This window comes from Balaenoptera physalus (genome assembly GCF_965194825.1).
Source record: "Balaenoptera physalus genome assembly, chromosome: 14".
In the NCBI taxonomy this organism is placed as follows: domain Eukaryota; kingdom Metazoa; phylum Chordata; class Mammalia; order Artiodactyla; family Balaenopteridae; genus Balaenoptera; species Balaenoptera physalus.
Window position 1 is genome coordinate 93,992,266 of NC_138893.1, and position 72,089 is coordinate 94,064,354.

Below are 72,089 nucleotides of genomic sequence, written 5' to 3' on the forward strand. Positions count from 1 at the left end.
CTAGACCCACAGCTGATTGAGACATAAGGGTGGACACTCTTGGGGCTGAGAGGTTTGGTGAGGTTGGGTGAGCAAACGCAGACCCTTTAAAGTAATACTGCGTGGTACCCATCCCATGGGTCCCAAATCTCCAGGTTCAAGGGCATCTTCCTACATCGAAAACATGCATGAGAAACCCAGAAGATGGTACACCGTGTGATCCGGAAAGGTTTTCAAAACGCACCTCATTTCTCATCTCCTTGTTCTCGGGTTTGCCATTCGGGCCGCTTTACTAGCAATCTCCCTCCCTGGAGAATCAGCACCTTTAACCTCCTGTTCCGTACAGGTTGCAATTTGTCCTGAGGATGAACGGGAAGAGGGGGAACCAATGAGAGACTAGCTCTAGGTGTTGGGACAGGCACAGGTCACTCTATTTTCCCATCAGGAAGAAGAATTAACCAGAGGCTCAGCCTGCCGCCCGGGACCAAAATAGGGCCTGAAGCAATCCTGCGCTTTTGCGGCCAGCTCCCAAGAAAGCGAGTTGAAAAATGGAGCTCAGGGGCACTGCAATTCACAAACCTGCAGACTTATAAATGATGACTCTCGTCCACAAATATATTGAGGGAAGGCAACGAAGAGGATTGGAAAGCAAGGCAGAATTGCAGGAAACAGATTTCAGGAGGGAGATTCGAATCGCCTTTAAAGCACAGGAAAAGCGGCAAAACCTCGACAATGATGCCCTTGGCCAAAAAGGGCGTATGCGTTTTTTCCTGAATATATTCAGGAAAAAACGCATACGCCCTTTTTGGCCAACCAAGCAACCTGGAAAGGCAAATCAGCGCTACAAAGAAGTCTCGCTTCCCATCGGTCAAAAGGGCCATGCTGAATAAAGTGTCAAAACCAGAAATGCAAAACAGGCCATGGAGAAACGGGAGCCTGGCTACACTGATGGGCGGGATGTAAATTGCCAACAGCCACTCTGGAGAAGTGCACGGTGTGTCCTGAAACATCGAAAAAACATCAGCTTAGGGAGCATAGGGCACTTCCACTCATGGGCGTATAAATTGGGAAAACTAAAAATCAGCAAGACACAGGCACCCCAAAGTTTAGGGCTGCTCTGTTGACAAGAACCTCCACTTCGTTACACCTTAAATATCCCAGGAAAGAGAAAAATGGATAAAGAAGTTGTGGTCCTTATGTACAATGGAATATCACTCAGCCATGAAATCAACGTCATAAGGCTAGTGGCAGCAAGATGAGTGGATTTAGGTAGGACGATTCTAAGTGAAATAAGTCACACAGAAAAAGATACTTATCATAAGATATCACTTATAGAGGGAATATAAAAACCGCTACCCTTGAACTGAATTACAAATCAGAGCAGGGTCACACGTTTAGAAAACACACTATGGCTGCTTAACGGGAAAGGTGAGGTGGGGTGATGCATAAAACAAGGGTTTCAAATTAGCTCAGATACCGTTCCATAAACCCAATAGGTAATAGACAAGACCTACTCCTTGCTCAGTGAATTGGACTCAACACCCCCTATTCACCGCCCAAGAATATATCTTACTAGTAAGAATCTTAAAACCTATGCATTGATATCTCTCTGTAAGTGAGTCAAGTGGGTGTAAAGCGGCAAAAACACAGCAGTGAAAAGCAGGTAAACCCCATTATAAAAATCAATTACTTTTAAAAACCCGTGAAACAAAGACAGTGAAAGAGAGAGAAATTCTTACAAAATTCGTTCAGGGGCTGTGATGCCACCTCGATTGACCATATCTAGACCCACAGCTGATTGAGACATAAGGGTGGACACTCTTGGGGCTGAGAGGTTTGGTGAGGTTGGGTGAGCAAACGCAGACCCTTTAAAGTAATACTGCGTGGTACCCATCCCATGGGTCCCAAATCTCCAGGTTCAAGGGCATCTTCCTACATCGAAAACATGCATGAGAAACCCAGAAGATGGTACACCGTGTGATCCGGAAAGGTTTTCAAAACGCACCTCATTTCTCATCTCCTTGTGCTCGGGTTTGCCATTCCAGCCGCTTTACTAGCAATCTCCCTCCTTGGAGAATCAGCACCTTTAACCTCCTGTTCCGTACAGGTTGCAATTTGTCCTGAGGATGAACGGGAAGAGGGGGAACCAATGAGAGACTAGCTCTAGGTGTTGGGACAGGCACAGGTCACTCTATTTTCCCATCAGGAAGAAGAATTAACCACAGGCTCAGCCTGCCGCCCGGGACCAGAATAGGGCCTGAAGCAATCCTGCGCTTTTGCGGCCAGCTCCCAAGAAAGCGAGTTGAAAAATGGAGCTCAGGGGCACTGCAATTCACAAACCTGCAGACTTATAAATGATGACTCTCGTCCACAAATATATTGAGGGAAGGCAACGAAGAGGATTGGAAAGCAAGGCAGAATTGCAGGAAACAGATTTCAGGAGGGAGATTCGAATCTCCTTTAAAGCACAGGAAAAGCGGCAAAACCTCGACAATGATGCCCTTGGCCGAAAAGGGCGTATGCGTTTTTTCCTGAATATATTCAGGAAAAAACGCATACGCCCTTTTTGGCCAACCAAGCAACCTGGAAAGGCAAATCAGCGCTACAAAGAAGTCTCGCTTCCCGTCGGTCAAAAGGGCCATGCTGAATAAAGTGTCAAAACCAGAAATGCAAAACAGGCCATGGAGAAACGGGAGCCTGGCTACGCTGATGGGCGGGATGTAAATTGCCAACAGCCACTCTGGAGAAGTGCACGGTGTGTCCTGAAACATCGAAAAAAATCAGCCTAGGGAGCATAGGGCACTTCCACTCATGGGCGTATAAATTGGGAAAACTAAAAATCAGCAAGACACAGGCACCCCAAAGTTTAGGGCTGCTCTGTTGACAAGACCCTCCACTTCGTTACACCTTAAATATCCCAGGAAAGGGAAAAATGGATAAAGAAGTTGTGGTCCTTATGTACAATGGAATATCACTCAGCCATGAAATCAACGTCATAAGGCTAGTAGCAGCAAGATGAGTGGATTTAGGTAGGACGATTCTAAGTGAAATAAGTCACACAGAAAAAGATACTTATCATAAGATATCACTTATAGAGGGAATATAAAAACCGCTACCCTTGAACTGAATTACAAATCAGAGCAGGGTAACACGTTTAGAAAACACACTATGGCTGCTTAACGGGAAAGATGAGGTGGGGTGATGCATAAAACAAGGGTTTCAAATTAGCTCAGATACCGTTCCATAAACCCAATAGGTAATAGACAAGACCTACTCCTTGTTCAGTGAATTGGACTCAACACCCCCTATTCACCGCCCAAGAATATATCTGACTAGTAAGAATCTTAAAACCTATGCATTGATATCTCTCTGTAAGTGAGTCAAGTGGGTGTAAAGCGGCAAAAACACAGCAGTGAAAAGGAGGTAAACCCCATTATAAAAATCAATTACTTTTAAAAACCCGTGAAACAAAGACAGTGAAAGAGAGAGAAATTCTTACAAAATTCGTTCAGGGGCTGTGATGCCACCTCGATTGACCATATCTAGACCCACAGCTGATTGAGACATAAGGGTGGACACTCTTGGGGCTGAGAGGTTTGGTGAGGTTGGGTGAGCAAACGCAGACCCTTTAAAGTAATACTGCGTGGTACCCATCCCATGGGTCCCAAATCTCCAGGTTCAAGGGCATCTTCCTACATCGAAAACATGCATGAGAAACCCAGAAGATGGTACACCGTGTGATCCGGAAAGGTTTTCAAAACGCACCTCATTTCTCATCTCCTTGTTCTCGGGTTTGCCATTCGGGCCGCTTTACTAGCAATCTCCCTCCCTGGAGAATCAGCACCTTTAACCTCCTGTTCCGTACAGGTTGCAATTTGTCCTGAGGATGAACGGGAAGAGGGGGAACCAATGAGAGACTAGCTCTAGGTGTTGGGACAGGCACAGGTCACTCTATTTTCCCATCAGGAAGAAGAATTAACCAGAGGCTCAGCCTGCCGCCCGGGACCAAAATAGGGCCTGAAGCAATCCTGCGCTTTTGCGGCCAGCTCCCAAGAAAGCGAGTTGAAAAATGGAGCTCAGGGGCACTGCAATTCACAAACCTGCAGACTTATAAATGATGACTCTCGTCCACAAATATATTGAGGGAAGGCAACGAAGAGGATTGGAAAGCAAGGCAGAATTGCAGGAAACAGATTTCAGGAGGGAGATTCGAATCGCCTTTAAAGCACAGGAAAAGCGGCAAAACCTCGACAATGATGCCCTTGGCCAAAAAGGGCGTATGCGTTTTTTCCTGAATATATTCAGGAAAAAACGCATACGCCCTTTTTGGCCAACCAAGCAACCTGGAAAGGCAAATCAGCGCTACAAAGAAGTCTCGCTTCCCATCGGTCAAAAGGGCCATGCTGAATAAAGTGTCAAAACCAGAAATGCAAAACAGGCCATGGAGAAACGGGAGCCTGGCTACACTGATGGGCGGGATGTAAATTGCCAACAGCCACTCTGGAGAAGTGCACGGTGTGTCCTGAAACATCGAAAAAACATCAGCTTAGGGAGCATAGGGCACTTCCACTCATGGGCGTATAAATTGGGAAAACTAAAAATCAGCAAGACACAGGCACCCCAAAGTTTAGGGCTGCTCTGTTGACAAGAACCTCCACTTCGTTACACCTTAAATATCCCAGGAAAGAGAAAAATGGATAAAGAAGTTGTGGTCCTTATGTACAATGGAATATCACTCAGCCATGAAATCAACGTCATAAGGCTAGTGGCAGCAAGATGAGTGGATTTAGGTAGGACGATTCTAAGTGAAATAAGTCACACAGAAAAAGATACTTATCATAAGATATCACTTATAGAGGGAATATAAAAACCGCTACCCTTGAACTGAATTACAAATCAGAGCAGGGTCACACGTTTAGAAAACACACTATGGCTGCTTAACGGGAAAGGTGAGGTGGGGTGATGCATAAAACAAGGGTTTCAAATTAGCTCAGATACCGTTCCATAAACCCAATAGGTAATAGACAAGACCTACTCCTTGCTCAGTGAATTGGACTCAACACCCCCTATTCACCGCCCAAGAATATATCTTACTAGTAAGAATCTTAAAACCTATGCATTGATATCTCTCTGTAAGTGAGTCAAGTGGGTGTAAAGCGGCAAAAACACAGCAGTGAAAAGCAGGTAAACCCCATTATAAAAATCAATTACTTTTAAAAACCCGTGAAACAAAGACAGTGAAAGAGAGAGAAATTCTTACAAAATTCGTTCAGGGGCTGTGATGCCACCTCGATTGACCATATCTAGACCCACAGCTGATTGAGACATAAGGGTGGACACTCTTGGGGCTGAGAGGTTTGGTGAGGTTGGGTGAGCAAACGCAGACCCTTTAAAGTAATACTGCGTGGTACCCATCCCATGGGTCCCAAATCTCCAGGTTCAAGGGCATCTTCCTACATCGAAAACATGCATGAGAAACCCAGAAGATGGTACACCGTGTGATCCGGAAAGGTTTTCAAAACGCACCTCATTTCTCATCTCCTTGTGCTCGGGTTTGCCATTCCAGCCGCTTTACTAGCAATCTCCCTCCTTGGAGAATCAGCACCTTTAACCTCCTGTTCCGTACAGGTTGCAATTTGTCCTGAGGATGAACGGGAAGAGGGGGAACCAATGAGAGACTAGCTCTAGGTGTTGGGACAGGCACAGGTCACTCTATTTTCCCATCAGGAAGAAGAATTAACCACAGGCTCAGCCTGCCGCCCGGGACCAGAATAGGGCCTGAAGCAATCCTGCGCTTTTGCGGCCAGCTCCCAAGAAAGCGAGTTGAAAAATGGAGCTCAGGGGCACTGCAATTCACAAACCTGCAGACTTATAAATGATGACTCTCGTCCACAAATATATTGAGGGAAGGCAACGAAGAGGATTGGAAAGCAAGGCAGAATTGCAGGAAACAGATTTCAGGAGGGAGATTCGAATCGCCTTTAAAGCACAGGAAAAGCGGCAAAACCTCGACAATGATGCCCTTGGCCAAAAAGTGCGTATGCGTTTTTTCCTGAATATATTCAGGAAAAAACGCATACGCCCTTTTTGGCCAACCAAGCAACCTGGAAAGGCAAATCAGCGCTACAAAGAAGTCTCGCTTCCCGTCGGTCAAAAGGGCCATGCTGAATAAAGTGTCAAAACCAGAAATGCAAAACAGGCCATGGAGAAACGGGAGCCTGGCTACGCTGATGGGCGGGATGTAAATTGCCAACAGCCACTCTGGAGAAGTGCACGGTGTGTCCTGAAACATCGAAAAAAATCAGCTTAGGGAGCATAGGGCACTTCCACTCATGGGCGTATAAATTGGGAAAACTAAAAATCAGCAAGACACAGGCACCCCAAAGTTTAGGGCTGCTCTGTTGACAAGAACCTCCACTTCGTTACACCTTAAATATCCCAGGAAAGAGAAAAATGGATAAAGAAGTTGTGGTCCTTATGTACAATGGAATATCACTCAGCCATGAAATCAACGTCATAAGGCTAGTAGCAGCAAGATGAGTGGATTTAGGTAGGACGATTCTAAGTGAAATAAGTCACACAGAAAAAGATACTTATCATAAGATATCACTTATAGAGGGAATATAAAAACCGCTACCCTTGAACTGAATTACAAATCAGAGCAGGGTAACACGTTTAGAAAACACACTATGGCTGCTTAACGGGAAAGGTGAGGTGGGGTGATGCATAAAACAAGGGTTTCAAATTAGCTCAGATACCGTTCCATAAACCCAATAGGTAATAGACAAGACCTACTCCTTGCTCAGTGAATTGGACTCAACACCCCCTATTCACCGCCCAAGAATATATCTGACTAGTAAGAATCTTAAAACCTATGCATTGATATCTTTCTGTAAGTGAGTCAAGTGGGTGTAAAGCGGCAAAAACACAGCAGTGAAAAGCAGGTAAACCCCATTATAAAAATCAATTACTTTTAAAAACCCGTGAAACAAAGACAGTGAAAGAGAGAGAAATTCTTACAAAATTCGTTCAGGGGCTGTGATGCCACCTGGATTGACCATATCTAGACCCACAGCTGATTGAGACATAAGGGTGGACACTCTTGGGGCTGAGAGGTTTGGTGAGGTTGGGTGAGCAAACGCAGACCCTTTAAAGTAATACTGCGTGGTACCCATCCCATGGGTCCCAAATCTCCAGGTTCAAGGGCATCTTCCTACATCGAAAGCATGCATGAGAAACCCAGAAGATGGTACACCGTGTGATCCGGAAAGGTTTTCAAAACGCACCTCATTTCTCATCTCCTTGTGCTCGGATTTGCCATTCCAGCCGCTTTACTAGCAATCTCCCTCCTTGGAGAATCAGCACCTTTAACCTCCTGTTCCGTACAGGTTGCAATTTGTCCTGAGGATGAAGCGGAAGAGGGGGAACCAATGAGAGACTAGCTCTACGTGTTGGGACAGGCACAGGTCACTCTATTTTCCCATCAGGAAGAAGAATTAACCACAGGCTCAGCCTACCGCCCGGGACCAGAATAGGGCCTGAAGCAATCCTGCGCTTTTGCGGCCAGCTCCCAAGAAAGCGAGTTGAAAAATGGAGCTCAGGGGCACTGCAATTCACAAACCTGCAGACTTATGAATGATGACTCTCGTCCACAGATATATTGAGGGAAGGCAACGAAGAGGATTGGAAAGCAAGGCAGAATTGCAGGAAACAGATTTCAGGAGGGAGATTCGAATCGCCCTTAAAGCACAGGAAAAGCGGCAAAACCTCGACAATGATGCCCTTGGCCAAAAAGGGCGTATGCGGTTTTTCCTGAATATATTCAGGAAAAAACGCATACGCCCTTTTTGGCCAACCAAGCAACCTGGAAAGGCAAATCAGCGCTACAAAGAAGTCTCGCTTCCCATCGGTCAAAAGGGCCATGCTGAATAAAGGGTCAAAACCAGAAATGCAAAACAGGCCATGGAGAAACGGGAGACTGGCTACGCTGATGGGCGGGATGTAAATTGCCAACAGCCACTCTGGAGAAGTGCACGGTGTGTCCTGAAACATCGAAAAAAATCAGCTTAGGGAGCATAGGGCACTTCCCCTCATGGGCGTATAAATTGGGAAAACTAAAAATCAGCAAGACACAGGCACCCCAAAGTTTAGGGCTGCTCTGTTGACAAGAACCTCCACTTCGTTACACCTTAAATATCCCAGGAAAGAGAAAAATGGATAAAGAAGTTGTGGTCCTTATGTACAATGGAATATCACTCAGCCATGAAATCAACGTCATAAGGCTAGTAGCAGCAAGATGAGTGGATTTAGGTAGGACGATTCTAAGTGAAATAAGTCACACAGAAAAAGATACTTATCATAAGATATCACTTATAGAGGGAATATAAAAACCGCTACCCTTGAACTGAATTACAAATCAGAGCAGGGTAACACGTTTAGAAAACACACTATGGCTGCTTAACGGGAAAGGTGAGGTGGGGTGATGCATAAAACAAGGGTTTCAAATTAGCTCAGATACCGTTCCATAAACCCAATAGGTAATAGACAAGACCTACTCCTTGCTCAGTGAATTGGACTCAACACCCCCTATTCACCGCCCAAGAATATATCTGACTAGTAAGAATCTTAAAACCTATGCATTGATATCGCTCTGTAAGTGAGTCAAGTGGGTGTAAAGCGGCAAAAACACAGCAGTGAAAAGCAGGTAAACCCCATTATAAAAATCAATTACTTTTAAAAACCCGTGAAACAAAGACAGTGAAAGAGAGAGAAATTCTTACAAAATTCGTTCAGGGGCTGTGATGCCACCTGGATTGACCATATCTAGACCCACAGTTGATTGAGACATAAGGGTGGACACTCTTGGGGCTGAGAGGTTTGGTGAGGTTGGGTGAGCAAACGCAGACCCTTTAAAGTAATACTGCGTGGTACCCATCCCATGGGTCCCAAATCTCCAGGTTCAAGGGCATCTTCCTACATCGAAAGCATGCATGAGAAACCCAGAAGATGGTACACCGTGTGATCCGGAAAGGTTTTCAAAACGCACCTCATTTCTCATCTCCTTGTGCTCGGGTTTGCCATTCCAGCCGCTTTACTAGCAATCTCCCTCCTTGGAGAATCAGCACCTTTAACCTCCTGTTCCGTACAGGTTGAAATTTGTCCTGAGGATGAACGGGAAGAGGGGGAACCAATGAGAGACTAGCTCTAGGTGTTGGGACAGGCACAGGTCACTCTATTTTCCCATCAGGAAGAAGAATTAACCACAGGCTCAGCCTGCCGCACGGGACCAGAATAGGGCCTGAAGCAATCCTGCGCTTTTGCGGCCAGCTCCCAAGAAAGCGAGTTGAAAAATGGAGCTCAGGGGCACTGCAATTCACAAACCTGCAGACTTATAAATGATGACTCTCGTCCACAAATATATTGAGGGAAGGCAACGACGAGGATTGGAAAGCAAGGCAGAATTGCAGGAAACAGATTTCAGGAGGGAGATTCGAATCGCCTTTAAAGCACAGGAAAAGCGGCAAAACCTCGACAATGATGCCCTTGGCCAAAAAGGGCGTATGCGTTTTTTCCTGAATATATTCAGGAAAAAACGCATACGCCCTTTTTGGCCAACCAAGCAACCTGGAAAGGCAAATCAGCGCTACAAAGAAGTCTCGCTTCCCATCGGTCAAAAGGGCCATGCTGAATAAAGGGTCAAAACCAGAAATGCAAAACAGGCCATGGAGAAACGGGAGCCTGGCTACGCTGATGGGCGGGATGTAAATTGCCAACAGCCACTCTGGAGAAGTGCACGGTGTGTCCTGAAACATCGAAAAAAATCAGCTTAGGGAGCATAGGGCACTTCCACTCATGGGCGTATAAATTGGGAAAACTAAAAATCAGCAAGACACAGGCACCCCAAAGTTTAGGGCTGCTCTGTTGACAAGAACCTCCACTTCGTTACACCTTAAATATCCCAGGAAAGAGAAAAATGGATAAAGAAGTTGTGGTCCTTATGTACAATGGAATATCACTCAGCCATGAAATCAACGTCATAAGGCTAGTAGCAGCAAGATGAGTGGATTTAGGTAGGACGATTCTAAGTGAAATAAGTCACACAGAAAAAGATACTTATCATAAGATATCACTTATAGAGGGAATATAAAAACCGGCACCCTTGAACTGAATTACAAATCAGAGCAGGGTCACACGTTTAGAAAACACACTATGGCTGCTTAACGGGAAAGGTGAGGTGGGGTGATGCATAAAACAAGGGTTTCAAATTAGCTCAGATACCGTTCCATAAACCCAATAGGTAATAGACAAGACCTACTCCTTGCTCAGTGAATTGGACTCAACACCCCCTATTCACCGCCCAAGAATATATCTGACTAGTAAGAATCTTAAAACCTATGCATTGATATCTCTCTGTAAGTGAGTCAAGTGGGTGTAAAGCGGCAAAAACACAGCAGTGAAAAGCAGGTAAACCCCATTATAAAAATCAATTACTTTTAAAAACCCGTGAAACAAAGACAGTGAAAGAGAGAGAAATTCTTACAAAATTCGTTCAGGGGCTGTGATGCCACCTGGATTGACCATATCTAGACCCACAGCTGATTGAGACATAAGGGTGGACACTCTTGGGGCTGAGAGGTTTGGTGAGGTTGGGTGAGCAAACGCAGACCCTTTAAAGTAATAGTGCGTGGTACCCATCCCATGGGTCCCAAATCTCCAGGTTCAAGGGCATCTTCCTACATCGAAAGCATGCATGAGAAACCCAGATGATGGTACACCGTGTGATCCGGAAAGGTTTTCAAAACGCACCTCATTTCTCACCTCCTTGTGCTCGGATTTGCCATTCCAGCCGCTTTACTAGCAATCTCCCTCCTTGGAGAATCAGCACCTTTAACCTCCTGTTCCGTACAGGTTGCAATTTGTCCTGAGGATGAACGGGAAGAGGGGGAACCAATGAGAGACTAGCTCTACGTGTTGGGACAGGCACAGGTCACTCTATTTTCCCATCAGGAAGAAGAATTAACCACAGGCTCAGCCTGCCGCCCGGGACCAGAATAGGGCCTGAAGCAATCCTGCGCTTTTGCGGCCAGCTCCCAAGAAAGCGAGTTGAAAAATGGAGCTCAGGGGCACTGCAATTCACAAACCTGCAGACTTATAAATGATGACTCTCGTCCACAAATATATTGAGGGAAGGCAACGAAGAGGATTGGAAAGCAAGGCAGAATTGCAGGAAACAGATTTCAGGAGGGAGATTCGAATCTCCTTTAAAGCACAGGAAAAGCGGCAAAACCTCGACAATGATGCCCTTGGCCGAAAAGGGCGTATGCGTTTTTTCCTGAATATATTCAGGAAAAAACGCATACGCCCTTTTTGGCCAACCAAGCAACCTGGAAAGGCAAATCAGCGCTACAAAGAAGTCTCGCTTCCCGTCGGTCAAAAGGGCCATGCTGAATAAAGTGTCAAAACCAGAAATGCAAAACAGGCCATGGAGAAACGGGAGCCTGGCTACGCTGATGGGCGGGATGTAAATTGCCAACAGCCACTCTGGAGAAGTGCACGGTGTGTCCTGAAACATCGAAAAAAATCAGCCTAGGGAGCATAGGGCACTTCCACTCATGGGCGTATAAATTGGGAAAACTAAAAATCAGCAAGACACAGGCACCCCAAAGTTTAGGGCTGCTCTGTTGACAAGACCCTCCACTTCGTTACACCTTAAATATCCCAGGAAAGGGAAAAATGGATAAAGAAGTTGTGGTCCTTATGTACAATGGAATATCACTCAGCCATGAAATCAACGTCATAAGGCTAGTAGCAGCAAGATGAGTGGATTTAGGTAGGACGATTCTAAGTGAAATAAGTCACACAGAAAAAGATACTTATCATAAGATATCACTTATAGAGGGAATATAAAAACCGCTACCCTTGAACTGAATTACAAATCAGAGCAGGGTAACACGTTTAGAAAACACACTATGGCTGCTTAACGGGAAAGATGAGGTGGGGTGATGCATAAAACAAGGGTTTCAAATTAGCTCAGATACCGTTCCATAAACCCAATAGGTAATAGACAAGACCTACTCCTTGTTCAGTGAATTGGACTCAACACCCCCTATTCACCGCCCAAGAATATATCTGACTAGTAAGAATCTTAAAACCTATGCATTGATATCTCTCTGTAAGTGAGTCAAGTGGGTGTAAAGCGGCAAAAACACAGCAGTGAAAAGGAGGTAAACCCCATTATAAAAATCAATTACTTTTAAAAACCCGTGAAACAAAGACAGTGAAAGAGAGAGAAATTCTTACAAAATTCGTTCAGGGGCTGTGATGCCACCTCGATTGACCATATCTAGACCCACAGCTGATTGAGACATAAGGGTGGACACTCTTGGGGCTGAGAGGTTTGGTGAGGTTGGGTGAGCAAACGCAGACCCTTTAAAGTAATACTGCGTGGTACCCATCCCATGGGTCCCAAATCTCCAGGTTCAAGGGCATCTTCCTACATCGAAAACATGCATGAGAAACCCAGAAGATGGTACACCGTGTGATCCGGAAAGGTTTTCAAAACGCACCTCATTTCTCATCTCCTTGTGCTCGGGTTTGCCATTCGGGCCGCTTTACTAGCAATCTCCCTCCTTGGAGAATCAGCACCTTTAACCTCCTGTTCCGTACAGGTTGCAATTTGTCCTGAGGATGAACGGGAAGAGGGGGAACCAATGAGAGACTAGCTCTAGGTGTTGGGACAGGCACAGGTCACTCTATTTTCCCATCAGGAAGAAGAATTAACCAGAGGCTCAGCCTGCCGCCCGGGACCAAAATAGGGCCTGAAGCAATCCTGCGCTTTTGCGGCCAGCTCCCAAGAAAGCGAGTTGAAAAATGGAGCTCAGGGGCACTGCAATTCACAAACCTGCAGACTTATAAATGATGACTCTCGTCCACAAATATATTGAGGGAAGGCAACGAAGAGGATTGGAAAGCAAGGCAGAATTGCAGGAAACAGATTTCAGGAGGGAGATTCGAATCGCCTTTAAAGCACAGGAAAAGCGGCAAAACCTCGACAATGATGCCCTTGGCCAAAAAGGGCGTATGCGTTTTTTCCTGAATATATTCAGGAAAAAACGCATACGCCCTTTTTGGCCAACCAAGCAACCTGGAAAGGCAAATCAGCGCTACAAAGAAGTCTCGCTTCCCATCGGTCAAAAGGGCCATGCTGAATAAAGTGTCAAAACCAGAAATGCAAAACAGGCCATGGAGAAACGGGAGCCTGGCTACACTGATGGGCGGGATGTAAATTGCCAACAGCCACTCTGGAGAATTGCACGGTGTGTCCTGAAACATCGAAAAAACATCAGCTTAGGGAGCATAGGGCACTTCCACTCATGGGCGTATAAATTGGGAAAACTAAAAATCAGCAAGACACAGGCACCCCAAAGTTTAGGGCTGCTCTGTTGACAAGAACCTCCACTTCGTTACACCTTAAATATCCCAGGAAAGAGAAAAATGGATAAAGAAGTTGTGGTCCTTATGTACAATGGAATATCACTCAGCCATGAAATCAACGTCATAAGGCTAGTGGCAGCAAGATGAGTGGATTTAGGTAGGACGATTCTAAGTGAAATAAGTCACACAGAAAAAGATACTTATCATAAGATATCACTTATAGAGGGAATATAAAAACCGCTACCCTTGAACTGAATTACAAATCAGAGCAGGGTCACACGTTTAGAAAACACACTATGGCTGCTTAACGGGAAAGGTGAGGTGGGGTGATGCATAAAACAAGGGTTTCAAATTAGCTCAGATACCGTTCCATAAACCCAATAGGTAATAGACAAGACCTACTCCTTGCTCAGTGAATTGGACTCAACACCCCCTATTCACCGCCCAAGAATATATCTTACTAGTAAGAATCTTAAAACCTATGCATTGATATCTCTCTGTAAGTGAGTCAAGTGGGTGTAAAGCGGCAAAAACACAGCAGTGAAAAGCAGGTAAACCCCATTATAAAAATCAATTACTTTTAAAAACCCGTGAAACAAAGACAGTGAAAGAGAGAGAAATTCTTACAAAATTCGTTCAGGGGCTGTGATGCCACCTCGATTGACCATATCTAGACCCACAGCTGATTGAGACATAAGGGTGGACACTCTTGGGGCTGAGAGGTTTGGTGAGGTTGGGTGAGCAAACGCAGACCCTTTAAAGTAATACTGCGTGGTACCCATCCCATGGGTCCCAAATCTCCAGGTTCAAGGGCATCTTCCTACATCGAAAACATGCATGAGAAACCCAGAAGATGGTACACCGTGTGATCCGGAAAGGTTTTCAAAACGCACCTCATTTCTCATCTCCTTGTGCTCGGGTTTGCCATTCGGGCCGCTTTACTAGCAATCTCCCTCCTTGGAGAATCAGCACCTTTAACCTCCTGTTCCGTACAGGTTGCAATTTGTCCTGAGGATGAACGGGAAGAGGGGGAACCAATGAGAGACTAGCTCTAGGTGTTGGGACAGGCACAGGTCACTCTATTTTCCCATCAGGAAGAAGAATTAACCACAGGCTCAGCCTGCCGCCCGGGACCAGAATAGGGCCTGAAGCAATCCTGCGCTTTTGCGGCCAGCTCCCAAGAAAGCGAGTTGAAAAATGGAGCTCAGGGGCACTGCAATTCACAAACCTGCAGACTTATAAATGATGACTCTCGTCCACAAATATATTGAGGGAAGGCAACGAAGAGGATTGGAAAGCAAGGCAGAATTGCAGGAAACAGATTTCAGGAGGGAGATTCGAATCGCCTTTAAAGCACAGGAAAAGCGGCAAAACCTCGACAATGATGCCCTTGGCCAAAAAGTGCGTATGCGTTTTTTCCTGAATATATTCAGGAAAAAACGCATACGCCCTTTTTGGCCAACCAAGCAACCTGGAAAGGCAAATCAGCGCTACAAAGAAGTCTCGCTTCCCGTCGGTCAAAAGGGCCATGCTGAATAAAGTGTCAAAACCAGAAATGCAAAACAGGCCATGGAGAAACGGGAGCCTGGCTACGCTGATGGGCGGGATGTAAATTGCCAACAGCCACTCTGGAGAAGTGCACGGTGTGTCCTGAAACATCGAAAAAAATCAGCTTAGGGAGCATAGGGCACTTCCACTCATGGGCGTATAAATTGGGAAAACTAAAAATCAGCAAGACACAGGCACCCCAAAGTTTAGGGCTGCTCTGTTGACAAGAACCTCCACTTCGTTACACCTTAAATATCCCAGGAAAGAGAAAAATGGATAAAGAAGTTGTGGTCCTTATGTACAATGGAATATCACTCAGCCATGAAATCAACGTCATAAGGCTAGTAGCAGCAAGATGAGTGGATTTAGGTAGGACGATTCTAAGTGAAATAAGTCACACAGAAAAAGATACTTATCATAAGATATCACTTATAGAGGGAATATAAAAACCGCTACCCTTGAACTGAATTACAAATCAGAGCAGGGTAACACGTTTAGAAAACACACTATGGCTGCTTAACGGGAAAGGTGAGGTGGGGTGATGCATAAAACAAGGGTTTCAAATTAGCTCAGATACCGTTCCATAAAACCAATAGGTAATAGACAAGACCTACTCCTTGCTCAGTGAATTGGACTCAACACCCCCTATTCACTGCCCAAGAATATATCTGACTAGTAAGAATCTTAAAACCTATGCATTGATATCTCTCTGTAAGTGAGTCAAGTGGGTGTAAAGCGGCAAAAACACAGCAGTGAAAAGCAGGTAAACCCCATTATAAAAATCAATTACTTTTAAAAACCCGTGAAACAAAGACAGTGAAAGAGAGAGAAATTCTTACAAAATTCGTTCAGGGGCTGTGATGCCACCTCGATTGACCATATCTAGAACCAAAGCTGATTGAGACATAAGGGTGGACACTCTTGGGGCTGAGAGGTTTGGTGTGGTTGGGTGAGCAAACGCAGACCCTTTAAAGTAATACTGCGTGGTACCCATCCCATGGGTCCCAAATCTCCAGGTTCAAGGGCATCTTCCTACATCGAAAACATGCATGAGAAACCCAGAAGATGGTACACCGTGTGATCCGGAAAGGTTTTCAAAACGCACCTCATTTCTCATCTCCTTGTGCTCGGGTTTGCCATTCCGGCCGCTTTACTAGCAATCTCCCTCCTTGGAGAATCAGCACCTTTAACCTCCTGTTCCGTACAGGTTGCAATTTGTCCTGAGGATGAACGGGAAGAGGGGGAACCAATGAGAGACTAGCTCTAGGTGTTGGGACAGGCACAGGTCACTCTATTTTCCCATCAGGAAGAAGAATTAACCACAGGCTCAGCCTGCCGCACGGGACCAGAATAGGGCCTGAAGCAATCCTGCGCTTTTGCGGCCAGCTCCCAAGAAAGCGAGTTGAAAAATGGAGCTCAGGGGCACTGCAATTCACAAACCTGCAGACTTAAAAATGATGACTCTCGTCGACAAATATATTGAGGGAAGGCAACGAAGAGGATTGGAAAGCAAGGCAGAATTGCAGGAAACAGATTTCAGGAGGGAGATTCGAATCGCCTTTAAAGCACAGGAAAAGCGGCAAAACCTCGACAATGATGCCCTTGGCCAAAAAGGGCGTATGCGTTTTTTGCTGAATATATTCAGGAAAAAACGCATACGCCCTTTTTGGCCAACCAAGCAACCTGGAAAGGCAAATCAGCGATACAAAGAAGTCTCGCTTCCCATCGGTCAAAAGGGCCATGCTGAATAAAGGGTCAAAACCAGAAATGCAAAACAGGCCATGGAGAAACGGGAGCCTGGCTACGCTGATGGGCGGGATGTAAATTGCCAACAGCCACTCTGGAGAAGTGCACGGTGTGTCCTGAAACATCGAAAAAAATCAGCTTAGGGAGCATAGGGCAGTTCCCCTCATGGGCGTATAAATTGGGAAAACTAAAAATCAGCAAGACACAGGCACCCCAAAGTTTAGGGCTGCTCTGTTGACAAGAACCTCCACTTCGTTACACCTTAAATATCCCAGGAAAGAGAAAAATGGATAAAGAAGTTGTGGTCCTTATGTACAATGGAATATCACTCAGCCATGAAATCAACGTCATAAGGCTAGTAGCAGCAAGATGAGTGGATTTAGGTAGGACGATTCTAAGTGAAATAAGTCACACAGAAAAAGATACTTATCATAAGATATCACTTATAGAGGGAATATAAAAACCGCTACCCTTGAACTGAATTACAAATCAGAGCAGGGTAACACGTTTAGAAAACACACTATGGCTGCTTAACGGGAAAGGTGAGGTGGGGTGATGCATAAAACAAGGGTTTCAAATTAGCTCAGATACCGTTCCATAAACCCAATAGGTAATAGACAAGACCTACTCCTTGCTCAGTGAATTGGACTCAACACCCCCTATTCACCGCCCAAGAATATATCTGACTAGTAAGAATCTTAAAACCTATGCATTGATATCGCTCTGTAAGTGAGTCAAGTGGGTGTAAAGCGGCAAAAACACAGCAGTGAAAAGCAGGTAAACCCCATTATAAAAATCAATTACTTTTAAAAACCCGTGAAACAAAGACAGTGAAAGAGAGAGAAATTCTTACAAAATTCGTTCAGGGGCTGTGATGCCACCTGGATTGACCATATCTAGACCCACAGTTGATTGAGACATAAGGGCGGACACTCTTGGGGCTGAGAGGTTTGGTGAGGTTGGGTGAGCAAACGCAGACCCTTTAAAGTAATACTGCGTGGTACCCATCCCATGGGTCCCAAATCTCCAGGTTCAAGGGCATCTTCCTACATCGAAAGCATGCATGAGAAACCCAGAAGATGGTACACCGTGTGATCCGGAAAGGTTTTCAAAACGCACCTCATTTCTCATCTCCTTGTGCTCGGGTTTGCCATTCCAGCCGCTTTACTAGCAATCTCCCTCCTTGGAGAATCAGCACCTTTAACCTCCTGTTCCGTACAGGTTGAAATTTGTCCTGAGGATGAAGGGGAAGAGGGGGAACCAATGAGAGACTAGCTCTAGGTGTTGGGACAGGCACAGGTCACTCTATTTTCACATCAGGAAGAAGAATTAACCACAGGCTCAGCCTGCCGCACGGGACCAGAATAGGGCCTGAAGCAATCCTGCGCTTTTGCGGCCAGCTCCCAAGAAAGCGAGTTGAAAAATGGAGCTCAGGGGCACTGCAATTCACAAACCTGCAGACTTATAAATGATGACTCTCGTCCACAAATATATTGAGGGAAGGCAACGACGAGGATTGGAAAGCAAGGCAGAATTGCAGGAAACAGATTTCAGGAGGGAGATTCGAATCGCCTTTAAAGCACAGGAAAAGCGGCAAAACCTCGACAATGATGCCCTTGGCCAAAAAGGGCGTATGCGTTTTTTGCTGAATATATTCAGGAAAAAACGCATACGCCCTTTTTGGCCAACCAAGCAACCTGGAAAGGCAAATCAGCGCTACAAAGAAGTCTCGCTTCCCATCGGTCAAAAGGGCCATGCTGAATAAAGGGTCAAAACCAGAAATGCAAAACAGGCCATGGAGAAACGGGAGCCTGGCTACGCTGATGGGCGGGATGTAAATTGCCAACAGCCACTCTGGAGAAGTGCACGGTGTGTCCTGAAACATCGAAAAAAATCAGCTTAGGGAGCATAGGGCACTTCCACTCATGGGCGTATAAATTGGGAAAACTAAAAATCAGCAAGACACAGGCACCCCAAAGTTTAGGGCTGCTCTGTTGACAAGAACCTCCACTTCGTTACACCTTAAATATCCCAGGAAAGAGAAAAATGGATAAAGAAGTTGTGGTCCTTATGTACAATGGAATATCACTCAGCCATGAAATCAACGTCATAAGGCTAGTAGCAGCAAGATGAGTGGATTTAGGTAGGACGATTCTAAGTGAAATAAGTCACACAGAAAAAGATACTTATCATAAGATATCACTTATAGAGGGAATATAAAAACCGCTACCCTTGAACTGAATTACAAATCAGAGCAGGGTCACACGTTTAGAAAACACACTATGGCTGCTTAACGGGAAAGGTGAGGTGGGGTGATGCATAAAACAAGGGTTTCAAATTAGCTCAGATACCGTTCCATAAACCCAATAGGTAATAGACAAGACCTACTCCTTGCTCAGTGAATTGGACTCAACACCCCCTATTCACCGCCCAAGAATATATCTGACTAGTAAGAATCTTAAAACCTATGCATTGATATCTCTCTGTAAGTGAGTCAAGTGGGTGTAAAGCGGCAAAAACACAGCAGTGAAAAGCAGGTAAACCCCATTATAAAAATCAATTACTTTTAAAAACCCGTGAAACAAAGACAGTGAAAGAGAGAGAAATTCTTACAAAATTCGTTCAGGGGCTGTGATGCCACCTCGATTGACCATATCTAGACCCAAAGCTGATTGAGACATAAGGGTGGACACTCTTGGGGCTGAGAGGTTTGGTGAGGTTGGGTGAGCAAACGCAGACCCTTTAAAGTAATACTGCGTGGTACCCATCCCATGGGTCCCAAATCTCCAGGTTCAAGGGCATCTTCCTACATCGAAAACATGCATGAGAAACCCAGGAGATGGTACACCGTGTGATCCGGAAAGGTTTTCAAAACGCACCTCATTTCTCATCTCCTTGTGCTCGGGTTTGCCATTCCGGCCGCTTTACTAGCAATCTCCCTCCTTGGAGAATCAGCACCTTTAACCTCCTGTTCCGTACAGGTTGCAATTTGTCCTGAGGATGAACGGGAAGAGGGGGAACCAATGAGAGACTAGCTCTAGGTGTTGGGACAGGCACAGGTCACTCTATTTTCCCATCAGGAAGAAGAATTAACCACAGGCTCAGCCTGCCGCCCGGGACCAGAATAGGGCCTGAAGCAATCCTGCGCTTTTGCGGCCAGCTCCCAAGAAAGCGAGTTGAAAAATGGAGCTCAGGGGCACTGCAATTCACAAACCTGCAGACTTATAAATGATGACTCTCGTCCACAAATATATTGAGGGAAGGCAACGAAGAGGATTGGAAAGCAAGGCAGAATTGCAGGAAACAGATTTCAGGAGGGAGATTCGAATCGCCTTTAAAGCACAGGAAAAGCGGCAAAACCTCGACAATGATGCCCTTGGCCAAAAAGGGCGTATGCGTTTTTTCCTGAATATATTCAGGAAAAAACGCATACGCCCTTTTTGGCCAACCAAGCAACCTGGAAAGGCAAATCAGCGCTACAAAGAAGTCTCGCTTCCCATCGGTCAAAAGGGCCATGCTGAATAAAGGGTCAAAACCAGAAATGCAAAACAGGCCATGGAGAAACGGGAGCCTGGCTACGCTGATGGGCGGGATGTAAATTGCCAACAGCCACTCTGGAGAAGTGCACGGTGTGTCCTGAAACATCGAAAAAAATCAGCTTAGGGAGCATAGGGCACTTCCACTCATGGGCGTATAAATTGGGAAAACTAAAAATCAGCAAGACACAGGCACCCCAAAGTTTAGGGCTGCTCTGTTGACAAGAACCTCCACTTCGTTACACCTTAAATATCCCAGGAAAGAGAAAAATGGATAAAGAAGTTGTGGTCCTTATGTACAATGGAATATCACTCAGCCATGAAATCAACGTCATAAGGCTAGTAGCAGCAAGATGAGTGGATTTAGGTAGGACGATTCTAAGTGAAATAAGTCACACAGAAAAAGATACTTATCATAAGATATCACTTATAGAGGGAATATAAAAACCGCTACCCTTGAACTGAATTACAAATCAGAGCAGGGTAACACGTTTAGAAAACACACTATGGCTGCTTAACGGGAAAGGTGAGGTGGGGTGATGCATAAAACAAGGGTTTCAAATTAGCTCAGATACCGTTCCATAAACCCAATAGGTAATAGACAAGACCTACTCCTTGCTCAGTGAATTGGACTCAACACCCCCTATTCACCGCCCAAGAATATATCTGACTAGTAAGAATCTTAAAACCTATGCATTGATATCTTTCTGTAAGTGAGTCAAGTGGGTGTAAAGCGGCAAAAACACAGCAGTGAAAAGCAGGTAAACCCCATTATAAAAATCAATTACTTTTAAAAACCCGTGAAACAAAGACAGTGAAAGAGAGAGAAATTCTTACAAAATTCGTTCAGGGGCTGTGATGCCACCTGGATTGACCATATCTAGACCCACAGCTGATTGAGACATAAGGGTGGACACTCTTGGGGCTGAGGGGTTTGGTGAGGTTGGGTGAGCAAACGCAGACCCTTTAAAGTAATACTGCGTGGTACCCATCCCATGGGTCCCAAATCTCCAGGTTCAAGGGCATCTTCCTACATCGAAAGCATGCATGAGAAACCCAGAAGATGGTACACCGTGTGATCCGGAAAGGTTTTCAAAACGCACCTCATTTCTCATCTCCTTGTGCTCGGATTTGCCATTCCAGCCGCTTTACTAGCAATCTCCCTCCTTGGAGAATCAGCACCTTTAACCTCCTGTTCCGTACAGGTTGCAATTTGTCCTGAGGATGAAGCGGAAGAGGGGGAACCAATGAGAGACTAGCTCTACGTGTTGGGACAGGCACAGGTCACTCTATTTTCCCATCAGGAAGAAGAATTAACCACAGGCTCAGCCTACCGCCCGGGACCAGAATAGGGCCTGAAGCAATCCTGCGCTTTTGCGGCCAGCTCCCAAGAAAGCGAGTTGAAAAATGGAGCTCAGGGGCACTGCAATTCACAAACCTGCAGACTTATGAATGATGACTCTCGTCCACAAATATATTGAGGGAAGGCAACGAAGAGGATTGGAAAGCAAGGCAGAATTGCAGGAAACAGATTTCAGGAGGGAGATTCGAATCGCCCTTAAAGCACAGGAAAAGCGGCAAAACCTCGACAATGATGCCCTTGGCCAAAAAGGGCGTATGCGTTTTTTCCTGAATATATTCAGGAAAAAACGCATACGCCCTTTTTGGCCAACCAAGCAACCTGGAAAGGCAAATCAGCGCTACAAAGAAGTCTCGCTTCCCATCGGTCAAAAGGGCCATGCTGAATAAAGGGTCAAAACCAGAAATGCAAAACAGGCCATGGAGAAACGGGAGACTGGCTACGCTGATGGGCGGGATGTAAATTGCCAACAGCCACTCTGGAGAAGTGCACGGTGTGTCCTGAAACATCGAAAAAAATCAGCTTAGGGAGCATAGGGCACTTCCCCTCATGGGCGTATAAATTGGGAAAACTAAAAATCAGCAAGACACAGGCACCCCAAAGTTTAGGGCTGCTCTGTTGACAAGAACCTCCACTTCGTTACACCTTAAATATCCCAGGAAGGAGAAAAATGGATAAAGAAGTTGTGGTCCTTATGTACAATGGAATATCACTCAGCCATGAAATCAACGTCATAAGGCTAGTAGCAGCAAGATGAGTGGATTTAGGTAGGACGATTCTAAGTGAAATAAGTCACACAGAAAAAGATACTTATCATAAGATATCACTTATAGAGGGAATATAAAAACCGCTACCCTTGAACTGAATTACAAATCAGAGCAGGGTAACACGTTTAGAAAACACACTATGGCTGCTTAACGGGAAAGGTGAGGTGGGGTGATGCATAAAACAAGGGTTTCAAATTAGCTCAGATACCGTTCCATAAACCCAATAGGTAATAGACAAGACCTACTCCTTGCTCAGTGAATTGGACTCAACACCCCCTATTCACCGCCCAAGAATATATCTGACTAGTAAGAATCTTAAAACCTATGCATTGATATCGCTCTGTAAGTGAGTCAAGTGGGTGTAAAGCGGCAAAAACACAGCAGTGAAAAGCAGGTAAACCCCATTATAAAAATCAATTACTTTTAAAAACCCGTGAAACAAAGACAGTGAAAGAGAGAGAAATTCTTACAAAATTCGTTCAGGGGCTGTGATGCCACCTGGATTGACCATATCTAGACCCACAGTTGATTGAGACATAAGGGTGGACACTCTTGGGGCTGAGAGGTTTGGTGAGGTTCGGTGAGCAAACGCAGACCCTTTAATGTAATACTGCGTGGTACCCATCCCATGGGTCCCAAATCTCCAGGTTCAAGGGCATCTTCCTACATCGAAAGCATGCATGAGAAACCCAGAAGATGGTACACCGTGTGATCCGGAAAGGTTTTCAAAACGCACCTCATTTCTCATCTCCTTGTGCTCGGGTTTGCCATTCCAGCCGCTTTACTAGCAATCTCCCTCCTTGGAGAATCAGCACCTTTAACCTCCTGTTCCGTACAGGTTGAAATTTGTCCTGAGGATGAACGGGAAGAGGGGGAACCAATGAGAGACTAGCTCTAGGTGTTGGGACAGGCACAGGTCACTCTATTTTCCCATCAGGAAGAAGAATTAACCACAGGCTCAGCCTGCCGCACGGGACCAGAATAGGGCCTGAAGCAATCCTGCGCTTTTGCGGCCAGCTCCCAAGAAAGCGAGTTGAAAAATGGAGCTCAGGGGCACTGCAATTCACAAACCTGCAGACTTATAAATGATGACTCTCGTCCACAAATATATTGAGGGAAGGCAACGACGAGGATTGGAAAGCAAGGCAGAATTGCAGGAAACAGATTTCAGGAGGGAGATTCGAATCGCCTTTAAAGCACAGGAAAAGCGGCAAAACCTCGACAATGATGCCCTTGGCCAAAAAGGGCGTATGCGTTTTTTCCTGAATATATTCAGGAAAAAACGCATACGCCCTTTTTGGCCAACCAAGCAACCTGGAAAGGCAAATCAGCGCTACAAAGAAGTCTCGCTTCCCATCGGTCAAAAGGGCCATGCTGAATAAAGGGTCAAAACCAGAAATGCAAAACAGGCCATGGAGAAACGGGAGCCTGGCTACGCTGATGGGCGGGATGTAAATTGCCAACAGCCACTCTGGAGAAGTGCACGGTGTGTCCTGAAACATCGAAAAAAATCAGCTTAGGGAGCATAGGGCACTTCCACTCATGGGCGTATAAATTGGGAAAACTAAAAATCAGCAAGACACAGGCACCCCAAAGTTTAGGGCTGCTCTGTTGACAAGAACCTCCACTTCGTTACACCTTAAATATCCCAGGAAAGAGAAAAATGGATAAAGAAGTTGTGGTCCTTATGTACAATGGAATATCACTCAGCCATGAAATCAACGTCATAAGGCTAGTAGCAGCAAGATGAGTGGATTTAGGTAGGACGATTCTAAGTGAAATAAGTCACACAGAAAAAGATACTTATCATAAGATATCACTTATAGAGGGAATATAAAAACCGGCACCCTTGAACTGAATTACAAATCAGAGCAGGGTCACACGTTTAGAAAACACACTATGGCTGCTTAACGGGAAAGGTGAGGTGGGGTGATGCATAAAACAAGGGTTTCAAATTAGCTCAGATACCGTTCCATAAACCCAATAGGTAATAGACAAGACCTACTCCTTGCTCAGTGAATTGGACTCAACACCCCCTATTCACCGCCCAAGAATATATCTGACTAGTAAGAATCTTAAAACCTATGCATTGATATCTCTCTGTAAGTGAGTCAAGTGGGTGTAAAGCGGCAAAAACACAGCAGTGAAAAGCAGGTAAACCCCATTATAAAAATCAATTACTTTTAAAAACCCGTGAAACAAAGACAGTGAAAGAGAGAGAAATTCTTACAAAATTCGTTCAGGGGCTGTGATGCCACCTGGATTGACCATATCTAGACCCACAGCTGATTGAGACATAAGGGTGGACACTCTTGGGGCTGAGAGGTTTGGTGAGGTTGGGTGAGCAAACGCAGACCCTTTAAAGTAATAGTGCGTGGTACCCATCCCATGGGTCCCAAATCTCCAGGTTCAAGGGCATCTTCCTACATCGAAAGCATGCATGAGAAACCCAGATGATGGTACACCGTGTGATCCGGAAAGGTTTTCAAAACGCACCTCATTTCTCACCTCCTTGTGCTCGGATTTGCCATTCCAGCCGCTTTACTAGCAATCTCCCTCCTTGGAGAATCAGCACCTTTAACCTCCTGTTCCGTACAGGTTGCAATTTGTCCTGAGGATGAACGGGAAGAGGGGGAACCAATGAGAGACTAGCTCTAGGTGTTGGGACAGGCACAGGTCACTCTATTTTCCCATCAGGAAGAAGAATTAACCACAGGCTCAGCCTGCCGCCCGGGACCAGAATAGGGCCTGAAGCAATCCTGCGCTTTTGCGGCCAGCTCCCAAGAAAGCGAGTTGAAAAATGGAGCTCAGGGGCACTGCAATTCACAAACCTGCAGACTTATAAATGATGACTCTCGTCCACAAATATATTGAGGGAAGGCAACGAAGAGGATTGGAAAGCAAGGCAGAATTGCAGGAAACAGATTTCAGGAGGGAGATTCGAATCTCCTTTAAAGCACAGGAAAAGCGGCAAAACCTCGACAATGATGCCCTTGGCCGAAAAGGGCGTATGCGTTTTTTCCTGAATATATTCAGGAAAAAACGCATACGCCCTTTTTGGCCAACCAAGCAACCTGGAAAGGCAAATCAGCGCTAAAAAGAAGTCTCGCTTCCCGTCGGTCAAAAGGGCCATGCTGAATAAAGTGTCAAAACCAGAAATGCAAAACAGGCCATGGAGAAACGGGAGCCTGGCTACGCTGATGGGCGGGATGTAAATTGCCAACAGCCACTCTGGAGAAGTGCACGGTGTGTCCTGAAACATCGAAAAAAATCAGCTTAGGGAGCATAGGGCACTTCCACTCATGGGCGTATAAATTGGGAAAACTAAAAATCAGCAAGACACAGGCACCCCAAAGTTTAGGGCTGCTCTGTTGACAAGACCCTCCACTTCGTTACACCTTAAATATCCCAGGAAAGGGAAAAATGGATAAAGAAGTTGTGGTCCTTATGTACAATGGAATATCACTCAGCCATGAAATCAACGTCATAAGGCTAGTAGCAGCAAGATGAGTGGATTTAGGTAGGACGATTCTAAGTGAAATAAGTCACACAGAAAAAGATACTTATCATAAGATATCACTTATAGACGGAATATAAAAACCGCTACCCTTGAACTGAATTACAAATCAGAGCAGGGTAACACGTTTAGAAAACACACTATGGCTGCTTAACGGGAAAGATGAGGTGGGGTGATGCATAAAACAAGGGTTTCAAATTAGCTCAGATACCGTTCCATAAACCCAATAGGTAATAGACAAGACCTACTCCTTGTTCAGTGAATTGGACTCAACACCCCCTATTCACCGCCCAAGAATATATCTGACTAGTAAGAATCTTAAAACCTATGCATTGATATCTCTCTGTAAGTGAGTCAAGTGGGTGTAAAGCGGCAAAAACACAGCAGTGAAAAGCAGGTAAACCCCATTATAAAAATCAATTACTTTTAAAAACCCGTGAAACAAAGACAGTGAAAGAGAGAGAAATTCTTACAAAATTCGTTCAGGGGCTGTGATGCCACCTCGATTGACCATATCTAGACCCACAGCTGATTGAGACATAAGGGTGGACACTCTTGGGGCTGAGAGGTTTGGTGAGGTTGGGTGAGCAAACGCAGACCCTTTAAAGTAATACTGCGTGGTACCCATCCCATGGGTCCCAAATCTCCAGGTTCAAGGGCATCTTCCTACATCGAAAACATGCATGAGAAACCCAGAAGATGGTACACCGTGTGATCCGGAAAGGTTTTCAAAACGCACCTCATTTCTCATCTCCTTGTGCTCGGGTTTGCCATTCGGGCCGCTTTACTAGCAATCTCCCTCCTTGGAGAATCAGCACCTTTAACCTCCTGTTCCGTACAGGTTGCAATTTGTCCTGAGGATGAACGGGAAGAGGGGGAACCAATGAGAGACTAGCTCTAGGTGTTGGGACAGGCACAGGTCACTCTATTTTCCCATCAGGAAGAAGAATTAACCAGAGGCTCAGCCTGCCGCCCGGGACCAAAATAGGGCCTGAAGCAATCCTGCGCTTTTGCGGCCAGCTCCCAAGAAAGCGAGTTGAAAAATGGAGCTCAGGGGCACTGCAATTCACAAACCTGCAGACTTATAAATGATGACTCTCGTCCACAAATATATTGAGGGAAGGCAACGAAGAGGATTGGAAAGCAAGGCAGAATTGCAGGAAACAGATTTCAGGAGGGAGATTCGAATCGCCTTTAAAGCACAGGAAAAGCGGCAAAACCTCGACAATGATGCCCTTGGCCAAAAAGGGCGTATGCGTTTTTTCCTGAATATATTCAGGAAAAAACGCATACGCCCTTTTTGGCCAACCAAGCAACCTGGAAAGGCAAATCAGCGCTACAAAGAAGTCTCGCTTCCCATCGGTCAAAAGGGCCATGCTGAATAAAGTGTCAAAACCAGAAATGCAAAACAGGCCATGGAGAAACGGGAGCCTGGCTACACTGATGGGCGGGATGTAAATTGCCAACAGCCACTCTGGAGAAGTGCACGGTGTGTCCTGAAACATCGAAAAAACATCAGCTTGGGGAGCATAGGGCACTTCCACTCATGGGCGTATAAATTGGGAAAACTAAAAATCAGCAAGACACAGGCACCCCAAAGTTTAGGGCTGCTCTGTTGACAAGAACCTCCACTTCGTTACACCTTAAATATCCCAGGAAAGAGAAAAATGGATAAAGAAGTTGTGGTCCTTATGTACAATGGAATATCACTCAGCCATGAAATCAACGTCATAAGGCTAGTGGCAGCAAGATGAGTGGATTTAGGTAGGACGATTCTAAGTGAAATAAGTCACACAGAAAAAGATACTTATCATAAGATATCACTTATAGAGGGAATATAAAAACCGCTACCCTTGAACTGAATTACAAATCAGAGCAGGGTCACACGTTTAGAAAACACACTATGGCTGCTTAACGGGAAAGGTGAGGTGGGGTGATGCATAAAACAAGGGTTTCAAATTAGCTCAGATACCGTTCCATAAACCCAATAGGTAATAGACAAGACCTACTCCTTGCTCAGTGAATTGGACTCAACACCCCCTATTCACCGCCCAAGAATATATCTTACTAGTAAGAATCTTAAAACCTATGCATTGATATCTCTCTGTAAGTGAGTCAAGTGGGTGTAAAGCGGCAAAAACACAGCAGTGAAAAGCAGGTAAACCCCATTATAAAAATCAATTACTTTTAAAAACCCGTGAAACAAAGACAGTGAAAGAGAGAGAAATTCTTACAAAATTCGTTCAGGGGCTGTGATGCCACCTCGATTGACCATATCTAGACCCACAGCTGATTGAGACATAAGGGTGGACACTCTTGGGGCTGAGAGGTTTGGTGAGGTTGGGTGAGCAAACGCAGACCCTTTAAAGTAATACTGCGTGGTACCCATCCCATGGGTCCCAAATCTCCAGGTTCAAGGGCATCTTCCTACATCGAAAACATGCATGAGAAACCCAGAAGATGGTACACCGTGTGATCCGGAAAGGTTTTCAAAACGCACCTCATTTCTCATCTCCTTGTGCTCGGGTTTGCCATTCCAGCCGCTTTACTAGCAATCTCCCTCCTTGGAGAATCAGCACCTTTAACCTCCTGTTCCGTACAGGTTGCAATTTGTCCTGAGGATGAACGGGAAGAGGGGGAACCAATGAGAGACTAGCTCTAGGTGTTGGGACAGGCACAGGTCACTCTATTTTCACATCAGGAAGAAGAATTAACCACAGGCTCAGCCTGCCGCCCGGGACCAGAATAGGGCCTGAAGCAATCCTGCGCTTTTGCGGCCAGCTCCCAAGAAAGCGAGTTGAAAAATGGAGCTCAGGGGCACTGCAATTCACAAACCTGCAGACTTATAAATGATGACTCTCGTCCACAAATATATTGAGGGAAGTCAACGAAGAGGATTGGAAAGCAAGGCAGAATTGCAGGAAACAGATTTCAGGAGGGAGATTCGAATCGCCTTTAAAGCACAGGAAAAGCGGCAAAACCTCGACAATGATGCCCTTGGCCAAAAAGGGCGTATGCGTTTTTTCCTGAATATATTCAGGAAAAAACGCATACGCCCTTTTTGGCCAACCAAGCAACCTGGAAAGCCAAATCAGCGCTACAAAGAAGTCTCGCTTCCCGTCGGTCAAAAGGGCCATGCTGAATAAAGTGTCAAAACCAGAAATGCAAAACAGGCCATGGAGAAACGGGAGCCTGGCTACGCTGATGGGCGGGATGTAAATTGCCAACAGCCACTCCGGAGAAGTGCACGGTGTGTCCTGAAACATCGAAAAAAATCAGCTTAGGGAGCATAGGGCACTTCCACTCATGGGCGTATAAATTGGGAAAACTAAAAATCAGCAAGACACAGGCACCCCAAAGTTTAGGGCTGCTCTGTTGACAAGAACCTCCACTTCGTTACACCTTAAATATCCCAGGAAAGAGAAAAATGGATAAAGAAGTTGTGGTCCTTATGTACAATGGAATATCACTCAGCCATGAAATCAACGTCATAAGGCTAGTAGCAGCAAGATGAGTGGATTTAGGTAGGACGATTCTAAGTGAAATAAGTCACACAGAAAAAGATACTTATCATAAGATATCACTTATAGAGGGAATATAAAAACCACTACCCTTGAACTGAATTACAAATCAGAGCAGGGTAACACGTTTAGAAAACACACTATGGCTGCTTAACGGGAAAGGTGAGGTGGGGTGATGCATAAAACAAGGGTTTCAAATTAGCTCAGATACCGTTCCATAAACCCAATAGGTAATAGACAAGACCTACTCCTTGCTCAGTGAATTGGACTCAACACCCCCTATTCACTGCCCAAGAATATATCTGACTAGTAAGAATCTTAAAACCTATGCATTGATATCTCTCTGTAAGTGAGTCAAGTGGGTGTAAAGCGGCAAAAACACAGCAGTGAAAAGCAGGTAAACCCCATTATAAAAATCAATTACTTTTAAAAACCCGTGAAACAAAGACAGTGAAAGAGAGAGAAATTCTTACAAAATTCGTTCAGGGGCTGTGATGCCACCTCGATTGACCATATCTAGACCCAAAGCTGATTGAGACATAAGGGTGGACACTCTTGGGGCTGAGAGGTTTGGTGTGGTTGGGTGAGCAAACGCAGACCCTTTAAAGTAATACTGCGTGGTACCCATCCCATGGGTCCCAAATCTCCAGGTTCAAGGGCATCTTCCTACATCGAAAACATGCATGAGAAACCCAGAAGATGGTACACCGTGTGATCCGGAAAGGTTTTCAAAACGCACCTCATTTCTCATCTCCTTGTGCTCGGGTTTGCCATTCCGGCCGCTTTACTAGCAATCTCCCTCCTTGGAGAATCAGCACCTTTAACCTCCTGTTCCGTACAGGTTGCAATTTGTCCTGAGGATGAACGGGAAGAGGGGGAACCAATGAGAGACTAGCTCTAGGTGTTGGGACAGGCACAGGTCACTCTATTTTCCCATCAGGAAGAAGAATTAACCACAGGCTCAGCCTGCCGCCCGGGACCAGAATAGGGCCTGAAGCAATCCTGCGCTTTTGCGGCCAGCTCCCAAGAAAGCGAGTTGAAAAATGGAGCTCAGGGGCACTGCAATTCACAAACCTGCAGACTTATAAATGATGACTCTCGTCCACAAATATATTGAGGGAAGGCAACGAAGAGGATTGGAAAGCAAGGCAGAATTGCAGGAAACAGATTTCAGGAGGGAGATTCGAATCTCCTTTAAAGCACAGGAAAAGCGGCAAAACCTCGACAATGATGCCCTTGGCCGAAAAGGGCGTATGCGTTTTTTCCTGAATATATTCAGGAAAAAACGCATACGCCCTTTTTGGCCAACCAAGCAACCTGGAAAGGCAAATCAGCGCTACAAAGAAGTCTCGCTTCCCGTCGGTCAAAAGGGCCATGCTGAATAAAGTGTCAAAACCAGAAATGCAAAACAGGCCATGGAGAAACGGGAGCCTGGCTACGCTGATGGGCGGGATGTAAATTGCCAACAGCCACTCTGGAGAAGTGCACGGTGTGTCCTGAAACATCGAAAAAAATCAGCTTAGGGAGCATAGGGCACTTCCACTCATGGGCGTATAAATTGGGAAAACTAAAAATCAGCAAGACACAGGCACCCCAAAGTTTAGGGCTGCTCTGTTGACAAGACCCTCCACTTCGTTACACCTTAAATATCCCAGGAAAGGGAAAAATGGATAAAGAAGTTGTGGTCCTTATGTACAATGGAATATCACTCAGCCATGAAATCAACGTCATAAGGCTAGTAGCAGCAAGATGAGTGGATTTAGGTAGGACGATTCTAAGTGAAATAAGTCACACAGAAAAAGATACTTATCATAAGATATCACTTATAGAGGGAATATAAAAACCGCTACCCTTGAACTGAATTACAAATCAGAGCAGGGTAACACGTTTAGAAAACACACTATGGCTGCTTAACGGGAAAGATGAGGTGGGGTGATGCATAAAACAAGGGTTTCAAATTAGCTCAGATACCGTTCCATAAACCCAATAGGTAATAGACAAGACCTACTCCTTGTTCAGTGAATTGGACTCAACACCCCCTATTCACCGCCCAAGAATATATCTGACTAGTAAGAATCTTAAAACCTATGCATTGATATCTCTCTGTAAGTGAGTCAAGTGGGTGTAAAGCGGCAAAAACACAGCAGTGAAAAGGAGGTAAACCCCATTATAAAAATCAATTACTTTTAAAAACCCGTGAAACAAAGACAGTGAAAGAGAGAGAAATTCTTACAAAATTCGTTCAGGGGCTGTGATGCCACCTCGATTGACCATATCTAGACCCACAGCTGATTGAGACATAAGGGTGGACACTCTTGGGGCTGAGAGGTTTGGTGAGGTTGGGTGAGCAAACGCAGACCCTTTAAAGTAATACTGCGTGGTACCCATCCCATGGGTCCCAAATCTCCAGGTTCAAGGGCATCTTCCTACATCGAAAACATGCATGAGAAACCCAGAAGATGGTACACCGTGTGATCCGGAAAGGTTTTCAAAACGCACCTCATTTCTCATCTCCTTGTGCTCGGGTTTGCCATTCGGGCCGCTTTACTAGCAATCTCCCTCCTTGGAGAATCAGCACCTTTAACCTCCTGTTCCGTACAGGTTGCAATTTGTCCTGAGGATGAACGGGAAGAGGGGGGAACCAATGAGAGACTAGCTCTAGGTGTTGGGACAGGCACAGGTCACTCTATTTTCCCATCAGGAAGAAGAATTAACCAGAGGCTCAGCCTGCCGCCCGGGACCAAAATAGGGCCTGAAGCAATCCTGCGCTTTTGCGGCCAGCTCCCAAGAAAGCGAGTTGAAAAATGGAGCTCAGGGGCACTGCAATTCACAAACCTGCAGACTTATAAATGATGACTCTCGTCCACAAATATATTGAGGGAAGGCAACGAAGAGGATTGGAAAGCAAGGCAGAATTGCAGGAAACAGATTTCAGGAGGAGATTCGAATCGCCTTTAAAGCACAGGAAAAGCGGCAAAACCTCGACAATGATGCCCTTGGCCAAAAAGGGCGTATGCGTTTTTTCCTGAATATATTCAGGAAAAAACGCATACGCCCTTTTTGGCCAACCAAGCAACCTGGAAAGGCAAATCAGCGCTACAAAGAAGTCTCGCTTCCCATCGGTCAAAAGGGCCATGCTGAATAAAGTGTCAAAACCAGAAATGCAAAACAGGCCATGGAGAAACGGGAGCCTGGCTACACTGATGGGCGGGATGTAAATTGCCAACAGCCACTCTGGAGAAGTGCACTGTGTGTCCTGAAACATCGAAAAAAACATCAGCTTGGGGAGCATAGGGCACTTCCACTCATGGGCTTATAAATTGGGAAAACTAAAAATCAGCAAGACACAGGCACCCCAAAGTTTAGGGCTGCTCTGTTCACAAGAACCTCCACTTCGTTACACCTTAAATATCCCAGGAAAGAGAAAAATGGATAAAGAAGTTGTGGTCCTTATGTACAATGGAATATCACTCAGCCATGAAATCAACGTCATAAGGCTAGTGGCAGCAAGATGAGTGGATTTAGGTAGGACGATTCTAAGTGAAATAAGTCACACAGAAAAAGATACTTATCATAAGATATCACTTATAGAGGGAATATAAAAACCGCTACCCTTGAACTGAATTACAAATCAGAGCAGGGTCACACGTTTAGAAAACACACTATGGCTGCTTAACGGGAAAGGTGAGGTGGGGTGATGCATAAAACAAGGGTTTCAAATTAGCTCAGATACCGTTCCATAAACCCAATAGGTAATAGACAAGACCTACTCCTTGCTCAGTGAATTGGACTCAACACCCCCTATTCACCGCCCAAGAATATATCTTACTAGTAAAGAATCTTAAAACCTATGCATTGATATCTCTCTGTAAGTGAGTCAAGTGGGTGTAAAGCGGCAAAAACACAGCAGTGAAAAGCAGGTAAACCCCATTATAAAAATCAATTACTTTTAAAAACCCGTGAAACAAAGACAGTGAAAGAGAGAGAAATTCTTACAAAATTCGTTCAGGGGCTGTGATGCCACCTCGATTGACCATATCTAGACCCACAGCTGATTGAGACATAAGGGTGGACACTCTTGGGGCTGAGAGGTTTGGTGAGGTTGGGTGAGCAAACGCAGACCCTTTAAAGTAATACTGCGTGGTACCCATCCCATGGGTCCCAAATCTCCAGGTTCAAGGGCATCTTCCTACATCGAAAACATGCATGAGAAACCCAGAAGATGGTACACCGTGTGATCCGGAAAGGTTTTCAAAACGCACCTCATTTCTCATCTCCTTGTGCTCGGGTTTGCCATTCCAGCCGCTTTACTAGCAATCTCCCTCCTTGGAGAATCAGCACCTTTAACCTCCTGTTCCGTACAGGTTGCAATTTGTCCTGAGGATGACGGAAGAGGGGGAACCAATGAGAGACTAGCTCTAGGTGTTGGGACAGGCACAGGTCACTCTATTTTCCCATCAGGAAGAAGAAATTAACCACAGGCTCAGCCTGCCGCCCGGGACCAGAATAGGGCCTGAAGCAATCCTGCGCTTTTGCGGCCAGCTCCCAAGAAAGCGAGTTGAAAAATGGAGCTCAGGGGCACTGCAATTCACAAACCTGCAGACTTATAAATGATGACTCTCGTCCACAAATATATTGAGGGAAGGCAACGAAGAGGATTGGAAAGCAAGGCAGAATTGCAGGAAACAGATTTCAGGAGGGAGATTCGAATCGCCTTTAAAGCACAGGAAAAAGCGGCAAAACCTCGACAATGATGCCCTTGGCCAAAAAGGGCGTATGCGTTTTTTCCTGAATATATTCAGGAAAAAACGCATACGCCCCTTTTTGGCCAACCAAGCAACCTGGAAAGCCAAATCAGCGCTACAAAGAAGTCTCGCTTCCCGTCGGTCAAAAGGGCCATGCTGAATAAAGTGTCAAAACCAGAAATGCAAAACAGGCCATGGAGAAACGGGAGCCTGGCTACGCTGATGGGCGGGATGTAAATTGCCAACAGCCACTCTGGAGAAGTGCACGGTGTGTCCTGAAACATCGAAAAAAAATCAGCTTAGGGAGCATAGGGCACTTCCACTCATGGGCGTATAAATTGGGAAAACTAAAAATCAGCAAGACACAGGCACCCCCAAAGTTTAGGGCTGCTCTGTTGACAAGAACCTCCACTTCGTTACACCTTAAATATCCCAGGAAAGAGAAAAATGGATAAAGAAGTTGTGGTCCTTATGTACAATGGAATATCACTCAGCCATGAAATCAACGTCATAAGGCTAGTAGCAGCAAGATGAGTGGATTTAGGTAGGGACGATTCTAAGTGAAATAAGTCACACAGAAAAAGATACTTATCATAAGATATCACTTATAGAGGGAATATAAAAACCGCTACCCTTGAAACTGAATTACAAATCAGAGCAGGGTAACACGTTTAGAAAACACACTATGGCTGCTTAACGGGAAAGGTGAGGTGGGGTGATGCATAAAAACAAGGGTTTCAAATTAGCTCAGATACCGTTCCATAAACCCAATAGGTAATAGACAAGACCTACTCCTTGCTCAGTGAATTGGACTCAACACCCCCTATTCACTGCCCCAAGAATATATCTGACTAGTAAGAATCTTAAAACCTATGCATTGATATCTCTCTGTAAGTGAGTCAAGTGGGTGTAAAGCGGCAAAAACACAGCAGTGAAAAGCAGGTAAACCCCATTATAAAAATCAATTACTTTTAAAAACCCGTGAAACAAAGACAGTGAAAGAGAGAGAAATTCTTACAAAATTCGTTCAGGGGCTGTGATGCCACCTCGATTGACCATATCTAGACCCAAAGCTGATTGAGACATAAGGGTGGACACTCTTGGGGCTGAGAGGTTTGGTGTGGTTGGGTGAGCAAACGCAGACCCTTTAAAGTAATACTGCGTGGTACCCATCCCATGGGTCCCAAATCTCCAGGTTCAAGGGCATCTTCCTACATCGAAAACATGCATGAGAAACCCAGAAGATGGTACACCGTGTGATCCGGAAAGGTTTTCAAAACGCACCTCATTTCTCATCTCCTTGTGCTCGGGTTTGCCATTCCGGCCGCTTTACTAGCAATCTCCCTCCTTGGAGAATCAGCACCTTTAACCTCCTGTTCCGTACAGGTTGCAATTTGTCCTGAGGATGAACGGGAAGAGGGGGAACCAATGAGAGACTAGCTCTAGGTGTTGGGACAGGCACAGGTCACTCTATTTTCCCATCAGGAAGAAGAATTAACCAGAGGCTCAGCCTGCCGCCCGGGACCAGAATAGGGCCTGAAGCAATCCTGCGCTTTTGCGGCCAGCTCCCAAGAAAGCGAGTTGAAAAATGGAGCTCAGGGGCACTGCAATTCACAAACCTGCAGACTTATAAATGATGACTCTCGTCCACAAATATATTGAGGGAAGGCAACGAAGAGGATTGGAAAGCAAGGCAGAATTGCAGGAAACAGATTTCAGGAGGGAGATTCGAATCGCCTTTAAAGCACAGGAAAAGCGGCAAAACCTCGACAATGATGCCCTTGGCCAAAAAGGGCGTATGCGTTTTTTCCTGAATATATTCAGGAAAAAACGCATATGCCCTTTTTGGCCAACCAAGCAACCTGGAAAGCCAAATCAGCGCTACAAAGAAGTCTCGCTTCCCATCGGTCAAAAGGGCCATGCTGAATAAAGTGTCAAAACCAGAAATGCAAAACAGGCCATGGAGAAACGGGAGCCTGGCTACGCTGATGGGCGGGATGTAAATTGCCAACAGCCACTCTGGAGAAGTGCACGGTGTGTCCTGAAACATCGAAAAAACATCAGCTTAGGGAGCATAGGGCACTTCCACTCATGGGCGTATAAATTGGGAAAACTAAAAATCAGCAGACACAGGCACCCCAAAGTTTAGGGCTGCTCTGTTGACAAGAACCTCCACTTCGTTACACCTTAAATATCCCAGGAAAGAGAAAAATGGATAAAGAAGTTGTGGTCCTTATGTACAATGGAATATCACTCAGCCATGAAATCAACGTCATAAGGCTAGTAGCAGCAAGATGAGTGGATTTAGGGTAGGACGATTCTAAGTGAAATAAGTCACACAGAAAAAGATACTTATCATAAGATATCACTTATAGAGGGAATATAAAAACCGCTACCCTTGAACTGAATTACAAATCAGAGCAGGGTCACACGTTTAGAAAACACACTATGGCTGCTTAACGGGAAAGGTGAGGTGGGGTGATGCATAAAACAAGTGTTTCAAATTAGCTCAGATACCGTTCCATAAACCCAATAGGTAATAGACAAGACCTACTCCTTGCTCAGTGAATTGGACTCAACACCCCCTATTCACCGCCCAAGAATATATCTTACTAGTAAGAATCTTAAAACCTATGCATTGATATCTCTCTGTAAGTGAGTCAAGTGGGTGTAAAGCGGCAAAAACACAGCAGTGAAAAGCAGGTAAACCCCATTATAAAAATCAATTACTTTTAAAAACCCGTGAAACAAAGACAGTGAAAGAGAGAGAAATTCTTACAAAATTCGTTCAGGGGCTGTGATGCCACCTCGATTGACCATATCTAGACCCACAGCTGATTGAGACATAAGGGTGGACACTCTTGGGGCTGAGAGGTTTGGTGAGGTTGGGTGAGCAAACGCAGACCCTTTAAAGTAATACTGCGTGGTACCCATCCCATGGGTCCCAAATCTCCAGGTTCAAGGGCATCTTCCTACATCGAAAACATGCATGAGAAACCCAGAAGATGGTACACCGTGTGATCCGGAAAGGTTTTCAAAACGCACCTCATTTCTCATCTCCTTGTGCTCGGGTTTGCCATTCCAGCCGCTTTACTAGCAATCTCCCTCCTTGGAGAATCAGCACCTTTAACCTCCTGTTCCGTACAGGTTGCAATTTGTCCTGAGGATGAACGGGAAGAGGGGGAACCAATGAGAGACTAGCTCTAGGTGTTGGGACAGGCACAGGTCACTCTATTTTCCCATCAGGAAGAAGAATTAACCACAGGCTCAGCCTGCCGCCCGGGACCAGAATAGGGCCTGAAGCAATCCTGCGCTTTTGCGGCCAGCTCCCAAGAAAGCGAGTTGAAAAATGGAGCTCAGGGGCACTGCAATTCACAAACCTGCAGACTTATAAATGATGACTCTCGTCCACAAATATATTGAGGGAAGTCAACGAAGAGGATTGGAAAGCAAGGCAGAATTGCAGGAAACAGATTTCAGGAGGGAGATTCGAATCGCCTTTAAAGCACAGGAAAAGCGGCAAAACCTCGACAATGATGCCCTTGGCCAAAAAGGGCGTATGCGTTTTTTCCTGAATATATTCAGGAAAAAACGCATACGCCCTTTTTGGCCAACCAAGCAACCTGGAAAGGCAAATCAGCGCTACAAAGAAGTCTCGCTTCCCGTCGGTCAAAAGGGCCATGCTGAATAAAGTGTCAAAACCAGAAATGCAAAACAGGCCATGGAGAAACGGGAGAATGGCTACGCTGATGGGCGGGATGTAAATTGCCAACAGCCACTCTGGAGAAGTGCACGGTGTGTCCTGAAACATCGAAAAAAATCAGCTTAGGGAGCATAGGGCACTTCCACTCATGGGCGTATAAATTGGGAAAACTAAAAATCAGCAAGACACAGGCACCCCAAAGTTTAGGGCTGCTCTGTTGACAAGAACCTCCACTTCGTTACACCTTAAATATCCCAGGAAAGAGAAAAATGGATAAAGAAGTTGTGGTCCTTATGTACAATGGAATATCACTCAGCCATGAAATCAACGTCATAAGGCTAGTAGCAGCAAGATGAGTGGATTTAGGTAGGACGATTCTAAGTGAAATAAGTCACACAGAAAAAGATACTTATCATAAGATATCACTTATAGAGGGAATATAAAAACCGCTACCCTTGAACTGAATTACAAATCAGAGCAGGGTAACACGTTTAGAAAACACACTATGGCTGCTTAACGGGAAAGGTGAGGTGGGGTGATGCATAAAACAAGGGTTTCAAATTAGCTCAGATACCGTTCCATAAACCCAATAGGTAATAGACAAGACCTACTCCTTGCTCAGTGAATTGGACTCAACACCCCCTATTCACTGCCCAAGAATATATCTGACTAGTAAGAATCTTAAAACCTATGCATTGATATCTCTCTGTAAGTGAGTCAAGTGGGTGTAAAGCGGCAAAAACACAGCAGTGAAAAGCAGGTAAACCCCATTATAAAAATCAATTACTTTTAAAAACCCGTGAAACAAAGACAGTGAAAGAGAGAGAAATTCTTACAAAATTCGTTCAGGGGCTGTGATGCCACCTCGATTGACCATATCTAGACCCAAAGCTGATTGAGACATAAGGGTGGACACTCTTGGGGCTGAGAGGTTTGGTGTGGTTGGGTGAGCAAACGCAGACCCTTTAAAGTAATACTGCGTGGTACCCATCCCATGGGTCCCAAATCTCCAGGTTCAATGGCATCTTCCTACATCGAAAACATGCATGAGAAACCCAGAAGATGGTACACCGTGTGATCCGGAAAGGTTTTCAAAACGCACCTCATTTCTCATCTCCTTGTGCTCGGGTTTGCCATTCCGGCCGCTTTACTAGCAATCTCCCTCCTTGGAGAATCAGCACCTTTAACCTCCAGTTCCGTACAGGTTGCAATTTGTCCTGAGGATGAACGGCAAGAGGGGGAACCAATGAGAGACTAGCTCTAGGTGTTGGGACAGGCACAGGTCACTCTATTTTCCCATCAGGAAGAAGAATTAACCACAGGCTCAGCCTGCCGCCCGGGACCAGAATAGGGCCTGAAGCAATCCTGCGCTTTTGCGGCCAGCTCGCAAGAAAGCGAGTTGAAAAATGGAGCTCAGGGGCACTGCAATTCACAAACCTGCAGACTTATAAATGATGACTCTCGTCCACAAATATATTGAGGGAAGGCAACGAAGAGGATTGGAATGCAAGGCAAAATTGCAGGAAACAGATTTCAGGAGGGAGATTCGAATCGCCTTTAAAGCACAGGAAAAGCGGCAAAACCTCGACAATGATGCCCTTGGCCAAAAAGGGCGTATGCGTTTTTTCCTGAATATATTCAGGAAAAAACGCATACGCCCTTTTTGGCCAACCAAGCAACCTGGAAAGGCAAATCAGCGCTACAAAGAAGTCTCGCTTCCCATCGGTCAAAAGGGCCATGCTGAATAAAGTGTCAAAACCAGAAATGCAAAACAGGCCATGGAGAAACGGGAGCCTGGCTACGCTGATGGGCGGGATGTAAATTGCCAACAGCCACTCTGGAGAAGTGCACGGTGTGTCCTGAAACATCGAAAAAAATCAGCTTAGGGAGCATAGGGCACTTCCACTCATGGGCGTATAAATTGGGAAAACTAAAAATCAGCAAGACACAGGCACCCCAAAGTTTAGGGCTGCTCTGTTGACAAGAACCTCCACTTCGTTACACCTTAAATATCCCAGGAAAGAGAAAAATGGATAAAGAAGTTGTGGTCCTTATGTACAATGGAATATCACTCAGCCATGAAATCAACGTCATAAGGCTAGTAGCAGCAAGATGAGTGGATTTAGGTAGGACGATTCTAAGTGAAATAAGTCACACAGAAAAAGATACTTATCATAAGATATCACTTATAGAGGGAATATAAAAACCGCTACCCTTGAACTGAATTACAAATCAGAGCAGGGTAACACGTTTAGAAAACACACTATGGCTGCTTAACGGGAAAGGTGAGGTGGGGTGATGCATAAAACAAGGGTTTCAAATTAGCTCAGATACCGTTCCATAAACCCAATAGGTAATAGACAAGACCTACTCCTTGCTCAGTGAATTGGACTCAACACCCCCTATTCACTGCCCAAGAATATATCTGACTAGTAAGAATCTTAAAACCTATGCATTGATATCTCTCTGTAAGTGAGTCAAGTGGGTGTAAAGCGGCAAAAACACAGCAGTGAAAAGCAGGTAAACCCCATTATAAAAATCAATTACTTTTAAAAACCCGTGAAACAAAGACAGTGAAAGAGAGAGAAATTCTTACAAAATTCGTTCAGGGGCTGTGATGCCACCTCGATTGACCATATCTAGACCCAAAGCTGATTGAGACATAAGGGTGGACACTCTTGGGGCTGAGAGGTTTGGTGTGGTTGGGTGAGCAAACGCAGACCCTTTAAAGTAATACTGCGTGGTACCCATCCCATGGGTCCCAAATCTCCAGGTTCAAGGGCATCTTCCTACATCGAAAACATGCATGAGAAACCCAGAAGATGGTACACCGTGTGATCCGGAAAGGTTTTCAAAACGCACCTCATTTCTCATCTCCTTGTGCTCGGGTTTGCCATTCCGGCCGCTTTACTAGCAATCTCCCTCCTTGGAGAATCAGCACCTTTAACCTCCAGTTCCGTACAGGTTGCAATTTGTCCTGAGGATGAACGGCAAGAGGGGGAACCAATGAGAGACTAGCTCTAGGTGTTGGGACAGGCACAGGTCACTCTATTTTCCCATCAGGAAGAAGAATTAACCACAGGCTCAGCCTGCCGCCCGGGACCAGAATAGGGCCTGAAGCAATCCTGCGCTTTTGCGGCCAGCTCGCAAGAAAGCGAGTTGAAAAATGGAGCTCAGGGGCACTGCAATTCACAAACCTGCAGACTTATAAATGATGACTCTCGTCCACAAATATATTGAGGGAAGGCAACGAAGAGGATTGGAATGCAAGGCAAAATTGCAGGAAACAGATTTCAGGAGGGAGATTCGAATCGCCTTTAAAGCACAGGAAAAGCGGCAAAACCTCGACAATGATGCCCTTGGCCAAAAAGGGCGTATGCGTTTTTTCCTGAATATATTCAGGAAAAAACGCATACGCCCTTTTTGGCCAACCAAGCAACCTGGAAAGGCAAATCAGCGCTACAAAGAAGTCTCGCTTCCCATCGGTCAAAAGGGCCATGCTGAATAAAGTGTCAAAACCAGAAATGCAAAACAGGCCATGGAGAAACGGGAGCCTGGCTACGCTGATGGGCGGGATGTAAATTGCCAACAGCCACTCTGGAGAAGTGCACGGTGTGTCCTGAAACATCGAAAAAAATCAGCTTAGGGAGCATAGGGCACTTCCACTCATGGGCGTATAAATTGGGAAAACTAAAAATCAGCAAGACACAGGCACCCCAAAGTTTAGGGCTGCTCTGTTGACAAGAACCTCCACTTCGTTACACCTTAAATATCCCAGGAAAGAGAAAAATGGATAAAGAAGTTGTGGTCCTTATGTACAATGGAATATCACTCAGCCATGAAATCAACGTCATAAGGCTAGTAGCAGCAAGATGAGTGGATTTAGGTAGGACGATTCTAAGTGAAATAAGTCACACAGAAAAAGATACTTATCATAAGATATCACTTATAGAGGGAATATAAAAACCGCTACCCTTGAACTGAATTACAAATCAGAGCAGGGTCACACGTTTAGAAAACACACTATGGCTGCTTAACGGGAAAGGTGAGGTGGGATGATGCATAAAACAAGGGTTTCAAATTAGCTCAGATACCGTTCCACAAACCCAATAGGTAATAGACAAGACCTACTCCTTGCTCAGTGAATTGGACTCAACACCCCCTATTCACCGCCCAAGAATATATCTGACTAGTAAGAATCTTAAAACCTATGCATTGATATCTCTCTGTAAGTGAGTCAAGAGGGTGTAAAGCGGCAAAAACACAGCAGTGAAAAGCAGGTAAACCCCATTATAAAAATCAATTACTTTTAAAAACCCGTGAAACAAAGACAGTTAAAGAGAGAGAAATTCTTACAAAATTCGTTCAGGGGCTGTGATGCCACCTGGATTGACCATATCTAGACCCACAGTTGATTGAGACATAAGGGTGGACACTCTTGGGGCTGAGAGGTTTGGTGAGGTTGGGTGAGCAAACGCAGACCCTTTAAAGTAATACTGCGTGGTACCCATCCCATGGGTCCCAAATCTCCAGGTTCAAGGGCATCTTCCTACATCGAAAGCATGCATGAGAAACCCAGAAGATGGTACACCGTGTGATCCGGAAAGGTTTTCAAAACCCACCTCATTTCTCATCTCCTTGTGCTCGGGTTTGCCATTCCAGCCGCTTTACTAGCAATCTCCCTCCTTGGAGAATCAGCACCTTTAACCTCCTGTTCCGTACAGGTTGCAATTTGTCCTGAGGATGAACGGGAAGAGGGGGAACCAATGAGAGACTAGCTCTAGGTGTTGGGACAGGCACAGGTCACTCTATTTTCCCATCAGGAAGAAGAATTAACCACAGGCTCAGCCTGCCGCCCGGGACCAGAATAGGGCCTGAAGCAATCCTGCGCTTTTGCGGCCAGCTCCCAAGAAAGCGAGTTGAAAAATGGAGCTCAGGGGCACTGCAATTCACAAACATGCAGACTTAGAAATGATGACTCTCATCCACAAATATATTGAGGGAAGGCAACGAAGAGGATTGGAAAGCAAGGCAGAATTGCAGGAAACAGATTTCAGGAGGGAGATTCGAATCGCCTTTAAAGCACAGGAAAAGCGGCAAAACCTCGACAATGATGCCCTTGGCCAAAAAGGGCGTATGCGTTTTTTCCTGAATATATTCAGGAAAAAACGCATACGCCCTTTTTGGCCAACCAAGCAACCTGGAAAGGCAAATCAGCGCTACAAAGAAGTCTCGCTTCCCGTCGGTCAAAAGGGCCATGCTGAATAAAGTGTCAAAACCAGAAATGCAAAACAGGCCATGGAGAAACGGGAGCCTGGCTACGCTGATGGGCGGGATGTAAATTGCCAACAGCCACTCTGGAGAAGTGCACGGTGTGTCCTGAAACATCGAAAAAAATCAGCTTAGGGAGCATAGGGCACTTCCACTCATGGGCGTATAAATTGGGAAAACTAAAAATCAGCAAGACACAGGCACCCCAAAGTTTAGGGCTGCTCTGTTGACAAGAACCTCCACTTCGTTACACCTTAAATATCCCAGGAAAGAGAAAAATGGATAAAGAAGTTGTGGTCCTTATGTACAATGGAATATCACTCAGCCATGAAATCAACGTCATAAGGCTAGTAGCAGCAAGATGAGTGGATTTAGGTAGGACGATTCTAAGTGAAATAAGTCACACAGAAAAAGATACTTATCATAAGATATCACTTATAGAGGGAATATAAAAACCGCTACCCTTGAACTGAATTACAAATCAGAGCAGGGTAACACGTTTAGAAAACACACTATGGCTGCTTAACGGGAAAGGTGAGGTGGGGTGATGCATAAAACAAGGGTTTCAAATTAGCTCAGATACCGTTCCATAAACCCAATAGGTAATAGACAAGACCTACTCCTTGCTCAGTGAATTGGACTCAACACCCCCTATTCACCGCCCAAGAATATATCTGACTAGTAAGAATCTTAAAACCTATGCATTGATATCTCTCTGTAAGTGAGTCCAGTCGGTGTAAAGCGGCAAAAACACAGCAGTGAAAAGCAGGTAAACCCCATTATAAAAATCAATTACTTTTAAAAACCCGTGAAACAAAGACAGTGAAAGAGAGAGAAATTCTTACAAAATTCGTTCAGGGGCTGTGATGCCACCTGGATTGACCATATCTAGACCCACAGTTGATTGAGACATAAGGGTGGACACTCTTGGGGCTGAGAGGTTTGGTGAGGTTGGGTGAGCAAACGCAGACCCTTTAAAGTAATACTGCGTGGTACCCATCCCATGGGTCCCAAATCTCCAGGTTCAAGGGCATCTTCCTACATCGAAAACATGCATGAGAAACCCAGAAGATGGTACACCGTGTGATCCGGAAAGGTTTTCAAAACGCACCTCATTTCTCATCTCCTTGTGCTCGGGTTTGCCATTCCAGCCGCTTTACTAGCAATCTCCCTCCTTGGAGAATCAGCACCTTTAACCTCCTGTTCCGTACAGGTTGCAATTTGTCCTGAGGATGAACGGGAAGAGGGGGAACCAATGAGAGACTAGCTCTAGGTGTTGGGACAGGCACAGGTCACTCTATTTTCCCATCAGGAAGAAGAATTAACCACAGGCTCAGCCTGCCGCCCGGGACCAGAATAGGGCCTGAAGCAATCCTGCGCTTTTGCGGCCAGCTCCCAAGAAAGCGAGTTGAAAAATGGAGCTCAGGGGCACTGCCATTCACAAACATGCAGACTTAGAAATGATGACTCTCGTCCACAAATATATTGAGGGAAGGCAACGAAGAGGATTGGAAAGCAAGGCAGAATTGCAGGAAACAGATTTCAGGAGGGAGATTCGAATCGCCTTTAAAGCACAGGAAAAGCGGCAAAACCTCGACAATGATGCCCTTGGCCAAAAAGGGCGTATGCGTTTTTTGCTGAATATATTCAGGAAAAAACGCATACGCCCTTTTTGGCCAACCAAGCAACCTGGAAAGGCAAATCAGCGCTACAAAGAAGTCTCGCTTCCCATCGGTCAAAAGGGCCATGCTGAATAAAGTGTCAAAACCAGAAATGCAAAACAGGCCATGGAGAAACGGGAGCCTGGCTACGCTGATGGGCGGGATGTAAATTGCCAACAGCCACTCTGGAGAAGTGCACGGTGTGTCCTGAAACATCGAAAAAAATCAGCTTAGGGAGCATAGGGCACTTCCACTCATGGGCGTATAAATTGGGAAAACTAAAAATCAGCAAGACACAGGCACCCCAAAGTTTAGGGCTGCTCTGTTGACAAGAACCTCCACTTCGTTACACCTTAAATATCCCAGGAAAGAGAAAAATGGATAAAGAAGTTGTGGTCCTTATGTACAATGGAATATCACTCAGCCATGAAATCAACGTCATAAGGCTAGTAGCAGCAAGATGAGTGGATTTAGGTAGGACGATTCTAAGTGAAATAAGTCACACAGAAAAAGATACTTATCATAAGATATCACTTATAGAGGGAATATAAAAACCGCTACCCTTGAACTGAATTACAAATCAGAGCAGGGTCACACGTTTAGAAAACACACTATGGCTGCTTAACGGGAAAGGTGAGGTGGGGTGATGCATAAAACAAGGGTTTCAAATTAGCTCAGATACCGTTCCATAAACCCAATAGGTAATAGACAAGACCTACTCCTTGCTCAGTGAATTGGACTCAACACCCCCTATTCACCGCCCAAGAATATATCTGACTAGTAAGAATCTTAAAACCTATGCATTGATATCTCTCTGTAAGTGAGTCAAGTGGGTGTAAAGCGGCAAAAACACAGCAGTGAAAAGCAGGTAAACCCCATTATAAAAATCAATTACTTTTAAAAACCCGTGAAACAAAGACAGTGAAAGAGAGAGAAATTCTTACAAAATTCGTTCAGGGGCTGTGATGCCACCTCGATTGACCATATCTAGACCCACAGCTGATTGAGACATAAGGGTGGACACTCTTGGGGCTGAGAGGTTTGGTGAGGTTGGGTGAGCAAACGCAGACGCTTTAAAGTAATACTGCGTGGTACCCATCCCATGGGTCCCAAATCTCCAGGTTCAAGGGCATCTTCCTACATCGAAAACATGCATGAGAAACCCAGAAGATGGTACACCGTGTGATCCGGAAAGGTTTTCAAAACCCACCTCATTTCTCATCTCCTTGTGCTCGGGTTTGCCATTCCGGCCGCTTTACTAGCAATCTCCCTCCTTGGAGAATCAGCACCTTTAACCTCCTGTTCCGTACAGGTTGCAATTTGTCCTGAGGATGAACGGGAAGAGGGGGAACCAATGAGAGACTAGCTCTAGGTGTTGGGACAGGCACAGGTCACTCTATTTTCCCATCAGGAAGAAGAATTAACCACAGGCTCAGCCTGCCGCCCGGGACCAGAATAGGGCCTGAAGCAATCCTGCGCTTTTGCGGCCAGCTCCCAAGAAAGCGAGTTGAAAAATGGAGCTCAGGGGCACTGCAATTCACAAACCTGCAGACTTATAAATGATGACTCTCGTCCACAAATATATTGAGGGAAGGCAACGAAGAGGATTGGAAAGCAAGGCAGAATTGCAGGAAACAGATTTCAGGAGGGAGATTCGAATCGCCTTTAAAGCACAGGAAAAGCGGCAAAACCTCGACAATGATGCCCTTGGCCAAAAAGGGCGTATGCGTTTTTTGCTGAATATATTCAGGAAAAAACGCATACGCCCTTTTTGGCCAACCAAGCAACCTGGAAAGGCAAATCAGCGCTACAAAGAAGTCTCGCTTCCCATCGGTCAAAAGGGCCATGCTGAATAAAGTGTCAAAACCAGAAATGCAAAACAGGCCATGGAGAAACGGGAGCCTGGCTACGCTGATGGGCGGGATGTAAATTGCCAACAGCCACTCTGGAGAAGTGCACGGTGTGTCCTGAAACATCGAAAAAAATCAGCTTAGGGAGCATAGGGCACTTCCACTCATGGGCGTATAAATTGGGAAAACTAAAAATCAGCAAGACACAGGCACCCCAAAGTTTAGGGCTGCTCTGTTGACAAGAACCTCCACTTCGTTACACCTTAAATATCCCAGGAAAGAGAAAAATGGATAAAGAAGTTGTGGTCCTTATGTACAATGGAATATCACTCAGCCATGAAATCAACGTCATAAGGCTAGTAGCAGCAAGATGAGTGGATTTAGGTAGGACGATTCTAAGTGAAATAAGTCACACAGAAAAAGATACTTATCATAAGATATCACTTATAGAGGGAATATAAAAACCGCTACCCTTGAACTGAATTACAAATCAGAGCAGGGTCACACGTTTAGAAAACACACTATGGCTGCTTAACGGGAAAGGTGAGGTGGGGTGATGCATAAAACAAGGGTTTCAAATTAGCTCAGATACCGTTCCATAAACCCAATAGGTAATAGACAAGACCTACTCCTTGCTCAGTGAATTGGACTCAACACCCCCTATTCACCGCCCAAGAATATATCTGACTAGTAAGAATCTTAAAACCTATGCATTGATATCTCTCTGTAAGTGAGTCCAGTGGGTGTAAAGCGGCAAAAACACAGCAGTGAAAAGCAGGTAAACCCCATTATAAAAATCAATTACTTTTAAAAACCCGTGAAACAAAGACAGTGAAAGAGAGAGAAATTCTTACAAAATTCGTTCAGGGGCTGTGATGCCACCTGGATTGACCATATCTAGACCCACAGTTGATTGAGACATAAGGGTGGACACTCTTGGGGCTGAGAGGTTTGGTGAGGTTGGGTGAGCAAACGCAGACCCTTTAAAGTAATACTGCGTGGTACCCATCCCATGGGTCCCAAATCTCCAGGTTCAAGGGCATCTTCCTACATCGAAAGCATGCATGAGAAACCCAGAAGATGGTACACCGTGTGATCCGGAAAGGTTTTCAAAACCCACCTCATTTCTCATCTCCTTGTGCTCGGGTTTGCCATTCCAGCCGCTTTACTAGCAATCTCCCTCCTTGGAGAATCAGCACCTTTAACCTCCTGTTCCGTACAGGTTGCAATTTGTCCTGAGGATGAACGGGAAGAGGGGGAACCAATGAGAGACTAGCTCTAGGTGTTGGGACAGGCACAGGTCACTCTATTTTCCCATCAGGAAGAAGAATTAACCACAGGCTCAGCCTGCCGCCCGGGACCAGAATAGGGCCTGAAGCAATCCTGCGCTTTTGCGGCCAGCTCCCAAGAAAGCGAGTTGAAAAATGGAGCTCAGGGGCACTGCAATTCACAAACATGCAGACTTAGAAATGATGACTCTCATCCACAAATATATTGAGGGAAGGCAACGAAGAGGATTGGAAAGCAAGGCAGAATTGCAGGAAACAGATTTCAGGAGGGAGATTCGAATCGCCTTTAAAGCACAGGAAAAGCGGCAAAACCTCGACAATGATGCCCTTGGCCAAAAAGGGCGTATGCGTTTTTTCCTGAATATATTCAGGAAAAAACGCATACGCCCTTTTTGGCCAACCAAGCAACCTGGAAAGGCAAATCAGCGCTACAAAGAAGTCTCGCTTCCCGTCGGTCAAAAGGGCCATGCTGAATAAAGTGTCAAAACCAGAAATGCAAAACAGGCCATGGAGAAACGGGAGCCTGGCTACGCTGATGGGCGGGATGTAAATTGCCAACAGCCACTCTGGAGAAGTGCACGGTGTGTCCTGAAACATCGAAAAAAATCAGCTTAGGGAGCATAGGGCACTTCCACTCATGGGCGTATAAATTGGGAAAACTAAAAATCAGCAAGACACAGGCACCCCAAAGTTTAGGGCTGCTCTGTTGACAAGAACCTCCACTTCGTTACACCTTAAATATCCCAGGAAAGAGAAAAATGGATAAAGAAGTTGTGGTCCTTATGTACAATGGAATATCACTCAGCCATGAAATCAACGTCATAAGGCTAGTAGCAGCAAGATGAGTGGATTTAGGTAGGACGATTCTAAGTGAAATAAGTCACACAGAAAAAGATACTTATCATAAGATATCACTTATAGAGGGAATATAAAAACCGCTACCCTTGAACTGAATTACAAATCAGAGCAGGGTAACACGTTTAGAAAACACACTATGGCTGCTTAACGGGAAAGGTGAGGTGGGGTGATGCATAAAACAAGGGTTTCAAATTAGCTCAGATACCGTTCCATAAACCCAATAGGTAATAGACAAGACCTACTCCTTGCTCAGTGAATTGGACTCAACACCCCCTATTCACCGCCCAAGAATATATCTGACTAGTAAGAATCTTAAAACCTATGCATTGATATCTCTCTGTAAGTGAGTCCAGTCGGTGTAAAGCGGCAAAAACACAGCAGTGAAAAGCAGGTAAACCCCATTATAAAAATCAATTACTTTTAAAAACCCGTGAAACAAAGACAGTGAAAGAGAGAGAAATTCTTACAAAATTCGTTCAGGGGCTGTGATGCCACCTGGATTGACCATATCTAGACCCACAGTTGATTGAGACATAAGGGTGGACACTCTTGGGGCTGAGAGGTTTGGTGAGGTTGGGTGAGCAAACGCAGACCCTTTAAAGTAATACTGCGTGGTACCCATCCCATGGGTCCCAAATCTCCAGGTTCAAGGGCATCTTCCTACATCGAAAGCATGCATGAGAAACCCAGAAGATGGTACACCTTGTGATCCGGAAAGGTTTTCAAAACGCACCTCATTTCTCATCTCCTTGTGCTCGGGTTTGCCATTCCAGCCGCTTTACTAGCAATCTCCCTCCTTGGAGAATCAGCACCTTTAACCTCCTGTTCCGTACAGGTTGCAATTTGTCCTGAGAATGAACGGGAAGAGGGGGAACCAATGAGAGACTAGCTCTAGGTGTTGGGACAGGCACAGGTCACTCTATTTTCCCATCAGGAAGAAGAATTAACCACAGGCTCAGCCTGCCGCCCGGGACCAGAATAGGGCCTGAAGCAATCCTGCGCTTTTGCGGCCAGCTTCCAAGAAAGCGAGTTGAAAAATGGAGCTCAGGGGCACTGCCATTCACAAACATGCAGACTTAGAAATGATGACTCTCGTCCACAAATATATTGAGGGAAGGCAACGAAGAGGATTGGAAAGCAAGGCAGAATTGCAGGAAACAGATTTCAGGAGGGAGATTCGAATCGCCTTTAAAGCTCAGGAAAAGCGGCAAAACATCGACAATGATGCCCTTGGCCAAAAAGGGCGTATGCGTTTTTTGCTGAATATATTCAGGAAAAAACGCATACGCCCTTTTTGGCCAACCAAGCAACCTGGAAAGGCAAATCAGCGCTACAAAAAAGTCTCGCTTCCCATCGGTCAAAAGGGCCATGCTGAATAAAGTGTCAAAACCAGAAATGCAAAACAGGCCATGGAGAAACGGGAGCCTGGCTACGCTGATGGGCGGGATGTAAATTGCCAACAGCCACTCTGGAGAAGTGCACGGTGTGTCCTGAAACATCGAAAAAACATCAGCTTAGGGAGCATAGGGCACTTCCACTCATGGGCGTATAAATTGGGAAAACTAAAAATCAGCAAGACACAGGCACCCCAAAGTTTAGGGCTGCTCTGTTGACAAGAACCTCCACTTCGTTACACCTTAAATATCCCAGGAAAGAGAAAAATGGATAAAGAAGTTGTGGTCCTTATGTACAATGGAATATCACTCAGCCATGAAATCAACGTCATAAGGCTAGTAGCAGCAAGATGAGTGGATTTAGGTAGGACGATTCTAAGTGAAATAAGTCACACAGAAAAAGATACTTATCATAAGATATCACTTATAGAGGGAATATAAAAACTGCTACCCTTGAACTGAATTACAAATCAGAGCAGGGTCACACGTTTAGAAAACACACTATGGCTGCTTAACGGGAAAGGTGAGGTGGGGTGATGCATAAAACAAGGGTTTCAAATTAGCTCAGATACCGTTCCATAAACCCAATAGGTAATAGACAAGACCTACTCCTTGCTCAGTGAATTGGACTCAACACCCCCTATTCACCGCCCAAGAATATATCTGACTAGTAAGAATCTTAAAACCTATGCATTGATATCTCTCTGTAAGTGAGTCAAGTGGGTGTAAAGCGGCAAAAACACAGCAGTGAAAAGCAGGTAAACCCCATTATAAAAATCAATTACTTTTAAAAACCCGTGAAACAAAGACAGTGAAAGAGAGAGAAATTCTTACAAAATTCGTTCAGGGGCTGTGATGCCACCTGGATTGACCATATCTAGACCCACAGTTGATTGAGACATAAGGGTGGACACTCTTGGGGCTGAGAGGTTTGGTGAGGTTGGGTGAGCAAACGCAGACCCTTTAAAGTAATACTGCGTGGTACCCATCCCATGGGTCCCAAATCTCCAGGTTCAAGGGCATCTTCCTACATCGAAAGCATGCATGAGAAACCCAGAAGATGGTACACCGTGTGATCCGGAAAGGTTTTCAAAACGCACCTCATTTCTCATCTCCTTGTGCTCGGGTTTGCCATTCCAGCCGCTTTACTAGCAATCTCCCTCCTTGGAGAATCAGCACCTTTAACCTCCTGTTCCGTACAGGTTGCAATTTGTCCTGAGGATGAACGGGAAGAGGGGGAACCAATGAGAGACTAGCTCTAGGTGTTGGGACAGGCACAGGTCACTCTATTTTCCCATCAGGAAGAAGAATTAACCACAGGCTCAGCCTGCCGCCCGGGACCAGAATAGGGCCTGAAGCAATCCTGCGCTTTTGCGGCCAGCTCCCAAGAAAGCGAGTTGAAAAATGGAGCTCAGGGGCACTGCAATTCACAAACCTGCAGACTTATAAATGATGACTCTCGTCCACAAATATATTGAGGGAAGGCAACGAAGAGGATTGGAAAGCAAGGCAGAATTGCAGGAAACAGATTTCAGGAGGGAGATTCGAATCGCCTTTAAAGCTCAGGAAAAGCGGCAAAACATCGACAATGATGCCCTTGGCCAAAAAGGGCGTATGCGTTTTTTGCTGAATATATTCAGGAAAAAACGCATACGCCCTTTTTGGCCAACCAAGCAACCTGGAAAGGGAAATCAGCGCTACAAAAAAGTCTCGCTTCCCATCGGTCAAAAGGGCCATGCTGAATAAAGTGTCAAAACCAGAAATGCAAAACAGGCCATGGAGAAACGGGAGCCTGGCTACGCTGATGGGCGGGATGTAAATTGCCAACAGCCACTCTGGAGAAGTGCACGGTGTGTCCTGAAACATCGAAAAAACATCAGCTTAGGGAGCATAGGGCACTTCCACTCATGGGCGTATAAATTGGGAAAACTAAAAATCAGCAAGACACAGGCACCCCAAAGTTTAGGGCTGCTCTGTTGACAAGAACCTCCACTTCGTTACACCTTAAATATCCCAGGAAAGAGAAAAATGGATAAAGAAGTTGTGGTCCTTATGTACAATGGAATATCACTCAGCCATGAAATCAACGTCATAAGGCTAGTAGCAGCAAGATGAGTGGATTTAGGTAGGACGATTCTAAGTGAAATAAGTCACACAGAAAAAGATACTTATCATAAGATATCACTTATAGAGGGAATATAAAAACTGCTACCCTTGAACTGAATTACAAATCAGAGCAGGGTCACACGTTTAGAAAACACACTATGGCTGCTTAACGGGAAAGGTGAGGTGGGGTGATGCATAAAACAAGGGTTTCAAATTAGCTCAGATACCGTTCCATAAACCCAATAGGTAATAGACAAGACCTACTCCTTGCTCAGTGAATTGGACTCAACACCCCCTATTCACCGCCCAAGAATATATCTGACTAGTAAGAATCTTAAAACCTATGCATTGATATCTCTCTGTAAGTGAGTCAAGTGGGTGTAAAGCGGCAAAAACACAGCAGTGAAAAGCAGGTAAACCCCATTATAAAAATCAATTACTTTTAAAAACCCGTGAAACAAAGACAGTGAAAGAGAGAGAAATTCTTACAAAATTCGTTCAGGGGCTGTGATGCCACCTGGATTGACCATATCTAGACCCACAGTTGATTGAGACATAAGGGTGGACACTCTTGGGGCTGAGAGGTTTGGTGAGGTTGGGTGAGCAAACGCAGACCCTTTAAAGTAATACTGCGTGGTACCCATCCCATGGGTCCCAAATCTCCAGGTTCAAGGGCATCTTCCTACATCGAAAGCATGCATGAGAAACCCAGAAGATGGTACACCGTGTGATCCGGAAAGGTTTTCAAAACGCACCACATTTCTCATCTCCTTGTGCTCGGGTTTGCCATTCCAGCCGCTTTACTAGCAATCTCCCTCCTTGGAGAATCAGCACCTTTAACCTCCTGTTCCGTACAGGTTGCAATTTGTCCTGAGGATGAACGGGAAGAGGGGGAACCAATGAGAGACTAGCTCTAGGTGTTGGGACAGGCACAGGTCACTCTATTTTCCCATCAGGAAGAAGAATTAACCACAGGCTCAGCCTGCCGCCCGGGACCAGAATAGGGCCTGAAGCAATCCTGCGCTTTTGCGGCCAGCTCCCAAGAAAGCGAGTTGAAAAATGGAGCTCAGGGGCACTGCCATTCACAAACATGCAGACTTAGAAATGATGACTCTCGTCCACAAATATATTGAGGGAAGGCAACGAAGAGGATTGGAAAGCAAGGCAGAATTGCAGGAAACAGATTTCAGGAGGGAGATTCGAATCGCCTTTAAAGCACAGGAAAAGCGGCAAAACCTCGACAATGATGCCCTTGGCCAAAAAGGGCGTATGCGTTTTTTCCTGAATATATTCAGGAAAAAACGCATACGCCCTTTTTGGCCAACCAAGCAACCTGGAAAGGCAAATCAGCGCTACAAAGAAGTCTCGCTTCCCGTCGGTCAAAAGGGCCATGCTGAATAAAGTGTCAAAACCAGAAATGCAAAACAGGCCATGGAGAAACGGGAGCCTGGCTACGCTGATGGGCGGGATGTAAATTGCCAACAGCCACTCTGGAGAAGTGCACGGTGTGTCCTGAAACATCGAAAAAAATCAGCTTAGGGAGCATAGGGCACTTCCACTCATGGGCGTATAAATTGGGAAAACTAAAAATCAGCAAGACACAGGCACCCCAAAGTTTAGGGCTGCTCTGTTGACAAGAACCTCCACTTCGTTACACCTTAAATATCCCAGGAAAGAGAAAAATGGATAAAGAAGTTGTGGTCCTTATGTACAATGGAATATCACTCAGCCATGAAATCAACGTCATAAGGCTAGTAGCAGCAAGATGAGTGGATTTAGGTAGGACGATTCTAAGTGAAATAAGTCACACAGAAAAAGATACTTATCATAAGATATCACTTATAGAGGGAATATAAAAACCGCTACCCTTGAACTGAATTACAAATCAGAGCAGGGTCACACGTTTAGAAAACACACTATGGCTGCTTAACGGGAAAGGTGAGGTGGGGTGATGCATAAAACAAGGGTTTCAAATTAGCTCAGATACCGTTCCATAAACCCAATAGGTAATAGACAAGACCTACTCCTTGCTCAGTGAATTGGACTCAACACCCCCTATTCACCGCCCAAGAATATATCTGACTAGTAAGAATCTTAAAACCTATGCATTGATATCGCTCTGTAAGTGAGTCAAGTGGGTGTAAAGCGGCAAAAACACAGCAGTGAAAAGCAGGTAAACCCCATTATAAAAATCAATTACTTTTAAAAACCCGTGAAACAAAGACAGTTAAAGAGAGAGAAATTCTTACAAAATTCGTTCAGGGGCTGTGATGCCACCTGGATTGACCATATCTAGACCCACAGTTGATTGAGACATAAGGGTGGACACTTTTGGGGCTGAGAGGTTTGGTGAGGTTGGGTGAGCAAACGCAGACCCTTTAAAGTAATACTGCGTGGTACCCATCCCATGGGTCCCAAATCTCCAGGTTCAAGGGCATCTTCCTACATCGAAAGCATGCATGAGAAACCCAGAAGATGGTACACCGTGTGATCCGGAAAGGTTTTCAAAACGCACCTCATTTCTCATCTCCTTGTGCTCGGGTTTGCCATTCCAGCCGCTTTACTAGCAATCTCCCTCCTTGGAGAATCAGCACTTTTAACCTCCTGTTCCGTACAGGTTGCAATTTGTCCTGAGGATGAACGGGAAGAGGGGGAACCAATGAGAGACTAGCTCTAGGTGTTGGGACAGGCACAGGTCACTCTATTTTCCCATCAGGAAGAAGAATTAACCACAGGCTCAGCCTGCCGCCCGGGACCAGAATAGGGCCTGAAGCAATCCTGCGCTTTTGCGGCCAGCTCCCAAGAAAGCGAGTTGAAAAATGGAGCTCAGGGGCACTGCAATTCACAAACCTGCAGACTTATAAATGATGACTCTCGTCCACAAATATATTGAGGGAAGGCAACGAAGAGGATTGGAAAGCAAGGCAGAATTGCAGGAAACAGATTTCAGGAGGGAGATTCGAATCGCCTTTAAAGCACAGGAAAAGCGGCAAAACCTCGACAATGATGCCCTTGGCCAAAAAGGGCGTATGCGTTTTTTCCTGAATATATTCAGGAAAAAACGCATACGCCCTTTTTGGCCAACCAAGCAACCTGGAAAGGCAAATCAGCGCTACAAAGAAGTCTCGCTTCCCATCGGTCAAAAGGGCCATGCTGAATAAAGTGTCAAAACCAGAAATGCAAAACAGGCCATGGAGAAACGGGAGCCTGGCTACGCTGATGGGCGGGATGTAAATTGCCAACAGCCACTCTGGAGAAGTGCACGGTGTGTCCTGAAACATCGAAAAAAATCAGCTTAGGGAGCATAGGGCACTTCCACTCATGGGCGTATAAATTGGGAAAACTAAAAATCAGCAAGACACAGGCACCCCAAAGTTTAGGGCTGCTCTGTTGACAAGAACCTCCACTTCGTTACACCTTAAATATCCCAGGAAAGAGAAAAATGGATAAAGAAGTTGTGGTCCTTATGTACAATGGAATATCACTCAGCCATGAAATCAACGTCATAAGGCTAGTAGCAGCAAGATGAGTGGATTTAGGTAGGACGATTCTAAGTGAAATAAGTCACACAGAAAAAGATACTTATCATAAGATATCACTTATAGAGGGAATATAAAAACCGCTACCCTTGAACTGAATTACAAATCAGAGCAGGGTCACACGTTTAGAAAACACACTATGGCTGCTTAACGGGAAAGGTGAGGTGGGGTGATGCATAAAACAAGGGTTTCAAATTAGCTCAGATACCGTTCCATAAACCCAATAGGTAATAGACAAGACCTACTCCTTGCTCAGTGAATTGGACTCAACACCCCCTATTCACCGCCCAAGAATATATCTGACTAGTAAGAATCTTAAAACCTATGCATTGATATCTCTCTGTAAGTGAGTCAAGTGGGTGTAAAGCGGCAAAAACACAGCAGTGAAAAGCAGGTAAACCCCATTATAAAAATCAATTACTTTTAAAAACCCGTGAAACAAAGACAGTGAAAGAGAGAGAAATTCTTACAAAATTCGTTCAGGGGCTGTGATGCCACCTGGATTGACCATATCTAGACCCACAGTTGATTGAGACATAAGGGTGGACACTCTTGGGGCTGAGAGGTTTGGTGAGGTTGGGTGAGCAAACGCAGACCCTTTAAAGTAATACTGCGTGGTACCCATCCCATGGGTCCCAAATCTCCAGGTTCAAGGGCATCTTCCTACATCGAAAGCATGCATGAGAAACCCAGAAGATGGTACACCGTGTGATCCGGAAAGGTTTTCAAAACGCACCTCATTTCTCATCTCCTTGTGCTCGGGTTTGCCATTCCAGCCGCTTTACTAGCAATCTCCCTCCTTGGAGAATCAGCACCTTTAACCTCCTGTTCCGTACAGGTTGCAATTTGTCCTGAGGATGAACGGGAAGAGGGGGAACCAATGAGAGACTAGCTCTAGGTGTTGGGACAGGCACAGGTCACTCTATTTTCCCATCAGGAAGAAGAATTAACCACAGGCTCAGCCTGCCGCCCGGGACCAGAATAGGGCCTGAAGCAATCCTGCGCTTTTGCGGCCAGCTCCCAAGAAAGCGAGTTGAAAAATGGAGCTCAGGGGCACTGCAATTCACAAACCTGCAGACTTATAAATGATGACTCTCGTCCACAAATATATTGAGGGAAGGCAACGAAGAGGATTGGAAAGCAAGGCAGAATTGCAGGAAACAGATTTCAGGAGGGAGATTCGAATCGCCTTTAAAGCACAGGAAAAGCGGCAAAACCTCGACAATGATGCCCTTGGCCAAAAAGGGCGTATGCGTTTTTTCCTGAATATATTCAGGAAAAAACGCATACGCCCTTTTTGGCCAACCAAGCAACCTGGAAAGGCAAATCAGCGCTACAAAGAAGTCTCGCTTCCCATCGGTCAAAAGGGCCATGCTGAATAAAGTGTCAAAACCAGAAATGCAAAACAGGCCATGGAGAAACGGGAGCCTGGCTACGATGATGGGCGGGATGTAAATTGCCAACAGCCACTCTGGAGAAGTGCACGGTGTGTCCTGAAACATCGAAAAAAATCAGCCTAGGGAGCATAGGGCACTTCCACTCATGGGCGTATAAATTGGGAAAACTAAAAATCAGCAAGACACAGGCACCCCAAAGTTTAGGGCTGCTCTGTTGACAAGAACCTCCACTTCGTTACACCTTAAATATCCCAGGAAAGAGAAAAATGGATAAAGAAGTTGTGGTCCTTATGTACAATGGAATATCACTCAGCCATGAAATCAACGTCATAAGGCTAGTAGCAGCAAGATGAGTGGATTTAGGTAGGACGATTCTAAGTGAAATAAGTCACACAGAAAAAGATACTTATCATAAGATATCACTTATAGAGGGAATATAAAAACCGCTACCCTTGAACTGAATTACAAATCAGAGCAGGGTAACACGTTTAGAAAACACACTATGGCTGCTTAACGGGAAAGGTGAGGTGGGGTGATGCATAAAACAAGGGTTTCAAATTAGCTCAGATACCGTTCCATAAACCCAATAGGTAATAGACAAGACCTACTCCTTGCTCAGTGAATTGGACTCAACAGCCCCTATTCACCGCCCAAGAATATATCTGACTAGTAAGAATCTTAAAACCTATGCATTGATATCTCTCTGTAAGTGAGTCCAGTGGGTGTAAAGCGGCAAAAACACAGCAGTGAAAAGCAGGTAAACCCCATTATAAAAATCAATTACTTTTAAAAACCCGTGAAACAAAGACAGTGAAAGAGAGAGAAATTCTTACAAAATTCGTTCAGGGGCTGTGATGCCACCTGGATTGACCATATCTAGACCCACAGTTGATTGAGACATAAGGGTGGACACTCTTGGGGCTGATAGGTTTGGTGAGGTTGGGTGAGCAAACGCAGACCCTTTAAAGTAATACTGCGTGGTACCCATCCCATGGGTCCCAAATCTCCAGGTTCAAGGGCATCTTCCTACATCGAAAGCATGCATGAGAAACCCAGAAGATGGTACACCGTGTGATCCGGAAAGGTTTTCAAAACGCACCTCATTTCTCATCTCCTTGTGCTCGGGTTTGCCATTCCAGCCGCTTTACTAGCAATCTCCCTCCTTGGAGAATCAGCACCTTTAACCTCCTGTTCCGTACAGGTTGCAATTTGTCCTGAGGATGAACGGGAAGAGGGGGAACCAATGAGAGACTAGCTCTAGGTGTTGGGACAGGCACAGGTCACTCTATTTTCCCATCAGGAAGAAGAATTAACCACAGGCTCAGCCTGCCGCCCGGGACCAGAATAGGGCCTGAAGCAATCCTGCGCTTTTGCGGCCAGCTCCCAAGAAAGCGAGTTGAAAAATGGAGCTCAGGGGCACTGCAATTCACAAACCTGCAGACTTATAAATGATGACTCTCGTCCACAAATATATTGAGGGAAGGCAACGAAGAGGATTGGAAAGCAAGGCAGAATTGCAGGAAACAGATTTCAGGAGGGAGATTCGAATCGCCTTTAAAGCACAGGAAAAGCGGCAAAACCTCGACAATGATGCCCTTGGCCAAAAAGGGCGTATGCGTTTTTTCCTGAATATATTCAGGAAAAAACGCATACGCCCTTTTTGGCCAACCAAGCAACCTGGAAAGGCAAATCAGCGCTACAAAGAAGTCTCGCTTCCCATCGGTCAAAAGGGCCATGCTGAATAAAGTGTCAAAACCAGAAATGCAAAACAGGCCATGGAGAAACGGGAGCCTGGCTACGCTGATGGGCGGGATGTAAATTGCCAACAGCCACTCTGGAGAAGTGCACGGTGTGTCCTGAAACATCGAAAAAAATCAGCCTAGGGAGCATAGGGCACTTCCACTCATGGGCGTATAAATTGGGAAAACTAAAAATCAGCAAGACACAGGCACCCCAAAGTTTAGGGCTGCTCTGTTGACAAGAACCTCCACTTCGTTACACCTTAAATATCCCAGGAAAGAGAAAAATGGATAAAGAAGTTGTGGTCCTTATGTACAATGGAATATCACTCAGCCATGAAATCAACGTCATAAGGCTAGTAGCAGCAAGATGAGTGGATTTAGGTAGGACGATTCTAAGTGAAATAAGTCACACAGAAAAAGATACTTATCATAAGATATCACTTATAGAGGGAATATAAAAACCGCTACCCTTGAACTGAATTACAAATCAGAGCAGGGTAACACGTTTAGAAAACACACTATGGCTGCTTAACGGGAAAGGTGAGGTGGGGTGATGCATAAAACAAGGGTTTCAAATTAGCTCAGATACCGTTCCATAAACCCAATAGGTAATAGACAAGACCTACTCCTTGCTCAGTGAATTGGACTCAACACCCCCTATTCACCGCCCAAGAATATATCTGACTAGTAAGAATCTTAAAACCTATGCATTGATATCTCTCTGTAAGTGAGTCCAGTCGGTGTAAAGCGGCAAAAACACAGCAGTGAAAAGCAGGTAAACCCCATTATAAAAATCAATTACTTTTAAAAACCCGTGAAACAAAGACACTGAAAGAGAGAGAAATTCTTACAAAATTCGTTCAGGGGCTGTGATGCCACCTGGATTGACCATATCTAGACCCACAGTTGATTGAGACATAAGGGTGGACACTCTTGGGGCTGAGAGGTTTGGTGAGGTTGGGTGAGCAAACGCAGACCCTTTAAAGTAATACTGCGTGGTACCCATCCCATGGGTCCCAAATCTCCAGGTTCAAGGGCATCTTCCTACATCGAAAGCATGCATGAGAAACCCAGAAGATGGTACACCGTGTGATCCGGAAAGGTTTTCAAAACGCACCTCATTTCTCATCTCCTTGTGCTCGGGTTTGCCATTCCAGCCGCTTTACTAGCAATCTCCCTCCTTGGAGAATCAGCACCTTTAACCTCCTGTTCCGTACAGGTTGCAATTTGTCCTGAGGATGAACGGGAAGAGGGGGAACCAATGAGAGACTAGCTCTAGGTGTTGGGACAGGCACAGGTCACTCTATTTTCCCATCAGGAAGAAGAATTAACCACAGGCTCAGCCTGCCGCCCGGGACCAGAATAGGGCCTGAAGCAATCCTGCGCTTTTGCGGCCAGCTCCCAAGAAAGCGAGTTGAAAAATGGAGCTCAGGGGCACTGCAATTCACAAACCTGCAGACTTATAAATGATGACTCTCGTCCACAAATATATTGAGGGAAGGCAACGAAGAGGATTGGAAAGCAAGGCAGAATTGCAGGAAACAGATTTCAGGAGGGAGATTCGAATCGCCTTTAAAGCACAGGAAAAGCGGCAAAACCTCGACAATGATGCCCTTGGCCAAAAAGGGCGTATGCGTTTTTTCCTGAATATATTCAGGAAAAAACGCATACGCCCTTTTTGGCCAACCAAGCAACCTGGAAAGGCAAATCAGCGCTACAAAGAAGTCTCGCTTCCCATCGGTCAAAAGGGCCATGCTGAATAAAGTGTCAAAACCAGAAATGCAAAAGAGGCCATGGAGAAACGGGAGCCTGGCTACGCTGATGGGCGGGATGTAAATTGCCAACAGCCACTCTGGAGAAGTGCACGGTGTGTCCTGAAACATCGAAAAAAATCAGCCTAGGGAGCATAGGGCACTTCCACTCATGGGCGTATAAATTGGGAAAACTAAAAATCAGCAAGACACAGGCACCCCAAAGTTTAGGGCTGCTCTGTTGACAAGAACCTCCACTTCGTTACACCTTAAATATCCCAGGAAAGAGAAAAATGGATAAAGAAGTTGTGGTCCTTATGTACAATGGAATATCACTCAGCCATGAAATCAACGTCATAAGGCTAGTAGCAGCAAGATGAGTGGATTTAGGTAGGACGATTCTAAGTGAAATAAGTCACACAGAAAAAGATACTTATCATAAGATATCACTTATAGAGGGAATATAAAAACCGCTACCCTTGAACTGAATTACAAATCAGAGCAGGGTAACACGTTTAGAAAACACACTATGGCTGCTTAACGGGAAAGGTGAGGTGGGGTGATGCATAAAACAAGGGTTTCAAATTAGCTCAGATACCGTTCCATAAACCCAATAGGTAATAGACAAGACCTACTCCTTGCTCAGTGAATTGGACTCAACACCCCCTATTCACCGCCCAAGAATATATCTGACTAGTAAGAATCTTAAAACCTATGCATTGATATCTCTCTGTAAGTGAGTCCAGGGGGTGTAAAGCGGCAAAAACACAGCAGTGAAAAGCAGGTAAACCCCATTATAAAAATCAATTACTTTTAAAAACCCGTGAAACAAAGACAGTGAAAGAGAGAGAAATTCTTACAAAATTCGTTCAGGGGCTGTGATGCCACCTGGATTGACCATATCTAGACCCACAGTTGATTGAGACATAAGGGTGGACACTCTTGGGGCTGAGAGGTTTGGTGAGGTTGGGTGAGCAAACGCAGACCCTTTAAAGTAATACTGCGTGGTACCCATCCCATGGGTCCCAAATCTCCAGGTTCAAGGGCATCTTCCTACATCGAAAGCATGCATGAGAAACCCAGAAGATGGTACACCGTGTGATCCGGAAAGGTTTTCAAAACGCACCTCATTTCTCATCTCCTTGTGCTCGGGTTTGCCATTCCAGCCGCTTTACTAGCAATCTCCCTCCTTGGAGAATCAGCACCTTTAACCTCCTGTTCCGTACAGGTTGCAATTTGTCCTGAGGATGAACGGGAAGAGGGGGAACCAATGAGAGACTAGCTCTAGGTGTTGGGACAGGCACAGGTCACTCTATTTTCCCATCAGGAAGAAGAATTAACCACAGGCTCAGCCTGCCGCCCGGGACCAGAATAGGGCCTGAAGCAATCCTGCGCTTTTGCGGCCAGCTCCCAAGAAAGCGAGTTGAAAAATGGAGCTCAGGGGCACTGCAATTCACAAACCTGCAGACTTATAAATGATGACTCTCGTCCACAAATATATTGAGGGAAGGCAACGAAGAGGATTGGAAAGCAAGGCAGAATTGCAGGAAACAGATTTCAGGAGGGAGATTCGAATCGCCTTTAAAGCACAGGAAAAGCGGCAAAACCTCGACAATGATGCCCTTGGCCAAAAAGGGCGTATGCGTTTTTTCCTGAATATATTCAGGAAAAAACGCATACGCCCTTTTTGGCCAACCAAGCAACCTGGAAAGGCAAATCAGCGCTACAAAGAAGTCTCGCTTCCCATCGGTCAAAAGGGCCATGCTGAATAAAGTGTCAAAACCAGAAATGCAAAAGAGGCCATGGAGAAACGGGAGCCTGGCTACGCTGATGGGCGGGATGTAAATTGCCAACAGCCACTCTGGAGAAGTGCACGGTGTGTCCTGAAACATCGAAAAAAATCAGCCTAGGGAGCATAGGGCACTTCCACTCATGGGCGTATAAATTGGGAAAACTAAAAATCAGCAAGACACAGGCACCCCAAAGTTTAGGGCTGCTCTGTTGACAAGAACCTCCACTTCGTTACACCTTAAATATCCCAGGAAAGAGAAAAATGGATAAAGAAGTTGTGGTCCTTATGTACAATGGAATATCACTCAGCCATGAAATCAACGTCATAAGGCTAGTAGCAGCAAGATGAGTGGATTTAGGTAGGACGATTCTAAGTGAAATAAGTCACACAGAAAAAGATACTTATCATAAGATATCACTTATAGAGGGAATATAAAAACCGCTACCCTTGAACTGAATTACAAATCAGAGCAGGGTAACACGTTTAGAAAACACACTATGGCTGCTTAACGGGAAAGGTGAGGTGGGGTGATGCATAAAACAAGGGTTTCAAATTAGCTCAGATACCGTTCCATAAACCCAATAGGTAATAGACAAGACCTACTCCTTGCTCAGTGAATTGGACTCAACACCCCCTATTCACCGCCCAAGAATATATCTGACTAGTAAGAATCTTAAAACCTATGCATTGATATCTCTCTGTAAGTGAGTCCAGGGGGTGTAAAGCGGCAAAAACACAGCAGTGAAAAGCAGGTAAACCCCATTATAAAAATCAATTACTTTTAAAAACCCGTGAAACAAAGACACTGAAAGAGAGAGAAATTCTTACAAAATTCGTTCAGGGGCTGTGATGCCACCTGGATTGACCATATCTAGACCCACAGTTGATTGAGACATAAGGGTGGACACTCTTGGGGCTGAGAGGTTTGGTGAGGTTGGGTGAGCAAACGCAGACCCTTTAAAGTAATACTGCGTGGTACCCATCCCATGGGTCCCAAATCTCCAGGTTCAAGGGCATCTTCCTACATCGAAAGCATGCATCAGAAACCCAGAAGATGGTACACCGTGTGATCCGGAAAGGTTTTCAAAACGCACCTCATTTCTCATCTCCTTGTGCTCGGGTTTGCCATTCCAGCCGCTTTACTAGCAATCTCCCTCCTTGGAGAATCAGCACCTTTAACCTCCTGTTATGTACAGGTTGCAATTTGTCCTGAGGATGAACGGGAAGAGGGGGAACCAATGAGAGACTAGCTCTAGGTGTTGGGACAGGCACAGGTCACTCTATTTTCCCATCAGGAAGAAGAATTAACCACAGGCTCAGCCTGCCGCCCGGGACCAGAATAGGGCCTGAAGCAATCCTGCGCTTTTGCGGCCAGCTCCCAAGAAAGCGAGTTGAAAAATGGAGCTCAGGGGCACTGCAATTCACAAACCTGCAGACTTATAAATGATGACTCTCGTCCACAAATATATTGAGGGAAGGCAACGAAGAGGATTGGAAAGCAAGGCAGAATTGCAGGAAACAGATTTCAGGAGGGAGATTCGAATCGCCTTTAAAGCACAGGAAAAGCGGCAAAACCTCGACAATGATGCCCTTGGCCAAAAAGGGCGTATGCGTTTTTTCCTGAATATATTCAGGAAAAAACGCATACGCCCTTTTTGGCCAACCAAGCAACCTGGAAAGGCAAATCAGCGCTACAAAGAAGTCTCGCTTCCCATCGGTCAAAAGGGCCATGCTGAATAAAGTGTCAAAACCAGAAATGCAAAACAGGCCATGGAGAAACGGGAGCCTGGCTACGATGATGGGCGGGATGTAAATTGCCAACAGCCACTCTGGAGAAGTGCACGGTGTGTCCTGAAACATCGAAAAAAATCAGCTTAGGGAGCATAGGTCACTTCCACTCATGGGCGTATAAATTGGGAAAACTAAAAATCAGCAAGATACAGGCACCCCAAAGTTTAGGGCTGCTCTGTTGACAAGAACCTCCACTTCGTTACAACTTAAATATCCCAGGAAAGAGAAAAATGGATAAAGAAGTTGTGGTCCTTATGTACAATGGAATATCACTCAGCCATGAAATCAACGTCATAAGGCTAGTAGCAGCAAGATGAGTGGAATTAGGTAGGACGATTCTAAGTGAAATAAGTCACACAGAAAAAGATACTTATCATAAGATATCACTTATAGAGGGAATATAAAAACCGCTACCCTTGAACTGAATTACAAATCAGAGCTGGGTAACACGTTTAGAAAACACACTATGGCTGCTTAACGGGAAAGGTGAGGTGGGGTGATGCATAAAACAAGGGTTTCAAATTAGCTCAGATACCGTTCCATAAACCCAATAGGTAATAGACAAGACCTACTCCTTGCTCAGTGAATTGGACTCAACACCCCCTATTCACCGCCCAAGAATATATCTGACTAGTAAGAATCTTAAAACCTATGCATTGATATCTCTCTGTAAGTGAGTCAAGTGGGTGTAAAGCGGCAAAAACACAGCAGTGAAAAGCAGGTAAACCCCATTATAAAAATCAATTACTTTTAAAAACCCGTGAAACAAAGACAGTGAAAGAGAGAGAAATTCTTACAAAATTCGTTCAGGGGCTGTGATGCCACCTGGATTGACCATATCTAGACCCACAGCTGACTGAGACACAAGGGTGGAAACTCTTGGGGCTGAGAGGTTTGGTGAGGTTGGGTGAGCAAACGCAGACCCTTTAAAGTAATACTGCATGGTACCCATCCCATGGGTCCCAAATCTCCAGGTTCAAGGGCATCTTCCTACATCGAAAGCATGCATGAGAAACCCAGAAGATGGTACACTGTGTGATCCGGAAAGGTTTTCAAAACGCACCTCATTTCTCATCTCCTTGTGCTCGGGTTTGCCATTCCAGCCACTTTACTAGCAATCTCCCTCCTTGGAGAATCAGCACCTTTAACCTCCTGTTCCGTACAGGTTGCAATTTGTCCTGAGGATGAACGGGAAGAGGGGGAACCAATGAGAGACTAGCTCTAGGTGTTGGGACAGGCACAGGTCACTCTATTTTCCCATCAGGAAGAAGAATTAACCACAGGCTCAGCCTGCCGCCCGGGACCAGAATAGGGCCTGAAGCAATCCTGCGCTTTTGCGGCCAGCTCCCAAGAAAGCGAGTTGAAAAATGGAGCTCAGGGGCACTGCAATTCACAAACCTGCAGACTTATAAATGATGACTCTCGTCCACAAATATATTGAGGGAAGGCAACGAAGAGGATTGGAAAGCAAGGCAGAATTGCAGGAAACAGATTTCAGGAGGGAGATTCGAATCGCCTTTAAAGCACAGGAAAAGCGGCAAAACCTCGACAATGATGCCCTTGGCCAAAAAGGGCGTATGCGTTTTTTCCTGAATATATTCAGGAAAAAACGCATACGCCCTTTTTGGCCAACCAAGCAACCTGGAAAGGCAAATCAGCGCTACAAAGAAGTCTCGCTTCCCATCGGTCAAAAGGGCCATGCTGAATAAAGTGTCAAAACCAGAAATGCAAAACAGGCCATGGAGAAACGGGAGCCTGGCTACGCTGATGGGCGGGATGTAAATTGCCAACAGCCACTCTGGAGAAGTGCACGGTGTGTCCTGAAACATCGAAAAAAATCAGCCTAGGGAGCATAGGGCACTTCCACTCATGGGCGTATAAATTGGGAAAACTAAAAATCAGCAAGACACAGGCACCCCAAAGTTTAGGGCTGCTCTGTTGACAAGAACCTCCACTTCGTTACACCTTAAATATCCCAGGAAAGAGAAAAATGGATAAAGAAGTTGTGGTCCTTATGTACAATGGAATATCACTCAGCCATGAAATCAACGTCATAAGGCTAGTAGCAGCAAGATGAGTGGATTTAGGTAGGACGATTCTAAGTGAAATAAGTCACACAGAAAAAGATACTTATCATAAGATATCACTTATAGAGGGAATATAAAAACCGCTACCCTTGAACTGAATTACAAATCAGAGCAGGGTAACACGTTTAGAAAACACACTATGGCTGCTTAACGGGAAAGGTGAGGTGGGGTGATGCATAAAACAAGGGTTTCAAATTAGCTCAGATACCGTTCCATAAACCCAATAGGTAATAGACAAGACCTACTCCTTGCTCAGTGAATTGGACTCAACACCCCCTATTCACCGCCCAAGAATATATCTGACTAGTAAGAATCTTAAAACCTATGCATTGATATCTCTCTGTAAGTGAGTCAAGTGGGTGTAAAGCGGCAAAAACACAGCAGTGAAAAGCAGGTAAACCCCATTATAAAAATCAATTACTTTTAAAAACCCGTGAAACAAAGACAGTGAAAGAGAGAGAAATTCTTACAAAATTCGTTCAGGGGCTGTGATGCCACCTGGATTGACCATATCTAGACCCACAGTTGATTGAGACATAAGGGTGGACACTCTTGGGGCTGAGAGGTTTGGTGAGGTTGGGTGAGCAAACGCAGACCCTTTAAAGTAATACTGCGTGGTACCCATCCCATGGGTCCCAAATCTCCAGGTTCAAGGGCATCTTCCTACATCGAAAGCATGCATGAGAAACCCAGAAGATGGTACACCGTGTGATCCGGAAAGGTTTTCAAAACGCACCTCATTTCTCATCTCCTTGTGCTCGGGTTTGCCATTCCAGCCGCTTTACTAGCAATCTCCCTCCTTGGAGAATCAGCACCTTTAACCTCCTGTTCCGTACAGGTTGCAATTTGTCCTGAGGATGAACGGGAAGAGGGGGAACCAATGAGAGACTAGCTCTAGGTGTTGGGACAGGCACAGGTCACTCTATTTTCCCATCAGGAAGAAGAATTAACCACAGGCTCAGCCTGCCGCCCGGGACCAGAATAGGGCCTGAAGCAATCCTGCGCTTTTGCGGCCAGCTCCCAAGAAAGCGAGTTGAAAAATGGAGCTCAGGGGCACTGCAATTCACAAACCTGCAGACTTATAAATGATGACTCTCGTCCACAAATATATTGAGGGAAGGCAACGAAGAGGATTGGAAAGCAAGGCAGAATTGCAGGAAACAGATTTCAGGAGGGAGATTCGAATCGCCTTTAAAGCACAGGAAAAGCGGCAAAACCTCGACAATGATGCCCTTGGCCAAAAAGGGCGTATGCGTTTTTTCCTGAATATATTCAGGAAAAAACGCATACGCCCTTTTTGGCCAACCAAGCAACCTGGAAAGGCAAATCAGCGCTACAAAGAAGTCTCGCTTCCCATCGGTCAAAAGGGCCATGCTGAATAAAGTGTCAAAACCAGAAATGCAAAACAGGCCATGGAGAAACGGGAGCCTGGCTACGCTGATGGGCGGGATGTAAATTGCCAACAGCCACTCTGGAGAAGTGCACGGTGTGTCCTGAAACATCGAAAAAAATCAGCCTAGGGAGCATAGGGCACTTCCACTCATGGGTGTATAAATTGGGAAAACTAAAAATCAGCAAGACACAGGCACCCCAAAGTTTAGGGCTGCTCTGTTGACAAGAACCTCCACTTCGTTACACCTTAAATATCCCAGGAAAGAGAAAAATGGATAAAGAAGTTGTGGTCCTTATGTACAATGGAATATCACTCAGCCATGAAATCAACGTCATAAGGCTAGTAGCAGCAAGATGAGTGGATTTAGGTAGGACGATTCTAAGTGAAATAAGTCACATAGAAAAAGATACTTATCATAAGATATCACTTATAGAGGGAATATAAAAACCGCTACCCTTGAACTGAATTACAAATCAGAGCAGGGTCACACGTTTAGAAAACACACTATGGCTGCTTAACGGGAAAGGTGAGGTGGGGTGATGCATAAAACAAGGGTTTCAAATTAGCTCAGATACCGTTCCATAAACCCAATAGGTAATAGACAAGACCTACTCCTTGCTCAGTGAATTGGACTCAACACCCCCTATTCACCGCCCAAGAATATATCTGACTAGTAAGAATCTTAAAACCTATGCATTGATATCTCTCTGTAAGTGAGTCAAGTGGGTGTAAAGCGGCAAAAACACAGCAGTGAAAAGCAGGTAAACCCCATTATAAAAATCAATTACTTTTAAAAACCCGTGAAACAAAGACAGTGAAAGAGAGAGAAATTCTTACAAAATTCGTTCAGGGGCTGTGATGCCACCTGGATTGACCATATCTAGACCCACAGTTGATTGAGACATAAGGGTGGACACTCTTGGGGCTGAGAGGTTTGGTGAGGTTGGGTGAGCAAACGCAGACCCTTTAAAGTAATACTGCGTGGTACCCATCCCATGGGTCCCAAATCTCCAGGTTCAAGGGCATCTTCCTACATCGAAAGCATGCATGAGAAACCCAGAAGATGGTACACTGTGTGATCCGGAAAGGTTTTCAAAACGCACCTCATTTCTCATCTCCTTGTGCTCGGGTTTGCCATTCCAGCCGCTTTACTAGCAATCTCCCTCCTTGGAGAATCAGCACCTTTAACCTCCTGTTCCGTACAGGTTGCAATTTGTCCTGAGGATGAACGGGAAGAGGGGGAACCAATGAGAGACTAGCTCTAGGTGTTGGGACAGGCACAGGTCACTCTATTTTCCCATCAGGAAGAAGAATTAACCACAGGCTCAGCCTGCCGCCCGGGACCAGAATAGGGCCTGAAGCAATCCTGCGCTTTTGCGGCCAGCTCCCAAGAAAGCGAGTTGAAAAATGGAGCTCAGGGGCACTGCAATTCACAAACCTGCAGACTTATAAATGATGACTCTCGTCCACAAATATATTGAGGGAAGGCAACGAAGAGGATTGGAAAGCAAGGCAGAATTGCAGGAAACAGATTTCAGGAGGGAGATTCGAATCGCCTTTAAAGCACAGGAAAAGCGGCAAAACCTCGACAATGATGCCCTTGGCCAAAAAGGGCGTATGCGTTTTTTCCTGAATATATTCAGGAAAAAACGCATACGCCCTTTTTGGCCAACCAAGCAACCTGGAAAGGCAAATCAGCGCTACAAAGAAGTCTCGCTTCCCATCGGTCAAAAGGGCCATGCTGAATAAAGTGTCAAAACCAGAAATGCAAAACAGGCCATGGAGAAACGGGAGCCTGGCTACGCTGATGGGCGGGATGTAAATTGCCAACAGCCACTCTGGAGAAGTGCACGGTGTGTCCTGAAACATCGAAAAAAATCAGCTTAGGGAGCATAGGGCACTTCCACTCATGGGCGTATAAATTGGGAAAACTAAAAATCAGCAAGACACAGGCACCCCAAAGTTTAGGGCTGCTCTGTTGACAAGAACCTCCACTTCGTTACACCTTAAATATCCCAGGAAAGAGAAAAATGGATAAAGAAGTTGTGGTCCTTATGTACAATGGAATATCACTCAGCCATGAAATCAACGTCATAAGGCTAGTAGCAGCAAGATGAGTGGATTTAGGTAGGACGATTCTAAGTGAAATAAGTCACACAGAAAAAGATACTTATCATAAGATATCACTTATAGAGGGAATATAAAAACCGCTACCCTTGAACTGAATTACAAATCAGAGCAGGGTCACACGTTTAGAAAACACACTATGGCTGCTTAACGGGAAAGGTGAGGTGGGGTGATGCATAAAACAAGGGTTTCAAATTAGCTCAGATACCGTTCCATAAACCCAATAGGTAATAGACAAGACCTACTCCTTGCTCAGTGAATTGGACTCAACACCCCCTATTCACCGCCCAAGAATATATCTGACTAGTAAGAATCTTAAAACCTATGCATTGATATCTCTCTGTAAGTGAGTCCAGTGGGTGTAAAGCGGCAAAAACACAGCAGTGAAAAGCAGGTAAACCACATTATAAAAATCAATTACTTTTAAAAACCCGTGAAACAAAGACAGTGAAAGAGAGAGAAATTCTTACAAAATTCGTTCAGGGGCTGTGATGCCACCTGGATTGACCATATCTAGACCCACAGTTGATTGAGACATAAGGGTGGACACTCTTGGGGCTGAGAGGTTTGGTGAGGTTGGGTGAGCAAACGCAGACCCTTTAAAGTAATACTGCGTGGTACCCATCCCATGGGTCCCAAATCTCCAGGTTCAAGGGCATCTTCCTACATCGAAAGCATGCATGAGAAACCCAGAAGATGGTACACCGTGTGATCCGGAAAGGTTTTCAAAACGCACCTCATTTCTCATCTCCTTGTGCTCGGGTTTGCCATTCCAGCCGCTTTACTAGCAATCTCCCTCCTTGGAGAATCAGCACCTTTAACCTCCTGTTCCGTACAGGTTGCAATTTGTCCTGAGGATGAACGGGAAGAGGGGGAACCAATGAGAGACTAGCTCTAGGTGTTGGGACAGGCACAGGTCACTCTATTTTCCCATCAGGAAGAAGAATTAACCACAGGCTCAGCCTGCCGCCCGGGACCAGAATAGGGCCTGAAGCAATCCTGCGCTTTTGCGGCCAGCTCCCAAGAAAGCGAGTTGAAAAATGGAGCTCAGGGGCACTGCAATTCACAAACCTGCAGACTTATAAATGATGACTCTCGTCCACAAATATATTGAGGGAAGGCAACGAAGAGGATTGGAAAGCAAGGCAGAATTGCAGGAAACAGATTTCAGGAGGGAGATTCGAATCGCCTTTAAAGCACAGGAAAAGCGGCAAAACCTCGACAATGATGCCCTTGGCCAAAAAGGGCGTATGCGTTTTTTCCTGAATATATTCAGGAAAAAACGCATACGCCCTTTTTGGCCAACCAAGCAACCTGGAAAGGCAAATCAGCGCTACAAAGAAGTCTCGCTTCCCATCGGTCAAAAGGGCCATGCTGAATAAAGTGTCAAAACCAGAAATGCAAAACAGGCCATGGAGAAACGGGAGCCTGGCTACGCTGATGGGCGGGATGTAAATTGCCAACAGCCACTCTGGAGAAGTGCACGGTGTGTCCTGAAACATCGAAAAAAATCAGCTTAGGGAGCATAGGGCACTTCCACTCATGGGCGTATAAATTGGGAAAACTAAAAATCAGCAAGACACAGGCACCCCAAAGTTTAGGGCTGCTCTGTTGACAAGAACCTCCACTTCGTTACACCTTAAATATCCCAGGAAAGAGAAAAATGGATAAAGAAGTTGTGGTCCTTATGTACAATGGAATATCACTCAGCCATGAAATCAACGTCATAAGGCTAGTAGCAGCAAGATGAGTGGATTTAGGTAGGACGATTCTAAGTGAAATAAGTCACACAGAAAAAGATACTTATCATAAGATATCACTTATAGAGGGAATATAAAAACCGCTACCCTTGAACTGAATTACAAATCAGAGCAGGGTCACACGTTTAGAAAACACACTATGGCTGCTTAACGGGAAAGGTGAGGTGGGGTGATGCATAAAACAAAGGTTTCAAATTAGCTCAGATACCGTTCCATAAACCCAATAGGTAATAGACAAGACCTACTCCTTGCTCAGTGAATTGGACTCAACACCCCCTATTCACCGCCCAAGAATATATCTGACTAGTAAGAATCTTAAAACCTATGCATTGATATCTCTCTGTAAGTGAGTCAAGTGGGTGTAAAGCGGCAAAAACACAGCAGTGAAAAGCAGGTAAACCCCATTATAAAAATCAATTACTTTT